This window comes from Ziziphus jujuba, chromosome 2 (genome assembly GCF_031755915.1).
Source record: "Ziziphus jujuba cultivar Dongzao chromosome 2, ASM3175591v1".
Lineage (NCBI taxonomy): Eukaryota > Viridiplantae > Streptophyta > Magnoliopsida > Rosales > Rhamnaceae > Ziziphus > Ziziphus jujuba.
In genome coordinates, this window is record NC_083380.1 from 17,684,115 (window position 1) to 17,749,944 (window position 65,830).

The 65,830-nt window shown below is 33.1% G+C and overlaps 1 long non-coding RNA gene and 1 pseudogene across 1 annotated transcript; both read left to right on the forward strand.

Annotated features, from left to right (window-relative positions):
* Positions 1 to 32,616: 32,616 nt before the first annotated feature.
* On the forward strand, positions 32,617 to 36,896 carry LOC125422523 (uncharacterized). Its single transcript, XR_007241222.2, has 6 exons — positions 32,617 to 32,729; positions 32,919 to 32,950; positions 33,103 to 33,286; positions 33,633 to 33,695; positions 33,945 to 33,989; positions 36,223 to 36,896. It is a non-coding gene; the product is annotated as an uncharacterized LOC125422523 (long non-coding RNA).
* A 15,874-nt stretch (positions 36,897 to 52,770) lies between these two features.
* On the forward strand, positions 52,771 to 59,776 carry LOC107418852 (cysteine-rich receptor-like protein kinase 25; annotated as a pseudogene).
* Positions 59,777 to 65,830: the final 6,054 nt, after the last annotated feature.

A 65,830-nucleotide genomic window follows, 5' to 3' on the forward strand; every position in this document is an offset into this window, starting at 1 on the left:
TTTTTTAAATATATTTAAGTTAAATATATTTATCAAATATATAATTTTAAAAACTTATGTAATTAAAATTATTATATATATTTTTATAAAAAAGGAAAATATATCACATAATTTAAAGAAAATTAATTAAAAATATAAAAAAAGTTTGAAGTCTTTTTTAAATTAATTGTTGCAAAAAAACTAATAAAATGAATTTTGAAAGGAATTTAACTTTAGTAAAGGTATAAAAGGTAATTTAAACTCTATTAGAAGGTGTAAATGATATTATTAGAAAGTTGAGAGATGTTTTTGTTTCTATCCCAAACCATATAAAATTTATATGAAATATTCGTGAGATTAATTGTAGATTTCGTTCATAGAAGAATTGAATGCATATTGAGACTTTCATTCATTCATACAAAGAGTGCTAAATTTCACATATGAAATAGTTTTATCTTTGGGACATCAACATTGCAATCTGCGAGACTTTACCTATATTATCGTTTACAAAATCAGTTTTTTCGATTGCTTATGTTACAAGTTTCTAAATATTTATTTGAAGTTTGTTTATCCGTATTCTATACATCTCTCAATCTTTTTCTATTTTTTTTATTTAGGGACTGTCTGTATACCCAACATCTATGACTTTGTTATTATTATTATTATTATTATTGTTATTATTTTAATTCTATAAAGACAAAGTATAAATTATTTTTAAAACAATATACAATTACAACTAAGGACCCTGTGGAACGGGTGAAATAAAGATGGTCGTATGAACGGGAAGAATTGAATTGAACCATGAGGTAAGAACTGAGAATGGACTGGAGTCAACAACCTCACGTCTCTATTCAGAATGATTTAATAGGTTTCTTAGGCATGGAAAATGATGCCAATTTGTTATGGGAAGAATCGACGTAATTCATAATAATGAATTTTCATGTTTTACTTTTATTTAGGTTATTTTTAAGTCCTCATCTTTGACCAGAAAGAAAATCTTGAATTTCATGGAAGGAACTTTGGAGGAATTTTGAAGAAAATTCAGATTTCATTCACCAAATTTTATTTCTACTTTAATATTTTTTTTTATTTCCTTTCCGCTTTTTTTATTTTTTGTTAATTACTCTATTTGTTCTACTTTTCCATACATTTTTTTCCATCAAAGTTCACCTAAATTCTGTACTTCTATGGGAAAAAAAAAATGTAGTTCCATATTTTCTAAATTCAAAGCGTTTAGTATTGGTTCAATGCAAGGTTTTTTGAAAATCAAAATTACAGTGGAATTTCGCTGAAATTTCAATTTTTTTAAGGGGTCTAAAAAAATTTAGGTCGTAAATGGAAATTAGTAGAATTTATATAATATCTATTAAAATTTTTAAAATTTTACCAAAATTTCTATAAAAATTTCTATCAAAATGTTATAAATTTTCATATAAATTTCCATGAAAATTTTGAAAATATATATAAATTTTTTAAACATTTTTCATCAAAAAAATTCATAAATATTTTTTATATTTAGGTATTTTACCAAATTAACTTTAGTGTTATATAAATATATATATATATATATATTGCCTTTTAATTGTCTTTCAAATATTTAGTAATATAAGTTAAACAGAGTGAATTGAATTAATTACTTTGCTATACATTTTGAATGGAATGATTCATTAAAATTCCATAGTTATAAGTTAATAGTTGGTTATATAAGAATGAAAAATAATAATATAAAATAATAATATGGAAATATAATATTATATCAAATTAGTGTTGACATTTTCTAAATTTAGTGTTTAATATTGGTTCAATGAAAAGTTTTTTGAAAATCAAAAATTTCTATTGAAATTTTGCTAAAATTTTGGTTTTTTCAAGGGGTTTAAAGGAAATTTAGATCCCAATGAAAATAGATAAAATTTTTATAATATCCATCAAAATTTCTGAAGTTTCATTGAAATTTTCATCATAATATCTACATTAAATCCTTAACGATTTGGTTATTAAATCTTTAATTTCTTTCAAAAATTTTAAAATTTTCATGTAAATTTTCAAAATTTCCATGAAAATTTTGGGAATATCTATAAAATTTTTTAAAAATTTTGTATCAAAAAAATTCATAAATATTATTGATGTTTAGTAAATTTTTTACCAAATTAACTTTAGTGATATATTTTTTTACTTTTTAATTGTCTTTTAAATATTTAATGATATAACTAAAACAGGATAAATTGAATTGAATAATCTTGATAGATTCTATTCATTGATAATATATATATATATATATATATACTTTGCTATACATTTTGTATGGAATGAATTCATTAGAATATCATATTTACAAGTTAGGAGCTGACTATATAAGAATAAAAAGTAATAACATAAAATAATACTGAGGAGTGGTGTTGATAGTATTTAAACTGATAATATTAAGCAAGTAAAAATAAAAAGATGATAGAATATGTTATACTAAATATCATAAACAACCACATTTAATACAAAATCCTTATAAATTTTCAGGACCTATCCAGGATTCTTTTTCAGAACCCTAAACAAGCCTTGATCCAAGGAAAACACCACCAAACCTTCCAATGGAAAATCCAACAGCATTTCCCCTAAGAGTAGAGCTTGCCACAAAATTTACCTGCATGAAAATGCACTCTTATATAGTACCACCTTATCCTTCCCACCTTACTATACTAATTTTCACAATTTGCAGCACTTCAATATCAAACTCTATAAAAACATATACACAATAGAAATGAACTAATAAGTGACAAACAATAATATACCTTTAGATGTTCACGTCCGCCCTCACCACCGACATAGTTCCATAGATTCCAAATACATTCCAAATATCGTTTTACAAATAGACCGATGCATAATATAGAAAGAAAAGTAACATAAGCACCACATCAACAATAATAATAACAGCAGTCGTTTTAATGATAAAAATAGTATTAATATAATTTGCCTGAAGGCTATTATATTACCATACATGCCCAAGAGCTATCATATTTATCCAAAAGTAATCATCTGTCCAAGGGCTATCACATAACAATAGTGGCCCCAAGGGCTATCTCACCTGTCAAAAGGCTATCACTTGTCCAAAGACTATTTCACTTACCCAATGGCTATCTTGCTTGCCCGTAGGCTGTGATACTTGTCTGAAGATTTCGTATGATGATGATGATAATAATAATAATAATAATAAAAGTGAAAATAAAATAAATGATAGTAACAATAAAAATAATAATAATCATAATGATGATGATGATGATGATGATAATAATAATGATGAATATAATTGTAAACGTAACTCTGATAAATAATAGTAGCAATATTAATAACAAGAATAATATTAATAATAAAAGCAATTAAGTATAATGTTAGAAAATCATATTATGAATAGATAAAATAATATTTTAAAATTTCAAAACATATTATGAAATATACACTCATATCGGGGATACAAACGATACCCTCCAACATGCGACACAATCCATGATTCTAACTGTCGCCGGTACCCTGCTACCAATACAATTCAAGGTGGTTGCCTAGATTGGCTGTCCAATTCACTGGACTCGTAAGCAACATAGTTACAAGGCTAGCTCTTCATGGACCACATCAGATCGTCGTTCCCGTACAGTGTGACACACACAAATATAACATATATATATATATATATATATATATATATATAAAGATATTTGATGCACATACTATATACCAGTGATGCTCAACGGTGCCCAGCGTCCCAAAGCATCACCTGACAGGGAGGTTAAAGAGAGAGACCAGCATATGGTTGCATGGCGTCCCACTGTGCCACTGCTAATAGTCATCCTGGCCATAGAGGGGAACAGCTGATGTTTACTGTGCATTATACCCTGTCTATCCTCGGTCTAATGGAAGCCATAGGATAACCTATAAATAAACCTGCGAGCTAATCATATCCACCTGTGTACTAATCATATCCACATGCGCACTAATCACATCCACAACTACAGAATACTGGTACGTGGATAGTGCATCTAAAAACTCCAATTTTTTATAGTATCATTATTATAATAATGAGTTTCGATAAAATAAGATAAATCAAGTTTATGAATAAATTAATTAATTAATGCATAAATATATTTTTTTGGATATATTAAATTTTAGATAATTTTTTTTTTTTCAAATCCATGAAATCAATTTTTACCAAAACAATATAAAAATTCATACATAATTAAAATCACATAAATGCATTATTTATGCATCAAAATTTCGACATTTAAATCAACAATAATTTTAATAAAAATTAAACCATAATCTCTTAAAATTAATCTCTTCCACAATAATTCAATTTCATAAATAAATAAACACAACATATTTTTTATCACAATAAGTCAATATAATCAATCCCTCAAACCTTCAAATCAATTCATACCAAACATCATTAGAACCACATACAATTTCACATATAATTAAGTATATAAAGATACATTTTATTAGATGCCATAACCTCATAGTAAAATTAACAATGATTTAATAGCAAATCTAAAATTTACAGCTTCCCAACTTCTTGAAAACATTAATTCAAGACCATATTTATCCAATTCAACAAAATTTGGCATCTTCAATATAAATAATAATTGTTTAGATATTAAACAGATACATTTTTCAGATTATCACATTAAAATAATAGTATTTTATTCAAAAATGGCATCTTTCAAAATACTCCGCATAATCCGCAAATGAGGTACCTGTAGAAAGCTAATGAGACAAAGAACACATTTCTAACCTTCATTGGCCACAACCTCACTGGTGGTGATCGGAATTTGACCGACAAATTGCGGCCAAGCTCCCTCTCTACATATCTCACAAATGGCTTAGAATTTGAGCAAATGGAGGTCGTTTTTAGAACCAGGGGGTCGAAATCTAAGGGCATGGACCAACCACACAACCGGTGGCCACCGAAAACTGGCCAACCAGGATCATGCTGGCCGCTGGGTTTGGATGGCCAATCCCGGCACGTCCATTGGCCAAACGGCCGAAAATTTGGCCACCGGCATCTCCCAGCCATGGGCTTTCACATCGGCTAGCGCATGCATCCTCCTGGTGTTCAGAGAAAAAGAAACGGGCAGAAACCCGAAGGGAGAGGGAGGAGGAAGAGAGAGGAAAAAGAGAGAGGAAGAGGGAAGAGAGAGAAGTTATTTTGTGCATGGAAGGAGAGAAGAAGATTTAGCACGTGCGTGGGAGAAGGAAAAAAAGAAAGGAAAAAGAAAAGGAAAGAGAGAGAGAATAATAAAATAATAATTAAATATAAAAATATAAATATATATATATTTATTGATATTGTGATTATTAAATTACGATGACACATGGCACTTCCCTAATATGACACATGGCATAATTTAAGGACTTCTTCAATTATGTTATTATCCAGTAAAACCAATCTTGGAAAACACAACCACAATTTTACAGACCCATAACTTTTCAACCGCAGGTCCAATTTAAGCGTGCTGCCAATCCATGAACTCGTATCGACGAGTACTTGACAACCATATAGGAGTCAAATGCAGATTAAACAAGACTAAAAAGTCAACTCAGGCACCCTCAAACAGTTCGGACCTCAACTTTTTTTGCTCATAATTTTCAAATCGCAGCTCTATTTTCAACGTGCTACTGGTCTACGGACTTGGATCGATGAGTACTTCGAAATGGTGCCTTGGTCAACCTAGAATTCTATCCAAATCAAAAAGTCAAAGTTTGATCCTCTCGATCAACAGTGGTCAACCCGATCAACCTCGATCAACATGAGAAAATTTCGACATATTTTGGGACGAGATGTTACGTAGATAGCATATTAACAATTATATGAAAAATTATCAAAAAAATATATATTTTAATAATTACTTTTTACATTCATATCTTAAAATGGAAATGAGGAAGAAACTAACAATTTTCAACAATCTAAGGCTACGTTTGGTATATAGAATAATCATTCTTCTAAAGTAATAGCTACTAATGAGAATAGAAAATGAAAAAAGGAAAGATAATTCCTATTTATATAGTTTGTAAAATTATTGATTTAAAATCAAGATTTAACCTTTATAAATTTTTTTTTTCAAAAATATTCAAATTGGATAAAAATTAACTAAAAGTTAAAATCTACATTTATTTATATATTTTTAGTATCTGATAAAAATGTAAACCTAAATATAGTAAGAACATTTTAAAATTTATCTAGATTAAAACATAAGAATAGAAATTTTGAAGTTTTAAAAAAAAATTACTATTCTTTCAAGTAAAGATATATCTATTCCTATGAAATAGATATTGCCAAATGCAAATACTTATCATATATAAAAAGACTAAAGTTGTGAAATATATATATTTTTCCTATATTTATTCCATAAATCAAACACGGCTTAAGAGTTCTATGTAATATTAAGATGACGTTTATGACATAAATTTAATTGTTAATTGTTTTATCTTAATTAATAAATAATTTATCAAATATATAATTTTTTTTCATATTTTTATTAATAGTAGTTTATTTATGATTATTACCACTAACTATAAATAAATTGATTAAGAGAAATATTATATTTATTCAAAATTTTAGCAATTTTTATAGTCAGTTTGATACTTTATTGATTAAATAAGCTAATTTGATAGTTGATTGATTAAATAAGCTAATCCTAAAGTTTTAACAAAAAATTTTATTTTTCAAAATAAATTTTTAACAATTTTCATAATTTTTTGTCAATTTTTTTCGATATTCGATACTTTCCGATATTTTTATAAAAAACTTTATATTTTGAATTTTAGACATTTCCATTGATACTAAAATTTTGAACCTTGGTTCAACATAACCAGATTTAGATATGACATGAATAACTTTCACTTGACCTGACTTCAATAATGCCATAATAGAATATTGGACAGAATTTTCTCTCCAAACTCTTAATGTATATTTGATTGAGACATAAGATTCCTACCATATATATCGTTCCAATTTTTCAAGAAATTAAGAGAAAAATAGTTTTTTAATTAACTATTTTTGGAAAACAATTTATCGGCTAGGAAAATATTAATGATGTGTCAAACCTAATTGCCTAAAATTTAAATGTCCACACTTCCAAAATAATAAATAAAACAATCAATCAAATAGGAAAAATGAAAAAAAAAAAAAAAAAGAAGCTCAAGTCTTGCAAATACTTAGAGCAGTATGCATTGCAGGGATGGAATTTTGAATGAGCATGTTGGGATAGCATAAGCATATCTTAATGAACATAACAAACCAACATACTGAAGAAAACACCATAATATTGAGCTTTTCAAGACAAAAATTTAGTTTAGACAATTTAAACTGCAGTAAGTTTTCGTTGTTACACCTTTAAATGATTACCTAATTAGCATTTGAAAAATCCCTATTTCATACATTTACTCAAATATTCCAATCTCAAGGTTGTTCCTACAAGAAAAAAAAGGGTGAAAACTGATGGTTTTATAAGATTCATGAAAAGGGTAGCTAGATGTACATGTTTGAAAATACCTTGTGATAGCCAATGTTGAATTTGGTTTTTAATTTAGGAGTTACAAGATTTATTTGGTGTCCAATGATTTTGTAATAGATAGTTTTATTTGAGTGTTATTGGTTTTAATAATCGGCTTTAATTGTATTAAAAATGGTTTTAAATTTGTTAAAAAATAATTGTAACTCATTTGATTATTTTGGGCTATATGTAGATGGCTTTTATGCAGAGTTCTATTAAGAAAAGGAAAGAGACAGAAGCATATTCTTCCTGATAGATTCCTTAGTATCCCTATAATATGTGTGATAGAGGAAAGGTCTTGTTCAAGTTCAAAGTATGGAATTTTGAAGGTGCTCAATTTCATAATTTCAATCGATTCGATACAATATTACAGAAACACTTGCACCGTGTCGGGAGAATTTGTCTTAAAAAAACTATAGTTCATAGACCTTGAATATTGATCTATGGTATTCTTCTAAGATATACCGGTTTCTTACAATATGTGAATGTAATTTTGTTTTATCATATATTATATTTTGTAATTTAATTGTGATAGTTGTTGTATATATTTGTTATGGAAAAATATTTTTATCTATTTAATATCTTATTTCTATATATCTTATTTTATTTTAGCTGTTGGTTTAATAGTAACAATCTTAAGACAAAAACATTTTCCACATGAGTAGTTGAACAGAAAAATAATACTTTTTATACCATTGCGTTTTTACTAATTTTTTTTTTTGTTGGTTTGCGTTCGATGCCATGCTTATATGCTACTGATATGTTTTGTTAGAGAAAAATATAAATCAAATGAAAGTCTACATTCCATCAGTTTAAGCTTTTGGGATCAGTGGTATTTTAACATGGTATCAGAGCCAGAGATTCAAGAGGTCTTGAGTTCAAAACTTATACATTTTAGGGAGAAAAATATAAATCAAATGAAAACCCACATTCTATTAGCTTAAGCTTTTGGAATCAATGGTATTTCAACATGTTTAGCCTTATTTTATTATTTTATACTGGTCATATTGTTCTGGATTTGTTTTTTGTAGAAAGGATTATTATATTTGTTCATTCTATTGTCTAATAAATTTGTATGTGCTTTTTACTATAATCTTAAATTTGAACGTTTAAGAGAAAATAATATGAGCAAATAATGTTTTTATTCTTTTATCAGTTTTTTCGTGTGTTACCATCAGACAATATATTTATATTTAGTTACTTATTTAGATGGCTTCTATTAAATTCGTATTTTGCATGTTTTCTATTTGTTTTACCTATAAGAAAACTTTATGTTCTCGAATTCTATATCTTGTTTCCTGCTAAATGTTGTTTTGGGTTTATTTTGTTATTATTTCTCATATTAATTTGACCTTGTAATCATTCAGTAGTACCTATTCTTATGGACAAAGTTCATACTATATACCCAAATGAATTTGAATGACAAATTCAGATTTTTTATATCAATTTTTGAATTATGAAAGGATTTTTTTTTTGTTTGTTCTCTAGAAATTCAAAACATGGGTTTTGTTGTGTATAATTATCCAACAAAAATGGAATATAATTTGGGGATCTTTCTAGCCTAAAAAGTACCAATGTTTATGAAGCTTTGCAATGTAACACAGATTCTTTAACCTTGTTAAATTTAACTTCCAAAGCACTTTTTGGCCAAATTGACCAAAAATTTAGATTCCCCATGTCAAAACGATGGATACAAGACCAATCCACTTGAAAACGTAGCCAAAATAGTGAAAATGATTGATCTTTCAACCAAGTCCACAACCGATGTACTAGGTGATAGGGTCAACTCACGATTCAGCTGGAGGTTGAAGAAAGGTGAATTAGGCCTAGGTTAAGTGTGGGCTGAGTTGAAGTTGGGCTTGCTGTCTACTAGGTTACTTACGCACTTGCAAGGCTGGATTGATTTGATGGGCATAGTTGTTGGTGGCCTATGTTGATGTCAACATAGTCATTTACTGATGTTAGCACGATAATATCATCACGCAATTTTTTTTAATGATTTTGTGTGTTTTATGGTTTTTTCCCTCCTTGTTCCTAAGATTTATTTTGGTTGTAATATTTAATATTTGGGCAACTTTTAATATTTTCTTAATGTCTATTACATACTAGAAATGACAACTGATACAAATTCTTCTTCTAAATAGATAGTTGCCCTAAGAGCACAAGTAACAACGCTCGTTTTTGTGACACAAGTGCCTACTCTTGCTGTGATAGTTCCTATGAACCATGCTAAGAGACCAAAGAAATTCAATGGGTTGAATTTCAAGAGATGACAGCAGAAAATGATTTTCTATCTGACTATCTTGAACCTTGCATGGTTCTTGACTGATGATGCTCCTATAATAAATAGAGATGATATTCAATCTCTTAAAGCATTTGGTAAATAGAAAAAATATCTTAATATCTGTGTAGGAATTATGTGTTAAATAGTTTAGTTGAGTCACTATACAAAGTGTACAAGACAAAAAGGACAATTAAGGAACTGCAGGAGTAATTGGACTGAAAATATAAGAATGAGGATGTTTGTATTGAGAAATTTGTTGTAAGTAGGTTCTTGGATTATAAAATGGTGGACTCCAAAACCATCACTAGCTAAGTAGAGGAGCTCTAGGAGATCTTGCATGAGATTCATGTCAAAGGGATGGTACTAAGTGAAGCTTTCTAAGTAGCTACCATCATTGAAAAGCTACCCTCTAAATGGAAGGACTTTAAGAACTATCTTAAGCACAAAGAAAAGGAGATAAATGTTAAAGATCTAATTGTTAGACTTTGAATTCAAGAAGAGAATAGAGGATTAGATAGGAGGGCTACTGCTCAGGATCATGTTAAGGCAAATAATTTGGAGCATGCCTAAAGCTCTAGATTAAAGAAGAAGACAAGCAAAGGGTCCAAGTTAGGACCAAAATGAGGGATATCTAGGAAGCAGAAATTTCAAGGAAAATGCTTCAATTATGACATGATGGGTCATAAAGTAGCAGATTGTAGATTGTCGAAAAAGAAGAAGAGTAAAGAGGCATATGTGTTAGAAGAAATCACATAAAAGGTAGATGACCTGAACCTCTCAACAGTTGTCTTTGAGGTGAACTTGATTGGGTCAAACCTAAGAAATGGTGAATCTACAATGGTGCGACCTACCATGTATGCTCATATAGAGGATTGTTCACTTCCTTCGAACAAATAGAGAATGGGGAGAAGTTGTTTATAGGTAATTTGCAATGTCTGAGATTAAAGATGGAGGGAACTAATCTTAAAGATGACCTCTAGGAAGACCTTAACTTTGAGCAACATTTTATATGTTTAGGAGATCTAGAAAGACTTTGTGTCTAGTTCACTGTTGAATAACATGGATTCCAAGTAGTATTTGAATATGATAAAGTTGTATTGTCTAAGTCAGGGATGTTTATTAGAAACGAAAATGTATCCAATGGGTTGTTTAAATTGAATGTAATAGCCGTAAGGCCAAAGATTATGGATAAAGCAAATTATTCTTTTGCTTATTTGCTTAAGTCTTCTAGTTTATGGCTCAATACAATAAAACATGTTAATTATGATTCTTGACGAGATTAATTAACTTGAATCATATTTCTACATTTCAAATGGATTCAAACTATAAGTGTGATACTTGTGTTGAGGTTAAAATGATTAGGTTATCATTCAAAACTATTGAAAAGAATACTGAACCTTTAGATTTGATCTATAGTGACATACAAGATTTAAAGTTTGCACCAATAAAGGGTGGTAATAAGTATTTTATTACTTTAATCAACAATAGCACTAAATAATGCTATGTATATTTGCTAAAGGATGAGAATAAAGCTATATAAAGCTGAAGTAGAGAATTAACCCAACAAAAAAATTAAATTGATTAAAAGTGATCGAGATGGCGAGTATATAAAATTGTTTAGTGAATACTGTGCCGAACATGGAATTAGACATAAAGTGATGCCAGCTTATTTACCACAATCAAAAGGTGTGGATGAAAGTAAAAATTGTACCTTAAAAAAATGATAAATGCAATGTTAATAAGTTCTACATTAGCACAGAACATGTGGTGGAAAGCCATTTCATCGGAAAATTACCTTTTCAATAAGGTTACCTAGAAAAAGAATACAAAAGACACCATATGACCTATGGAAAAGAAGACAACCTTCCTATAAATACTTGTGAATGTGGATGTCTCTAGCCAAAGTGGCTATACCTATTGGGAAGTGCCCAAAGGCACTCTTGTCAAACACGTATTTAACAGAAATCATGTTGCAAGCTAGCACTAAATTTTAAAATAAAGAGAAAGTAAGTTAAAGAAAAGCACGAACATTGTTGTAAACAAAGAGTAAGTATGTAGCACATCAAATAAAATACCCATTCAAAATCCTAGTTGAAGAAACAGACCCCAAGCTTGAAATAGAGAAGACAGAGAAAGCAAAAAGGTGAGCCAATTAAAAAGTCTAAAAGTGGCAACAGAAAGATACTTATTTTAGATTGTATGCTGCATTCATGATTGAGAGACTTGTATACGGAGTTTGATTTACAAGAAACTATTAACTTGCTCATGTTCTTCAACTATAAACTAACCAAATTAACCATACTACACTAACCATAAAGAAAGCTGTTAAGTGAGCTGCCTTGCCTTTTTGGCAAGCATTATGAGTTTTGTCCATTATAATCCAAAAAATTTCGATTCTCAAGATAAAAAATTCAAAGGTCCATGCAAATAGCTATACATCCAAGCATTATACATAGCATCCAAGCATTATACATAGCAAACTATTCAAACATGAATAATTACAAAGATAGAAAACTCAACAAAATATCCAAAAGGTCCAGCATGGTGAAAATCTCCATGAATGTTAAGGATTCAGCATGAAAACAATTACACAAACCTACTAAACTACATTGTCATTACGATGAAACTATTCATAGGACCCTTAACAATATATAAAATTCAGTTGAAATAGAATATGACAAAAACCATTGATTTTAAGTAGAAAAACATAAAAGAGTTTAAAACTGACCCACTCAAGACAAGGATGCTTCCACACTAAAATCTGAGGCAAAACATCAACTAAAGTACTTGTTCTAAAGTAGTCTGACATGAAGCTTGCAAATGTGAGTTTAGAAAGTTTAAATCTATGAAGCAAAACATTCAACATCATTTGAATTAAACATGTGGGTATCTAGAAACTTTGACATCTAAACATATGGGAATAAAAGATGATGTGCATACTATCAACATTTGTTTGTCCAAGTAGAACTTGTACACTAACAGAAAATGATAGATCATAAAAACAAAAATTGAATTTCTAGTATTACTCTTAAGTATATTTAATCAATATTTACTGTTTATGTGACATTGAAGACACTAGGTAGAAATATCAATAAGGCATATAATGAGTCCTAACTGCCTAACTTTTATGCTTATGTGGTTGTGGTATTGTATAGAATGTCCCTCTCAATTCTTAGGTTGCAGTAAAATATTTCAACAAGAGCTTACCAAAAGCATACTGCAAGTACAAATAATAAGTAAAATGAAGCAACAGATTTGTATCTACTTTTTGTAAACTACCTTTCGAAAATGCACTTAATATAATTTAAGTGTTTTAGTTTGACTTATCAATAGAACATTCATTTCACCAATAAAAAATTTGTATTAAGCCAATAACATTCATTATTGAGCATAAATTCAATCAGAATATACATAATTAATTATCAATCAAAACAAACTATACACAAATATACAAGTAATTCTCAATCTAAAAATAACTTGCACAAGGTAAAACATTGAAGGAAATAGAATCACCGTTACTATAAATACTATCATGAATTGGAATAAAAACAAATATACATATATATATATATATATATATATATATATATATATATATATATATATATATATGTATAAATATATCTAATCCTCCTAATTCACTTTAAGAAATATCCTATTAGGATCATGATCAGCACTGTAAAGGTAACCAATTGCAACAACAACAAAAAAAATGTACTCTTTTTTCTCTGTAGGTGCTTGTCCATGGTAATAAAGATGGTGCAATATAATTTTATTATGATGACACCCCTGCTTTAAAAAATAAAAGTATATTGAAATTAATGGTAACATAAACATAAAGAAATTATTAAGTGAAAATATAAATATAAGTAATTAATATATGCAAATAAATCATAGTCAAAAGACAACATATGTCATATTAACCTAGTTAAAATGGAGCATGATCATCACAAACATGAATAGAAATCAGTACATAAATACAACAATACAAGTAATTAGTATATGCAAAGTGATGGAACTTTCTAATATGTCCAAGGTGATAGCATGGTGCAATATAATTATGTTGTAATAAAACTTTCAAAAATAAGTGTATATGTAAAGTGATGACAATATAAACAAAAAATAACTATTACCTAACAATATAAACATTCTAGACTTAACATGTATACATATATATATATATATATATATATATGCTAGCAAGCTATATTAAAAAGACAACATATAGTTATATTAAATTAATTTGAAATGGAGTATGATCATCTTTAACATGAATAGAAATCATTATATAGCAAACTAAAAAATAAAAAATAAAGTTATTTATGCAAATGAGTCAGTATCCTCACTGGTTTCACCATTACTTAACAATTCATCTTCATTATTATGTCGGTTTCCTTATTGTACTCCCCATTATTTTCATTCTGTTTGTCAGGACCTATCCAAAATTCCTTCCTAGAACCCTAAACAAGTCCTAATTCTATGGAGACACTACCGGACCGTCCTTTGGAAAATCTGGCAGCATCTCCCCTCAGGGTAGAACATGCTCTAAAAATTACCTGTACGAAAATACACTCCTCTATGATACCATCTTATTTTTCCCACAAATGGCAGTACCTCGATAACAAATTATATAAGATATATATACAATGGAAATAATTTAGTAAGCAACCAACCAAAATATACCATCAAAGGTTCAAGTCCGCCCACACCACCCACTTAGTGATGTACATTTCAAATATATCAATGCATAATATAGAAAGAATGGTACAAAACAATTACCACATCAACAATAACAATAGTAAAAATTTTAATAATAATAATGATATTAATATAACTTGTTCGAGGCTATCACATAACCACACATCCCCAAAGGCTATCGCATAACCACACATGTCCAAGGGCTGTCATATAACCACATATGCCCAAGGGCTATCACACTTACCCGATGGCCATATATCTCACCCATAGGTTGTGATACTTGTCCAAAAGTATTTGTATAATAATAAAAGTAATTATAATAATAATAATAAATAAACGAATTCAACACTATAAATGATCATAATAAATAATAATAACATTCACAGTAACAATGATAACAATGATTAAATGGATAGTTAAACATAATTAATAAGAATAAGAATATATAATAAAATCAATAGTAAGAAATCAGATCACAAATAGATAAGGTAGCATAAGATAAGTAATATCTTAAAATCCCTAATACAAAATGAAATATGCACACTCGTAACGGAGATACATACGATACCATCTAACATACTGTGCGATCCATGATTCCAGCTGTCGTCGGTACTCTGCTACCAATACAGACCGGGATAGTTACCCATATTGGCCTCTGATTTCCTGGATCCGTAGGCAACATAGTCACGAGGCTAGCTCTTCATGGACCATTGGATAATCGCCCCGTACGATGTGATACATACAAATATATTATAATATAACATACATATATATATATATATATATATATGTAAAAATACTTGATGCACATACTATATACCAGTGATGCCCAACGTACCCAGCATTCCGAGCACCGTCTGAAGGGGAGGTTATAGAGAGAAACCTGTATCCAGCGGCCTTGGTATCCCAGCAGTGCCAATGCTATAACCTTCAATCTCGGCCATGGAGGGGGACAGCTATGGCCAATATCAAACTTATCTGCCCTTAGTCCGATGGCAACCACGGGAGAGTATAATCCTGCGTGCTCATCACATCCACCCACGCGCTGATCACATCCACAACTACAGAACACCGGTACGTGTATGGTGCATCGAAAATCGATAAAAAAAAATTATAATATTATATTTTTATAATAATATAATATAATATTTTAAAATTTAAAATTTTAAAATACATTTAAATTTATGCACTTTTATCAAATCCATATAATTCCGTGCATAAATAAATAATTAAAAACATAAATATAATTTTGATCACAATAAGTCAATATAATCAATTCCTCAAACCTTCAAATCAATTCATACCAAATATCATTAGAACCACATATAATTTCATATATAATTAAGTATATAAAGATACATTCTATTTGATGCCATAACCTCATAGTAACCTCACAATAAAATTAATGATAACTTAACCCCAATTTAAAATTTACAGCTTCCCAAATTTTGCAAACATTAATTCAAGACCATCTTTGACATCTTCAATATAAATAACAATTATTTAAATATTAAACAGATACATTGTTTCAGATTACCACATTAAAAAAATAATATTTTATTCAAAAATGGCATCTTTCAAATTACTCCACCATAATTCACAAATGAAGTGCTAATAGAAAGCTAAAGAGATGAGGAATACGTTACCAGCCTCCATTGGACTCAATTCAACCGGCGTTGGCTAGAAAATGAACAGAAAGTTTCGGCCAAATTTTAACTTCTCATATCTCTCAAACAACAATGAATTGAGCTGAATGGATCTCAAAATTGAGCTCAGAGGATTCAAAATAGTAGAAAGGAGTATCAATTTAGCCCGATCTAGGAGCATCCGATGATGGTTGGCCATGGTTTTCTGGCTGTTGGCCGGACTCTTCACCTTCGTTCCACCCATCTGGCGTGTGTAGCATATTGGTTATCGGAAAAACTTAAATTCCGGTGGAACCGAGACGTGTGGAGAGAGAGAGAGAGAGAGAGAGAGAGAGAGAAGGAGAAAGGAAGAAGAAGAAGAAAGGAAAAAGAGAAAGGGACAAGGGTGGGAGGTATTTTTCCACATGGGGAGAAGAAAAAGAAAAATAAATAAATAAATAAAATAAAATAATATTAAAATAATCAAATAATAATATAATAATATAATATTTAATTAATATGACACATGGCAATTTTCCATAGTGACACATAGCTCTCTTTAACCATGACACATAGCAACTTTCAAGTGTTGATATATGGCATAACTTTAAGGACTCCCTCAAATATTTGGCTACCCAATAAAAATCAGTTTTAGAAAATATGGATACAATTTGACAAACCCATAATTTTTTAACCGTGGATCCAAATTAGGTGTGTCGCCAGTTTACGGACTCGAGTCGATGTGTACTCCACAATAGTGTCTTAGTCAATACAAAATTCCATCCAGAGCAAAAAGTCAACATTTTAACCCACTTGGTCGACGGTCAAATCTGGCAAACCTCAGTCAACATGAAAATTTTCGATGATTCAGGACGGGGTGTTACACTCTGCGCCACTATCTGAATCTTCATAATCTTCACTCTCTATGCCACTATCTGCATCTTCATAGTTTGTTGCACTCTTCAAATTAATTTCTATTGGTTTAGTATCTTCACGATTAAGAAGTTCAATATCAATTGATTCAAATAATATTTGAATGTCCATTGAATCATTTTCCTGATAAGCATCCAACTCATCAACTTCAATTGAATCACCATGATCATCAACTTCATCTAATCGGTCTGGATATATTAATGTTAATTTTGTTTTTATACTCAATTTTTCTAATATAAAATTTATTTTTTGTTTTATTTTTCCTTATGATATATTATTCTAGATTTAATAAATGGTTACCAAATTATTTATATTTTATTGAGTTATTTTTTTATTTTATTTTTGGTGATATAAAAATGATGGGTTTTGTGAAAATAGTTTTAAAAAAGGAAAAATTTCAAACTAAGTGAAATAGTGAAGGTTTTGAGAGAAAATAATAAATATTTATTTTAATTATTTATTTACTTATTAATTTAATCAATTATTTATTTAATTATATCTTTATTTATCATTATTTATTTTTATTTTGTAATATTATATTTTATGTAGTAGTTGGGTGTCACTCACTAGGATAATTAGCATCTTATTATTTTCTGTTTTCAAATCTATTCCCCTAGGCCCAGGTGTTAGTGAGCGTTGACTATTCGGGGCGAACTCAACATTTGTTTTCTGTTGCCATGTTCCAAGAAAAGCATTCCTTTTCCTTTCTTTCCTGTAATTTTTCTTCTATATTTCTCTTTGTATTTGTATTAAATTCTCTACTTGTTGTAAACTCTAATATGCTCTAAATATTGTGTTAGATTATTATTATTTATTTAATATTGTGACTGTTCCCTGTATTATTTTGAAGTGCTGCTTTTATGGCAATCTTTGTAGTAAGTAGGAGAAATAAGGTGGTACTATATTAGAGTGTGTTTCTTGTACAAGTAATTTTGTAGCATGTCCCTTTTAGGGGTGATACTGTCGAATTTTCTGTAGAAATGTCAGGTAGAATTTCTCTAGTTAGGGCTCATCTAGAGGTGGCAATTTGTGTTCACGTGTCGGGTTCGTGTCGACCAGTTTAATAATCGTGTCAAAAATGCTCAACCCTAACCCAATCCATTTATTAATCGTGTCAGGTATCTAAAATACTAACCCAACTTGTTTATAAACAGGTCAATCCGATACGATCTGTTTAACACGATTACTTTAACAGATCGTGTTGACCTGTTAATCTATTAACCTGAATATTGACCTGTTAACCTAAAAATTAACCTATTTATTAAAAATTAACCTATTAATAAAAAAATTTACTTTTAAAAATTTGTCTTTAAAAAATTAATAATAAAAAAATTACTTTTATAAAGTTTTTAAATTTGTAATATTTTTTACTTGTTAAATAATATATTATAGCTAAAATTATAATTTAAAATTAAATTTAAATGGGTCATAGCGTGTCAATTTCAAATTAAACGGGTCAACCTGAAAATGACATGATTAATAATCGTGTTAAACAGGTTGACCCGATTATGATCCGAACCCATTTATGATAAACCCAAACCCATTTATTTTGTGTCGTTTTCGAGTCGTGTCGCCGTATTATGACCTGGATTGCCACCTCTAGGCTCATCTAGAGTTATGATAAGCAATTTTGACTGGGTCTTGACATCTTATTTCATTGTTTTATGGTGAAGGATTTACACATGATCATCCCCACTATCTACTCCAACACATCAAAAACTTGCTCTCTCTTGTTTTACTGCTCCTTTTTTATTAATTGGCATTTACACCTTGGTCACCTTTCATCTAAGATTCTTCCATTTTATTTATTCCTTAATTTACTCTTGTTTAGGAACTTCATTTTTCCTCTTTTACTTAGCAAAGCGATGCTCCTATTTTGTTATTATGCATTGATATGAAGGGTCCCATCCCAATTGTCTATCATGATGATTTCAACTACTATGCCAGTCCTAGTTTATCACTTTACTAATATGTATGGCTTTTCTCCATTAACTTCAAGTCTAAAGTATGCACATTTTAAATTCAAGCTTCTTACTGAAAAATCTTTTCAATGCCCAATTATCTCCATTCGCTCTAATTGTGGTGGACAATACATTGGTTTAAAATCTTTTGTTGAATCAACTAATATTTCTCACTTTTTTACTGCTACTCAGATACCAAAACACAATGATGTTGCTAAAAGACATCACCAACAATATTGTTAAGATCTACTTATCCTTTATGTCTCATGCCTCCATCCCTTCCAACTTCTAGACATATGCATTTCACACTACTGTGTACTTAATAAATTGCATGCCCACTTCCGTACTTAGCTTTGACTATCCCTTTCAAAAGTTATTTGGCAAATCACCCAACTATCATGAGCTACATGTTTTTGGCTGGCTTTGAACCTAAATCAAAGCCATGTCTTCCTTGGCTACTCATCAAGTTAAAGTGCATATCTCTGCTTTCTCATCTCTAGTAACCGGCTCTATGTCTCTCATCATGTTAAATGTGGAATACTCCTTTCCATTCTCTATCTCTTTGTCCCACTCACCCACACCTCCAACCAATGATACTCATCGATGGTTTCTTAGTCACACTTTACCACCACCTTACGAAATTTCTCTACCCGTATCTACCTATCATATTCCAATTCTCCTAGTCTACCTTTTCTGCTTTTGAGCCTCACCTGTACAAGCACCACAAGTCTCATTGTCATCCTCCCCACAATCTGCATCTTCCACTCCCAACGGTGTCCAAACTCAACAAAAATTCATTCGTATATGCATACTTTGGTCTCTAGTAGGGACTCTCATTCATTTACTTATTCTTCTCTTGTCTTACACGAACTGGGCTCTATGCATGATACCTCACCATCTCTTACCACTTTTTTAGTTAATAAACCTTGCCTTCCCCACCATGCCTGTAACAGCCCAGACCACCCGCATGAGATATTGTCCTCTTTGGGCCTTGGGAGTCCTCTTACAACCCAGCTCTCAAGGTTTTAAAAGGCCTCTCAAGGGAAAGGTATCCACACCCTCTTTTAAGGCATGTTTTATTCTCCTTTCCAACCGATGTGGGATCTCACAACGCCCCACTCATTCTATGATCACTCTCTAAAAAATAACATCACAATACAAAAAACAAAAAAAAAAACAAAAAATGTTCTTAGCCACCAAAATATTCCTCTATTCACTCAATTGAGCCCTTTACTTTCACCCAAGCTCTCAAAGTACCTACTTGGCATACTATTATGTCTGAAGAATTTGATGCCCTGTGAATCGAAACTTAGGATTTTGTGCAGCTAAATATTAATGCTAATCAAACCCTATCGATTGCAAGTAGATTTACCTAACTAAATGAAATTTAGATTGCTCTATTGCTCACTACAAAGCATAGTTGGTTACGTAAGGATTTCATCAAAAACTCAACATTTATTACAATGAAACTTTCAATCTTGTAATCAAGCATGCTATTATTTGGGTGGTTTTATGCCTTGTTATCTTAAATAAGTGGCTCACACATCAACTAGATGTCAATAATTCATTCTTACATGGCACCTTATGTAATGATATGTTCATGGCTCAACCTATCGATTTTATTAATCCATCTCTTCAACAGCATATTTCCAAACTTCTGAAAGCACTCTATAGCTTGAAACAATCTCCTCATGCTTGGTATACAAAGCTTAAAATATTTTTGCTTGCTCTTGGATTTCATAACCGTTAAGCCGATCCATCCTTGTTCATTTACTCTCATTGTGGACTAACCATGTATTAATCTATGTTAATAATCTAATTCTTATAGGAAATTTCAATGCATTCAAATTTGTTGACAAACGTTTTTTTGACCAAGTTTTTGTCAAGGATCTCAGCACTTTTTAACTTTTTCTTGGGTGTTGATGTGCTTCCCATGTATGGTGGTCTCTTTCTATGCCAACAAAAATTATTCCGATACATACTTGATAGGACCAAAAGGACTAGTGCTAAGGAATAATCCATGCCTCTAGCCTTTGACACTTTTCTCTTTCTTACTAATGGCTCAAACCTTGTTAACGGCATTAAATACCGCAAAGTCCTTGATGCTCTATAGTATCTATCTATTTCTTGGCCTAACATCGCCAATGTTTTCAACAATCTCTCTCAATTTATGCACAAGCCTACAACTACACATTGGTGTGCCACCAAGTAACTCCTTCATTACGTCAAAGGTACAGGTCATCATGGTCTCTTCATATGACACAACTCTCCACTCTCACTCCATGCATTCTCTAATGTTAATTAGGTAGGTAATAAGGATGATAGGACCACTACAAGTGCTATATCATTATCCTCAATCACATCCCAATATCTTAGAGCATAAAGAAACAATGCGTTGTTGCTTGATTCTCCATTGAAGTTAAAAATCGATTTGTTATTTCCACTTAAGCTGAAGTTTCCTAAATTCAGTCTCATCTCTATGAACTTGCTGCTTCCTTGTCCTAGATAACTGCCATTTACTGTGATAACTTTAGCACCACATATATTTCTGCCAATCCAGTCTTTTCACTCTCGCATGAAACACATTGCAGTGGACTTTCACTTTGTTTGTGAAAAGTTTGCCAATGGTCTCCTTAGAGTATCGCATGTTTACCAGATTCCATATACTCTACAAAGCCTCTATCCCGTTCTCATTTCCATCTTCTTCGGTCTAAGATTGGAATTTTTTATGGGAGCTCCATTTTATAGCGGCGAATTAAAGAAAACACCAAACCTTTTATATGCCCACGTCATAACTACGGCATTCTTATACAGTATCACAGCTATGGCATCATCATTTACACTCTGTAATATATTATTTATTCCACATGTATATATTTTGTTGTATTTGTTAAAATCCCTTTAGTCATGGAATCACCTTTTCATTTTACTTTCCTTTTAAATGATTATATGGTTGTGCAAATTAATTCAGCGAATGAAAAGTAAAATATTGGTTTATTCCATCACTTTCTTGGGCTTTGTTCTCATATTCATAACAAATTAAATATATATATATATATACAAGAAAGAACAGGTTAAAAAATTGATTCTTCGTTAAATAAAAAATAGAACCCAATAGTTATCACCAATAAAAGAAGAAAGCGAGTACTGAGATATTGCCAATTGGATGACTTGCTTGTTGGACTTTATTGGTGGAAGAGATAAGCAAACAAGAGAAAAAAGAAAGAGTACCACTATCTGTCACCAGTGATGATTGTCACCATCCTACATAACAGTAGATCCAATGTTTATATGGCTTTTATATATACATGGAGCCCACTGTGTCAGGATCCGTCCAAAATTCCTCACCGGAACCCTAGACAAGCCCTGATCATAAGGAAACCCTACCGGACCCTCCAATGGAAAATCCGGCAGAACCTCCCCTAAGGGTTGGACTTACCATAAATTTTCTGCACTGAAAACACACTTCTATATTCATCCCCTTATTCCTCCCACATTACTACAATTTGATTCCACAAATTCACAGCACTCCAATGAATAACAGTAATCCAGTGCATAATTAATACATAAGTGTCCAGGACAGTATACAAAGTTTCATAAAGTACTATTAAGCATAGAATACAACAGGGATGAAAGAAATAATACAATTGAAGTAAATGAAGACAAAGGTAACTTCTCGAACTACGATAGCGGCGGAGATTTGGTTCGCTCTGGAAGAACGTCTACCACCCGTTGCACCTAAGGGAACGGAATTTAAAAATGTGAGATGCTAATCATCTCAGTGAGTGACCCTATCTACTGAACACTTTTAATATTATAATATAACAAATAAAGGAATTTAATTAATAACGACAATTAAATAGATAAATAAATAATACACAATTGAAAGTAATAATTTCTCTCAAAACCCTCACTATTCACTCCGTTGGAAATGTTCCATTTTTAAAACATTTTCACAAAATCCGATATTCGTATTTTCCGAAAAACCAAGGGATCAATTAATTTAATAAACAATAGATAAATACCCAAAATATAAATAAAATGTAATAAAATATAATAAATAATTTTTCAACACTTTGGAGTTTTAATTTTTTATCCGAAAACTTATACTTGACGCACCACACCATATACCAGTGATGCCCTCCAATACCCAGCGTCCCGAGCACCGACTGGCGGGGAGATTAAAGAGAGAAACTTGCATATGGCACTTCGGTGTCCCGACAATACCGCTGCTGAAACCGTTATCCCGGCCACGGAGGGGGGGCGGCTATGTGCACTATATAAAACTTGCCTGCCCTCGGTCCAATGGTAACTCACGGGAGACATAATAACTTGCGCGCTAACCACATATACACCAGAACACCAATACTGTATGAGTGCGTCTAAAATAATTATTAAATTAATATTATCATACCGATTTTCCGAAAATGACCGTGGGAAATATACCAGTTTTCAATTTCACCATCCCACATTTTCCTTTGACATACTCGGTACGAAACCATCGATAACAATATAAAAATAATTTTTCTCGTAACACAAGGTTCAACAAATAATATTCCACGGGCATAATTATCACATTTGAAACCACCAATTTAAACAAATAATTTCCTTAAAATATTTAAACCAATTATGCCCAAAAATAATATTAAAACCACATACGATTTATTACTGAAAATACCTTGCTCATGCGTAATAAATAAAATTAAATCACAATAATAAAAATCGGAGTTTTTGGATAACCCAAAATTCCGTTTAGCACCAACAAACATATATGTACTTACAAAATAATAATTTTCCACAATTATAATTAAATTGCACCACATGAACATAATTCCAAATATCAATTAAACACCAATTAAATATAATTAATTACCCAAAATATTTTTAGAGGTGGGTCACTCACCTTAAGCTCGTATATTAGCCAAGATCCTCCACAGGATCAACTCCACTACCCACACGTGCACCTAAAACATCCACAGTACACCAAACCAAATATATTAATATTTTAATCGGGTAACACCCAAATGGGTACCCAGGGGAGTGAACACAAACAACAACCAAAAATTACGAGTAATATACCGAATCGAAGCTTGAGTGACGAGGATTACAAATCCGATCTCACTTCCCGGAGATCAGGCCCTAGGTGGTCGGAATCTCGCCGGAAAGCTTTTGGGATTCAACTCTTCGATTCTCCCAAACCGTCGAGAATTGGAGGAAAAGGATGCCAGATTTGGATTCAGGGGGTCGGAATTAGTGGAGAGGGACCGGAGATGGGCCTGGGTACTCGCCGGAACAGGGAGTTCTCCGGCGAGCCGTCACAGTCACCGGCAACCGTCGCCGCCGCCGGCGCGTGCGGTGGCTGATGGCCGAGATTTTTGGAGGTTTTGTAGCTTGAAGGGAGAGGGTTCCAAGGGTATCGGTGGTGACAAGAACGGAGGCCGGAATGTGGAGATCTCGACTGTTGAAGGATTCGGCGCCGCCGCCCGAAAAAGCCCCGATCCTGGCCCGTCGCCGGTCCGTTGGCCGTGAAATTTTGGGGTTTGGCCGGGAATGAGGAGGCGTTCCCATCTAGCCGGAGCATGTAGCAAGAATCGGCCGGAAAATTTAACAACTCCGGTGGCCGGCAATTCTCTCTCTCCCTCTCTCTCTTCTCTCTCTCTTTCTCTCTCCTCCTCCGTCGTTTTTGCCAAATAAAAGCCACCGTGGGTGACACTGTTCAACCACGTGGACCAATCAGGTGTCGACACATGGCATCACTGTGCAGTTAAGCCAGATATAATAAAATATTACGGTATCCGGAAAACTTCACACGTCCATAACTTTTTAACCAGATGTCCAATTTAAGCATGTCGCTAGTCTATGAACTCGTATCGACGAGTACTTTACAACCATACAAAAGTCAAAACAAAATTATACAACTATAAAAAGTCAACTCCCGGCACCTTTTGGATAGTTTGCACCTCAACTTGTTTTGCCCATAACTTTCAAACCATAGCTCCGTTTTCGACGTGCTACTAGTCTACGAACTCGGGGCATCATGTACTTCGCTAGGTACCACGGTCAACTAGAAATTTCAACTGGAACAAAAGGTCAACTTTTGACCCACTCGGTCAACGGTCAACCTTGGTCAACGTGCAAAAATTCCGACATGGTTCGGGACGGGGTGTTACAACCTTCCCGCCTTATAAGAATTCCATCCTCGAAATTCCGCACGTCACTAGAATAGGTAAGGATACGAATCACGCATCTGCGCTTCGGGCTCCCACGTTGCTTCCTCAATTAAATGATTCCGCCATAAAACTTTAACTAAAGGAATAGTCTTGTTACGTAGCACCCGCTCCTCGCGATCCAAAATCTGCACTGGTTGCTCCACATACGAAAGATCTTCCCTTAATTCTATGTCAGGAGTCTCGAGTACGTGTGATGGGTCTGCAATATATTTCCATAGCATCGAAACATAAAATACGTTGTGCACTCGGGCTAGCTCTTCCGGTAATGCTAATCTATAAGCCACGGGGCCAATCCTTTCCGTAATCTTGTAAGACCCGATATAACGAGGACCCAACTTACCTCGTCGACCAAAGCGTACTACTCCTTTCCATGGAGATAACTTTAGGAATACCCAATCTCCTACTTCGAATTCCAAATCCTTCCTACGCACATCGACGTAACTTTTCTGTCGATCTTGGGCAACCTTCAACCTATCCTTAATGATCTTCACCTTGTCCAAGGTCATCCGTAAATACTCAGATCCAACCGCATTATTCGTTGCAAGGAGCCTCTCTTCTCCTACTTCACTCCAGCATAAAGGTGTCCGACATTGCCTCCCATATAAAGCCTCATACGGGGACATCCCAATACTCGCCTGATAACTGTTGTTATAGACAAATTCTATCAATGGCAATTGTTCATCCCAGCTACCGCAAAATTGCATAACACAAGACCTTAGCATGTTTTCTAATGTCTGAATTGTGCGCTCAGCTTGTCCATCAGATTGCGGGTGAAAGGCGGTGCTGTAGTTAAGTCTTGCTCCTAGTGCATCAGCCAACTTCCGCCATAGTCGTGAAGTAACACGTGGATCTCGATCGGATACGATGGCTAGCAGTACTCCATGAAGACTCACAATACGTTGCACGAATAACTGGGCTAACTTCTCGGGTGAAAAATGTTCTCGTACCGGTAAGAAGTGTGCCGACTTGGTAAGACGATCAATGATCACCCAAACACCATCATATCTCCTGGGTGTAGAGGGAAGCTTGAATACAAAATCCATATTGAGTTCCTCCCACTTCCACACAGGAATAGGTAAGGATTGGAGTAGTCCTGAAGGCTTCTGTCTTTCTGCCTTTACTTGTTGACAAATTAAGCATTTTGATACAAAATCTGCCACTTCTCTCTTCATGCCAATCCACCAATAATACTTAACAAGCGTTCGGTACATTTTGGTACTCCCAGGATGCATCGCATACATTGAGATATGTGCCTCTTCTAAGATCTCCTTCTTGAGTTCTGGAATATCAGGAACGCAAAGTCGTCCATTATACATGAGGGCTCCATCCCTCCTTATGGAAAACTCCGGATCAAGACCTTCTTGTACCTTGCCCTTAATTGTTCTCAATTTAGGATCTTCCATTTCAGTCTCCAATATACGATCCACTAACACCGGTCGCACCTGAAAACTAGCCATAAAAACTCCCGAAGGATGCATATGCATTAACACCCCCATTTTCTTCAACTCCACCATAAGAGGTAGTTGGATGGCTTGCATGTGAGCAAGAGATCCGATAGCCTTCCTACTCAAAGCATCTGCCACTACATTCGCCTTGCCTGGGTGATAATCAATCACACAATCATAATCATTCAATAACTCCATCCATCTCCTTTGCCTCATATTTAATTCCTTTTGAGTGAAAATGTACTTGAGGCTTTTGTGGTCGGTATAAATTTGGCATGTGGCCCCATACAAGTAGTGTCTCCACTTCTTCAGAGCAAAGACTACCACCGCCAATTCTAAGTCATGCGTAGGGTAATTTTGTTCGTGCTGCTTCAATTGCCGTGATGCATATGCTACCACCCTTTGATTCTGCATTAGCACACACCCCAACCCTTGATGGGATGCATCACAATAGACTTCAAAACCTTCATTCCCATTAGGTAAAGTTAAGACAGGTGCGGATGTTAACCTTTTCTTCAATTCTTGAAAACTCTGCTCACACCTATCCGTCCAACTAAATTCGACCTTCTTTCGGGTTAAGTTATGAAGCGGTCCAGTAATTCTCGAAAACCCTTCTATAAAACGACGGTAGTATCCAACTAATCCAAGAAAACTTCGTACTTCCCTCACAGTGGTAGGGCGCTCCCAATTCAACACTGCCTTCACCTTATCAGGGTCCACATAGATACCTTCGGCTGACACGTTATGTCCGAGAAAACCCACTTGATTTAACCAGAACTCGCACTTGTCGAACTTAGCATATAGTTGATGTTGCCTTAGAGTTTGGAGTACTCTCTTCAAATGCCTCACGTGCTCCTCTTGGTTCCTAGAATAGATCAGGATGTCATCTATAAATATAATGACAAAATGATCCAAGTACGGACGAAACACCCGGTTCATCAAATCCATAAAAGCTGCTGGGGCATTGGTGAGTCCAAGCGACATCACTAGGAATTCATAATGTCCGTACCTCGTCCTAAAGGCAGTCTTAGGGATATCCGACTTCGGATCCTTAGCTGGTGATATCCAGATCTCAAGTCGATCTTGGAAAATACTTTGGCACCTTGGAGTTGGTCAAATAGATCATCTATCATTGGCAACGGATAATGATTGGGGATGGTTACCTTGTTAAGTTGTCGGTAGTCTATGCACAGTCTTAGACTACCATCCTTCTTCTTCACAAACAACACTGGATCTCCCCATGGCGATATGCTTGGTCTAATAAACCCCTTATCTACCAAATCTTGCAATTGGACCCTTAGCTCCCTTAACTCCGCTGGAGCCATCCGATACAGTGGTAGAGAAATAGGCACGGTACCTGGAATTAATTCAATGGGAAAGTCAACTTCCCTTTCCAGAGGTAATCTTGGTAACTCCTCAGGAAACACATCCAAAAAATCCCTTACAACGGGCATGTCTTCCAACCTGACCCCACTTACTCGGGTACCAATCACATGAGCTAAATACCCTTGGCAACCCTTATTCAATAGCTTCTTGGCGGTGAGGGTAGATATCAATCTTGGCAAAGGCCTCCCAACTTCCCTACGGAATACCACTTCAGGCAAACCTGGCCTCCTGAATGTAACTTCTTTGCTAAAACAATCTACGGATGCATGGTTCCTTGCCAACCAATCCATGACCAAGATTACATCAAGCCCGGATAGATCCAACAGGATCAAGTCCGCTTCCATCACTTGATCTTCGATGCAGAAGAAACACTCCTTGATCAACTGGCTGGGCCACAAGGATTCTCCTGCAGGAGTGGCTATTTAGACATCCTAAAGGAGTAGGGGTCATACCAACCCGAACGACAAATTCCTTTGAGATGAACGAATGTGTTGCTCCCGGGTCTATAAGTATACGTGCGTCATTACCAAAAATATTCAAAGTACCTGTAACAACGTCAAGTGTGGCCTGGGCTTCCTGCTGCATCATAGCAAACACTCGACCTTGACCTGTCTGCTGGGGCTTCCTTCCTTTACCTCGACTTGATCCTGCAGACGGTTGGGCCGATCCTGAAGAACCTCATACTGCTTGACTCCCCTGGGAACTCTGACCCTGAAATTCACCAGCATGCTGTGCTCACCGACCTACCCCTAGCATGCTGCCACTACCATAAGGGCACTCCCTCCTTATGTGGCCTGGCTACCCACACTGAAAACATAAACCATCCATCTAGCACTGCCTGGAATGCTTCCTCTTACAAATTGGACAAATCCACGTAGGATCAAAGTGTGACTGCTAATACGAGCTTGTATCCCCACTGATCGAATGGTGAGCTGTCTGGGGCATACGATAATTGCCTCTCCGCTGAAATCTGCCTCGTGGGCTTGGTCCACCACTACCCGATGAGTCTAAACTATGACTCTTCTTGGACGCTCCTTGACTAGGTGCTCCACTATATGAACCTTCGAATGATCTACGCCTCGAGGGCTTGCGCATCTCCACCTGTCTCTCTAGCTCCAGCGCTGCATCCCTGGCGGACTGATAAGTGGGATGTACTGATCCAGCAAGGGTGAGGGCTATGTTTTCGTTCAGGCCATCTATGAACCTCATCTTCTTCACATGGTCATCGGGAATCATGTGCATGCAGAATTTGGATAGTTCCCGAAACCTTCTCTCATACTCGAACACAGTAATGTTCCCCTGTCGTAGCTCCTCGAACTCTCTCCTTCTTGCCTCACGGTAGGCAGGAGGGCAATATTCAATAGTGAAGGCAACCTTAAACTGATCCCACGTATGCCTTCTGTGAGCCTTTTCTACTTTCCACCACTTCCGGGCGTCTCCTTCTAACATGAAACCAGAGATCCTCACCATATCTTGGTCGGGGCACTGCATCCCCTCTTCTAGGATTTTCTCCATGTTGGATAGCCAATTCATGGCTGCAGCTGGGCCTTGGCTTCCATCGAAATTCATGGCTCCCAATCGTCGAGCCTGATCCACAGATTGATTACTAGAGCTTGAAGCCCCTAAGGCTCGAGTTAGTTGAGAGATAAGTTGCCTAAGGCTCGATCGACTCCCGGAACTCTCAGCCGAGTGTTCCCGAGTACTACATGTGTCCCGCCTATGCATCGTAGCAAATTCTAAAGAAACAAACAAGAGTTTAGAAACAAAGACACTTAAGCACGATTACAAAAAGGAAGAAATTTATGGATGGGCTGTACAGCAATGCACAGTCCCTTAGGATTATAAGAACCTATGCTCTGATACCAATTGTCAGGACACGTCCAAAATTCCTCACCGGAACCTTAGACAAGCCCTGATCCAAGGGAAACCCTACCGGACCCTCTAATGGAAAATCCGGCAGAACCTCTCCTAAGGGTTGGACTTACCATAAATTTCTTGTACTGAAAACACACTTCTATATTTATCCCTTATTCCTCCCACATTACTACAATTTGACTCCACAAATTCATAGCACTCCAATGAATAACAGTAATCCAGTGCATAATTAATACATAAGTGTCCAGGACAGTATACAGAGCTTCATGAAGTACTATTAAGCATAGAATACAACAGGGATGAAAGAAATAATACAATTGAAATAAATGAAGACAAAGGTAACTTCTCAAACTACGATAGCGGCGGAGATTTGGTTCGCTCCGGAAGAACGTCTACCACCCCTTGCACCTGAGGGAACGGAATTTAAAAACGTGAGATGCTAATCATTACAGTGAGTAACCCTATCTATTGAACACTTTTAATATTATAATATAACAAATAAAGGAATTTAATTAATACCGACAATTAAATAGATAAATAAATAATACACAATTAAAAGTAATAATTTCTCTCAAAACCCTCACTATTCACTCTGTTGGAAATGTTTCCTTTTTAAAACATTTTCACAAAACCCGATATTCGTATTTCCCGAAAATCCAAGGGATCAATTAATTTAATAAACAATTGATAAATACCCCAAATATAAATAAAATATAATAAATAATTTTTCAACACTTTGGGGTTTTAAATTTTTATCCGAAAACTTATACTTGACGCACCACACCATATACCAGTGATGCCCTCCGATACCCAGTGTCCCGAGCAAAGTAAACATACACACACACACACACACATATATATATTATATATATATATATATATATAGAAAAACCAAAAAGGACATGGCTTACGACAGGAATGAGAAAGAAACTATGATAGGGTTATGCTAAATACGATATATAGTAGACCGCAAGGTTTGCAAACCATGTTTTTGTTGATTCCTCCTCTTGATAGCGACTTACAACAATGTAACTATAACTTTCAGCCTATAACGGATAGGCTCATAAGTCAAATATAGTGTTTATTGTGATTCTCTGATCATAAAAAATACAGGAAAACAAATACAGAAAGCAAAGAAAAACAAATCATAAAATATTAAGATAAAAAACATGTATTATGTCCATGTTGAAATTTTTCTTTTTTCTTTTTTTTTTTTTTGTCTTTTCCAAAGCTGCCCTTGAGGCAATCCGCTCTTTTATATGAGTAATAGATAAAAAATAAAAAATAAAAAAAAATGACCAATTTGTAATTAAAACAAATCTCAAGGATCTTAATGTAATATAATTCAAAATTGAATAAATATATGTTATGTTAACAGGCATAATTTTTATCTTAGGTTGGCGAATATTGGCAACTTTGACCTTCCAAAAGTACACCAAAATAAATAATTTACCCAAAAAAATACATATAAACGGGAAAAGGGCATAAAGAATAAAAGTATATATCTTAAAAATAGAATAACGAAGTAAATATTATCACATGGGATTTAAATTTTGAATAAAAAATTTGATACTCAGGAAGAGACAGTATCATCAGAATAAAAAAAGAACGATGGGTCTCAAATTAATGATTTGATAAATATTATAGCGAAGCAAGCATGGGATACCATTGTACTTGGCAGCTATTGTTGCCTTTCATTTTGATCTTCAATCTAGGATTGTAGGATAAAGCTAAACCCACCAGTTCTTTTTTCTCTGATTTTTATTCTTTTCTTTTCTTTTTTTTTCAAGTGAAAATATAAAAAAAAAAAAAAAAGAATGTTTCAATCTTTTGATTTAATACTCAAGCAGCAATTACACGGGTCAAAATGATACTATATAAATAATATATATATATATATGTATATATATATATATATATATGTATACATATGTTTAATTCTGTATAATTTGATAATCATTACCTTCAAAAATTATAACATTTTAAGCACCAGGTAATATAACGAACATGCTCTTGATTCTTGAATAATCCATCCAATTCTTCTGGGGACATATATTTTTTACATGCTTTCTGCACACAAAAAGGAAATTCAATACAACAAAATCCCTCCAATTTCAGCCAACAAAAAAAGTAAAAAAATGAAAAAATAAACAATACTCACATGATTATAATTTTCATAAAAATGTGGTCATTTTTATCAAAATGTGACAATTGAAAATGAATATAAATTATCATAGCCGGTTTAATCTTTTAAGAAACATGAAAATTGTGTTCTAATAATTTTAGGGAAAAGTATTAATTAAATTACAGCAACTTGACCTTTCTATTATTATTTATTTTAATTATTTTGGGCATAATTTGACAATTCTAATTTAGTTTGCAATCAATTTGACGATTTCTAATATATTTTGGAATTTTTTTGGGTGAAAATCATATATTTTGGAATTTTTATTGCTGCTGTCCTACGGTCATATACCTTCACCAGTCGGGTTCCAGGCTGGCGTAGAAATACAAAGAGAGAGAAAATCTGCTGCCAGCTTTGTCTCTTTCACTTTTCCTCTCACTTTGAATTTTCCCTCCTTTCATTTTCTCCAATTTCTCGGCAAAGTACTCTGTAATTTCTAAACTTTAGCTTGACTATTCGCTTGCTTGCGCTTCGATTTTTCTTTTTAAATTTATTTTTGTTTTCCTATTATTTTAAGTAATCAATTTGTTACGGATCCGAGCTTCATCACCAAGCCTCTGTTCATCAAAACCCTTGATTTTGCTGATTTTGCTGTAGGGTTGTCTTTCGGGTTTAGTTTTTGGTTGTTTTGTGTTGCATATGGATTGGATGAATGTTTTATGTTGGTTTTTGTGTTGTATGTTGATCGGATTTAGTTCATCAGTGTGTATGCATGTATATGGATTTGTATGTACGTGTTTATGCCGGAAATAGTGGAAATGATGAAGTTATTTTGTTTGCAGATTGCTGTAGGGAGCCATGGTGTTCTTCAGGAGTATGTCTTTGCTTTCCAAGCTTCACGATCTCATGCTGTAAATTAGATTAAAATTAAAAAATAAAAATAAACAGAGTCGGTCTACATCTACTCTGTCAAAATTATTTTTTCTATTTGGAAGCTGATCTTCATTTGTTTAATGCTTGTTGCAGACCCAGCAGTCGAGTAGTCTAAAAAATTCCGTCAACTGGCTTCAAGTTCAGACCTCCTCAGATCTTTTAAGTTCTCGTGTGTGTGTGTGTGTGTAGATAGAGAAAGAGAGTGCAAAAGAGAGAGAACATGTGGAATTTATTCTAAATATACTCCTGCGGTTATGCTCAGTGCAAATAGAGAACTGTAAATTTTTTTTATTAACGATTGTTTTGTTTTAGAAGTTATTAGTTTCTTGGGATTCAACACCTATACATAAATCTAATCTTCACTGGTTAAGCAGTTGTTTTATCATTCAGAAATGAGTAAGATGAATCATACGACATGTCCCCACTTCTTTTCAGTCCAATTCAGACGTTTATGGTCAATTGATTCTTGACCTTTAGGACTGTTAATATGACATATTGGCTTACCATACCATGTCAGTGATTGTTGTGCAAAAGAAGATTTTTACATGATCCCATGAAAGAACCAATTATGCTTTTTTGAGCTTTTTCGGATGATTCATGACCTCAAATGTTTTTCCATGCAGGACCGTCATTCTCGGTTGAAGGAATTTATTTTCTGAACAACGGGTTTGATTTGTTATCTTTATGTGAGTCTAATAGAATATTTTCTTTCCAGTTATTATTTTCTAAATTTTACTTGTAAAGTCACCATGTTAGTGCTTCTGCATTATTTGATTGGATATCTGACATGGCTCCTTGTATTTTAAGAAACCCATGTTTAAGTAAAAGGCAATCCAAAATAATGAAATATGACTAGGTACTTGAACGAGTGTAGTTCTCATTTTCTATTTTGTTGAATGCTTTTTTTTGCTGATTCAGCCAAGCTTAATATACAGGTGGATCACGAACCTCCTTTTGCTGTCAATGGAGTGCCATTTCAAGTATTCAGCTTCTAACTCTTTCCCAATGTTATTTTTCTTATGAGAAGAATAAGCTGTTGTAGAACATTTAGATAAATAATTTTCCATGTTTTAATATATTCAAGAGTAGTTATGACTGTTAAAATAAACTAGGGAAAACAAAATATATTTCAAAACCTATATGAAAATTTAGTGAGCGATCCGGATTGATTCTAGGCCTATGTGATACTACAGTTTTCTTAAGACAAATTTCGCCTCACCGATGCAGATGGGTTTGTGACATTCGTTTCCTAGGATACAATGGATGGTTAGATCTTGGACATGGCACCACTAAAATCTTTCACTGCAAACTTTTAGTATCTAAGCTTTACCACACACAACGCTCACAACACCAAAACTCAAAATTTCTCTTTGTATTGAAAAAGAGCTCAAGAAGAATGTATATTACGTTGTTTCCTTAAAAAAACAATTTTGTCAAAAACTCATGTTCCCTCAAAACCAAACATAAGGAAAAACTAAAAGATTGAGCCATTAATTCCCATTAAAACACATAAAACACTCAATAATGTCAAATCATTCAACTCCATTTATTAAAGACATTACAATCCCCTATATGAATGATTTAATGACTAGGGACAATTCAAGACTCTAGTAGTAAAGCTTTACTATTGGAATATGCATAGTATAAGTAGATAGGTAGATGTTACTTTTTGAACATTTCCTTATGAGACTATATTTAATTTACTAACCAATGGTAGATACAAAATATTTGAACCATTTCATCGTTTGTGTAAATGATAATTTAGTTCACATATGACTTCTTCCTAGTACACTTCAATTCTCACTGTTGTGTTCATTTTGGCCCTGAACACTTTCTTGTTTTTACGAGAATTTCTAAAGAATTGCGCTCTTAATAATTCTTCTTTGAAGCGGCCACTCTTCTCTCTCATGTAGGGGAATCCTATTTCCAATATAATTAGCATAATTATGCATAGATTACCAATCCTATTTCCAATGTAATTAGTATGATTATGCATAGATTACCAATCCTATTTCCAATGTAACTAGCATGATTATGCATAGATTACCAAATACACACATATAGGAATCATTAAAAGCATATTTTATGCTTAATCTTTATCTACCACTATTTCATCATAGGAATGGGCAAAGGATTAACTCCCGCAGTGATCCATACTAGTCTTTACGATTGCGTTCTCGTGTCGAACCTAGATCTTGGGATCTACAATCAACTAGGTTGGGTTTTCCATCGCATCGACTTTCCTTACGGGCTTCAATCCCATTCCTCTCAATGATTTCTCAACTAAATTTCTATTCAACCCTTTTATTAGTGGATTGCAATGTTATCTTTAGACTTTACATAGTATATTAAGATAACTCTAGTTGAGATTAATTGTCTAATAGAATTATGTCTACGACAAATGTGTCTAGACTTTCCATTATACAAAATATTTTATGCCCTTCCAATCGCAAATTGACTGTCACAATGTATATTTATTGCTGACACAAGTTTAGGCCACCTTAGAATATCCTTTAAAAGTTGACATAGCCATTCAGCCTCTTCACCATATTTATCTATTGTAACGAATTCAGATTTCATTGTGGATCGAGCTATAACAGTTTGTTTTAAGGACTTCCATGTTACGGTTGCACCTGCTAATGTGAACACATAGCCACTTGTGAACTTTTAAATTCTTGATATCTTATATCCAATTTGCATCACTATATCCTTCTAATATAGCGGGATATATTGTACAATGCAGTCTGTAATCACGAGAATATTGTAAATACATTAGTATTCTAACGATTCCTTTCTAGTGATCTTCATTTAGATTACTGTTGTATCTACTCAGTCTACTCACAGTGTAAGTTACTCGTGTATCTTCTCCCCTTTGTTCTTAGATAAGTGTAAATTCATATCTATGGGTGTTCTGGCTATACCAGCATCGTCTTTACTAAACTTAGCTAGTATTTTATCCACATAATGTGTTTTACTAAGAATTATTGCATTCGAAATCCTAGTGATTTTCACTCTTAAAATCACATCAGCAAGCCCCATATCTTTCATGTCAAATTTGGATTTTAATATAGCTTTTGTACTTTGAACCATATAGTCATCGCTGCGTACAACGAGTATATCATCTACATACAAATAAAGAATAACGTATCAATTCACTGTATATTTTACATAAACACATTTATCATACTCATTTATTTTAAATCCATTATGCAGCGTGGCCTTATCAAATTTTTGATACCACTGGTTTGGAGCTTGTTTCAATCCTGATGAGAATCCGCTCATGCCCGCACAACCGACAACCCGCTGGGGTGCTAACCCAATACAGATGAAGACCAGGCCAATGACTAGAGCTCAAGCCAAGATATTTAAGGATAACCTGGCTGCTTTTATATGGGGAATAATAAATTCTCAAAAGGGCATGTCAATATCCGAAAATACAAAGCATGTTTTAAGCATCCAAGTGATGGAAGCCATTATGAACCCGGGTAGCTGTTTTAGTGCAATTAAGACTTTGGGCAGCAACGAATGGATCCAACACTTTATGGATTCAATGGATATCACCAAGAGGCCATGGAATCATGTCAAGGTAGAATCAAAAGCATCTAAAGCCAGGTTGTACAGACAACATCTCAATTTGGTCGAAAATGTGTTGTTTAGCTGCTGGCTTTAACTTTTCATCTTGTTCAAGCAAGTTTGACTTATCCCAATCAAGGGACCACATGTGGGAATCATTATTAATTATATTTTTCATCCTACATGGCATATGGAAGCTGATTTGGAGCTCAAACAAGTTGGAAATTAGTCAAAGATACCTTAGTATTCAAATTAGTCAACTAGTTTCCTAATTTGATTTTGACTTTTTGTTTTAGAAAATTAGTCTTATATTTGGTTTCTATTTATTTATTTGCTGGAAAAATCAACTTAGTAAAGTTATTATTTTATTATTTTCATTGTAAAGTAATTAATTTTTAATTCAAAATAAAGGAATTAATTAATCCAAAATTAGTTTAAGAAAGTAGGTAAATTTTGGCCAACATGTTTCCTTTCCTCTTTGGTGGCCGGTTTTAACCTAAACTTTCAGGGTTTATTATTTTGTGACTCTAGCCTATTTAAGGGCTTAATTTTGAGGAAGAATGGACCCTTAATAATATACAGATAATTAATTATGAGATCAAATTTCTCTTTGTTCTCTTTGAACACCTAAAATACCATTAGAGAGTAAGTATTTTAGTTTTGACTTATCAATTGGATATCCATCACCTATTGTGGCATCTTCATTATATCAAGGTTTCTAATTATAGGTTGATTAGGGGTTGAGGTCATTCCATTAAAATCTGAACTTAATTGAGATCCGGGCTAATATAATACGGGGTTTAGGCGTGTGTTGACCTAGGTTCGTATCATTTGATATTGATATATCTTTATTTGCTTTATTTGTTTTTGTGTTAATCTACAATTTTAGCAGTGGGTTAAGGTTGCTTCTATCATCATACACATTCGGCATATATTAAAAAAAAAAAAAAACTCATTCCTAGTTAAATTACATTTTCTTTATTTTACCATAGTTTTGCTTCTTAGTTTGTTGGTTGCTTTTCATTATTGTTCTTGGTAATTTAGTTTATTGTTGATTTTTCTTTGCTGTTTTTGATCTTAAATATTTGCATTCATTTATTTAAAAAAAAAAAAAAGATAGGAATTGCAGCACCATATAAAAATTTACAGAAAAATTGCAAATTTGTATTGCTGTTGTTGGAGGCCACGGGTTTGGTGAATTTTTGTTGTAGGAATCGCAATTTGGGTGTTAATTCTTACTACTGCAGTTAAGTTGATATTCTGTGAGTTAAAAAAAAAAAAGGCCAAAAAAATACAAAAGAGGGCAGGTTTTGGTTGGAATTTGGTGTTGGAATTTGTTTGCTGGAAATTTCTTTGAACTGCTGAGTTGTTGATTATTTATTCAATATTTGGAGTTGCTAGAAATTTAATTTTGCTGTTGGGTACTTGAATTTTGAGTGCTAAAATTATTTGGATTAAAATTAGTTAAAGGATTTGATACAAAAACTTTAATTACAAAGAACAACAACCAACAACTATCCTATATTTTGTTCAATTTGATTCTTGTTCGTGTTTGAAATTCTTTCTGTAAATATTATTCTTGGATTCTTAAATTCTTACCATCTGGTCTAGTTCTTATTGATTCCAAAATTTTCCTTGTTCATTTGCCTTCTTTTTTTTTTTTTTTTTTGCTTAGAAAAGCCGAGAATTAGGTGTTTAAATTCACTTAGTATTGTTTGCTTTTTTTGCTATTGATTTGCTGATAAGTTTAATTAAAACATACTTGTGATCTAATTTCTGTTTTGTGGGTTTTTTAATTAGAACTTTGAGTTAATTCTTTGAGTTGAAAAAGGCAAGAGTATGTGAGTTTAAAAGAGGGTCAAAAACCAAAACTATCGTGAAACACGAGTGTCGAGACCTTGTTTGAGTGAAACACGTGAAGTAGTGATTTTGGTGAGGTTTTATTTTATTTTTGTGTTATTTATACTAACATGGCAAATTCAAGGGTGAGAAGAGGAAATGTGCCATTAAGAATTAATGAAGAAGAGTCCGTAGGATTCAAAGGTGATTCTCGAGCTTCGAGGAGTGGAGATGAGCACACGGACATGAGTGCCGTCTTGGAGCAATTACAGTAGATGAATGCTCGATTTGATCATACAGATCAAAGAATTGACAGGTTGGAAACATCACAAGGTGGGCCAAATCCAAGGTTAGATGTGCATGGTGGCCTAGGTCGAGGTCGAGGGGGCCGTGGTCGACCTAGAGAGGAATTCGGGAAAGGTAATTTTGGAGATGACCTAGATGAACGGTTTGATGAAATTTTTGCTTACCACGGAAGGCCAAAACGTGGGAGACTAACAAGGGAAGAGGATGATGATCTTGGGAATATTAAGGTCAACATACCACCTTTCATGGGAAAAAATGTTCCGAAGGCTTATCCAGAGTGGAAGGAGCAAATGAAGATGATATTCGACTATCATAACTATTCGAAGACTAAGAAGGTAAAGGTGGCAGCAATGGAATTTGGACATATGCATTCCAATGGTGGACCAATGAACAAAATACCCAAAGGAGAGTAGGTGATGAATTGATTACTACTTGGCGACAAATGAAAGGAGCCATGAGGAAGGGATTTGTATCGACTCATTACCATAGGTTGTTGCATCAAAGACTCCAATCATTATCATAAGGTAGTAGGTCCATGGAGGATTATTACAAGGAGATGGAGATGCTCATGATGATATTGAGTATGAATGAAGAAAGAGAAGCAACCATGGCATGATTTCTAGGTGGATTGAATCGTGAGATAGCTAACCAATTGGAATTGCAACAATATGTGGAATTTGAAGAGATGTTGCATGTGGCTATCAAACTTGAGCATCAATTTAAGAGGGGGGGCACTAGTACACAGTTTGGAGGAGTATCAAACAGTAGGAGGTCAAATCCAAGTGTTTGGAGAAGCAATCCCACATATGACAACAAGCCAAAACCAAAGTTAAGTGATGAAAGCACCAATCGGCCAATGAAGGAAGCTAAAACCGAATCTGTCCAAGCACTAAGGAATGAGGGTAAATCTGATCCCAAACCCTCTAGAGCTCGTGATATTGTATGTTTTAAGTGCCAGGGATAAGGACACATTGTCAATCAATGCCCGAATAGAAGAATCATGGTGCTGAAAGGTAATCGTGAGATAGGGTCCGAAAGTGAAGAAAGTGATGCTAAAACCGAATTTGTTGAAGTTCAAATTGGAGACAATGAGCATGATGAATCCAAAACAGTCAAGGCTTCAAAGGCTAAATTGAGTTTTGTGGCAAGAAGAGTTCTAACCATATACAAAGATAATGACCAAATTCAAAGAGAGAATATCTTCCACAACCTATGTGAAATTTAAGGTAACATTTGTAGTATGATAGTTAATAGTGGAATTTGTGCAAATGTAATTAGTAATTTAGTAGTTGATAAAATTGGGGTTAGCAACCATTAAACATCCAGAACCATATAGATTAAAATTGCTTAATGATAGTGGTGAGATGAAAATAAATAAACAAGCCAAACTAAAATTAAGCATAGATATTTATGTGGATATTGTTTTGTGTGATGTTGTGCCTATGTATGTCGGACATATTTTATTAGGTAGACCATAGCAATTTGATAAAAATACTATACATTATGGTCGAGAGAATGCTATTGCTTTTAGATTTAAAGGTAAAAAGGTCGAGCTGGAATCATTGACTCCTAAGGATGTATTTAGAGATCAACTTCAAATACACCAAAGGAGGGAAGGCGAAAAGCTCAATAAAAGAACTATTGTGGTACTCATGGTTCAACACCTATCCAAGGGGGCAAAGCTAAACATGACCAACTGGGTAAGTATTCTAAACTCAAACTTGAAGGGTAGGAAAGATAGAATAAAACCTGAGAGTGTGAGGAAAATTGAAAAGGTTGCGAGTGGGAGTGGACCCGTGAGTGGGAAAGAAAAACAAAGAAAAGAGAAGAAAAATAAAAAAAATTATCTTAGCTTTGGTGATGTTAATAAAGCAATTTTGAATAAGAAATCATTGCTGGTCATGATTTATAAAGATGTTTATTTAAAGACGTTATTGTTGTATAGAACTTTATCTGCATTGTTGAGAGCTTTACTTAGTGGAAATTTGAAAATTTGGGAGAGATTATTTTCTAACATTAAAAAGTGTGATTTTTGCCGACATGAACTTGTATTTCTAATATTTGTTATGATAGTGTTTGAACCAAGAGGTTTGCTTTGGTTGCACTTAAGAAATGAGAGGTTTCCTGAACAAAGAAAGTCAAAGCTTATGCTAGGTGGAGATGAACCCTTTCAAGTTTTGGAGCGGATTAATGAAAATGCTTACAAACTTGATTTACCGGGTGAGTATAATGTTAGTGCTACATTTAATATTTCTGACTTATCTCCTTTTGCTGAAGGTAATGACTTTGATTTCAAGGCAAATCATTTTCAAGAGGAGGGAAATGATGAGAATCCGCCTGTGCCCACACAACCGATAACCCGCTAGGGTGTTGACCTGATACTGATGAAGACCAGGCCGATCACTAGAGCTCAAGCCAAGCAATTTAAGGATAACCTAGCTGCTTTTCTACAGGGAGTAATAAATTCTCAAAAGGACTTGGTAATATCCGAAGATACAAAGTCTGTTTTAAGTATCCAAGTGGTGGAAGCCGTTACGGATACAAATATGGACTCAAGGCAGCAACAAATGGATCCAACACATCATGAATTCAATGGATATCACCAAGAGGCCATGAAATTATGTCCAGGCAGAATCAAAAGCATCTAAAGCCAGCTTGTACGGACAACGTCTCAATTTGGCCAAAAATGTGTTGTTTAACTGCTGGCTTTGACTTTTCTTCTTATTCAAGCAAGTTTAACTTATCCCAATCAAGGGGCCACGTGTGGGAATCATTATTAATCATATTTTTCATCCTACATGGCATATGGAAGCTGATTTGGAGCTCAAACAAGCTGGAAATTGGTCAAAGATACCTTAGTAGTCAAACTAATCAACTAGTTTCCTAATTTGATTTTGACTATTTGTTTTAGGAAATTAGTTTTATATTTGGTTTCTATTTATTTATTTGCTGAAAAAATCAACTTAGAAAAGTTATTATTTTATTATTTTCATTGTTAAGTAATTAATTCCTAATTCAAAATAAAAGAATTAATTAATCCAAAATTAGTTTAAGAAAGTAAGTGAATTTTGGCCAACATGTTTCCTTTTTTCTTTGGTGGCCGGCTTGAACCTTAACTTTTAGGGTTTATTGTTTTGTGACTCTAGCCTATTTAAGGAATTAATTTTGAGGAAGAATGGACCTTTAGTAATATACAGATAATTAATTGTGAGATCGAATTTCTCTTTGTTCTCTTCGAACACCTAAAACACCGTTAAAGAGTGAGTATTTTAGTTTTAACTTATCAATAGGATATCCATCACCTATTGTGGCGTCTTTATTATACCAAGGTTTCTAATCACACGTTGGTCAGGGATTGAGGTCATTCCATTAAGATCTAAACTTAATTGAGATTCAGACTAATATAATATGGGTTTAGGCGCGTGTTGACCTAGGTTCGTATTAAGTCCATACAAGGATTTCACCAATCTAAAGACTTTCTTTTCATGTCCTAATGCAGAGAACCCCTTAAGTTGCTCTATATAGATCTCTTCATCAAGATCTCCATTAAGAAAGATTGTTTTAACATCCATTTAATGTACTTCAAGATCCCGCAATGCAGCGATTGTCAAAACTGTCCTTATAGAATTTATTCTCGTTACTGGAGAATATAAATCAAAATAATCAAGGCTTTCTTATTTCTTGTATCCCTTAATTAAAAGCATTGCCTTGTATTTATCTATTGTTCCATTTGCTTTCATTCTTTCTTTAAATATCTATTTGTAACCCAACAGTTTATAACCCGGAAGAAGATATACTAACTCCTAAGTGTGATCCTGTAAGATAGAATCAATCTCACTTTTATGGTTTCTTTCCATAAATTCCCTTTAAAAGAGTTATAAGAAGTTCTGAGGTTCATTTTCTAACATGTAAGTAAGAAAATCCAGACCGAAAATTTTTTTCGTTCTTACTCTCTTACTTCATCTAAGATCAATCTCAGTTTCAACTTCAATCTTCTATTCTTGATCACTATCATAATTATATTCATTAATAACATCATAAGTTCATTTAGACGAACTTGGTCCTTCTTCGAATTTATATGGAAAAATATGCTCGAAAAATGATGCATTTCTCAATTCTATTATCGCATTCTTGTATATATTTGGAATTTCATACCTATATACAAGAAACTGATATGCACTACTGTTTTGAGCATATCATATGAAGATGTAATCAACTTTTTTAGGTCTATTTTCACTTTCTTAGGAGTAGGTATCACTACTTGGGCACCCCTACACTCGTAAGTATTTATAGGAAGGTTGTCTTCCTTTACAAAGCTCATAGGGCGTCTTCACTTGACTCAGGGACACATTATTTAAAAGGTAGTTCCCCGACAAAATAGCTTCCCCCACAAGTTCTGAGATAATCCAAAACGTATCAGCATTGTATTCATCATATCTTTGAAAGTAAAATTTTTCTATTCAGCCATACCATTTGACTGTGGTGATTATGGTGGAGTAATCATGTCTAATACCATGCTGAGCACAATACTCACCAAATTGAGTCACATACTCATTACAACGATCAATTCTTATTACTTTAATCTTTTTGTTAAGTTGATTCTCAACCTCAGTTTTATAGAGAATAAACTTCTCTATTGCCTTATCCTTGTTCTTAAGCAAATATACATAGCAATATTTCATGTTATCATCGATAAAGATGATATAATTCATATTACCTCCTTTAGTTGGTGAGAATTTCAAGTCACATATATCGCTATGGATTAAATCCAAAAGTTCGGTATTCCTTTAAATCATTTGATATGATAACCTCGTTATTTTTGCCTCTATATAAGTATCGCATTTATGTTTGGAATCATTTTCAAATGTGGGCATATGGTATAAGTTAATTAATGTCTTCATAGAATTATAATTAACATAACCTAGTCTACCATGCTATAAATTGGAAAACTTAAATCAGTAAGTAGAAGAAGTACTAGCTTTATTAATTTTACTAGGCTTTACAGTCATTACACTTAATTTGCATAAACCATTGACCACATAGCCTTTTCGCACAAACATTCCAAACTTAGACAAAACAAGCTTAACAGACTCAAACACCAAATGAAAACCATGCTTGCTTAGAAGCGACATGAACACTAGATTTTTACGAATGTACGGAACATACAATATATTGTTCAGAGTTATTTCAGAGGTCATCTTTAGGAGTATTTTGTCCTTCTCTTCGACTTCAGGCATGGTAGAATTTCCCATGAACAACTTTTCACCATTTATACTTGGTTCAAAGGAAGTGAACAAACTCTTGTTTGAACATACGTGACAGATCACACCAGTATCAATCTACCACTTTTGAGGGTTTAAACCCACCAGGTTTACTTCAGAGACAACAACACTTAGATCAATATCATTAAACTCTGGAGTGATTTGTTTTACCATCTGTGCCTCTTTGTTCTTCTTCTTTTTCAGCAGCCTACAGTCCACCGCTCTATGACTCATCTTGTAATAGTTGAAGCATTTATCTTGAAACTTGGTCTTTTTGGAGATCCCTCATTTAAGCCCCCATTTGGAATTTCTTCCAATCTTCTTCCTAATCTTGGAGCTTTGACTATACTCCACAATATTGGCCTTGACATCGGCCTTCAAAAATCTTTTATCAGATCTCCTATTGTTATCTTGGATATAAAGTTTTCCAACAAGAGTCTTCACATCAATTTCCTTCCCCTTATGTTTAAGATAATTCTTGATGTCTTTCTAACTAGGCGATAGCTTTTTAATTGTAGATGCTACTTGAAAAACTTCACTAACTATCATTCCTTTAGAATGAATCTCCTGAATGAGGACTTGTAATTCACATACTTGACTATTTGCAGTCCAAAGTTTTTCACAGCCCTTTAATTGTTTTCGTACTACAATACACCCCATACAAAGCATCTGGTACGTCATTCAAAATATAATTCTGACATAAATAATTGGAATACTTCCACACATTCACTGCCATGAGTATTTCCCTATCACTTTCATTATTACTTAGAGATACATTTTCAGTCAAGAACCTCGTAAGGTTTAGGGTAGTGAAGTAAAACAACATCTTTTGTTGCCATCTCTAAAAATGTGCTTCATTAATTTTTTCTGGTCGCTCAGCATGATTTGAAAGTATAGCAACTGATGTAGGAGAAGGCACTTGGACCACAAGAGTTGGAGTTGGCACATGTGCAGCATGCACAATTGACCTCATATTTTAATTTTTAGTTGGATTAAAATAAAAATAATGGTTTTATTTCAGTTACTATTTTGTTTTTATATTTTCAGTTTATTTGAAAAAGGAAAAATTAAGTAATGAAACTAAAGTTATCGATGGCATTATTCCTTCTTGCATTTTTTTAGTATTCCAAAATAAGTTTGACACCTAAAATAATAAGAAAAGGCATTCAATAAATCGCTAGGATTCCATATATTGAAATTTCATATTATTTTTAAAAAATAGCTACAATTTTTTTTTTTGTCATTGATTCCTTCATACATGAGTTTCTATCCGCAACTCTTTGACACTTATGTGTATATATATATATATATATATATATATATATATGTATATGTATGTATGCATGCATATAACGCAGATGAATGTAAAAAATTAAATAGAAATACTATCATTTACGTGTGTGTATGTATGTATACATATGATGCACGTGAATCTAGAAAATTAAATATAAATAAAGCTTTACTGAAGTTTATCGAAGGAGTGGAGTATATGATTATAACAAGAGTAGTATGTGTATAATTGTCAACCGGCATAAAGGTAATTAGATTTTAATAATAATGATAGTAGTAATAATAATAGTAATAATAATAATAAAGATATAGATTATATTGTAAAGAGTTAATATAGAAAAATTAATTACTTATAAGGAATAAAAAAAGAAAAAAGATAATCAAAATAAAAATATTTTATAAAAATTTATAATCTATATATTAATATCTTTGTTGGTTTGTTATATTTATTTTATTGTAAAATAAAAAGATATTAGATACAGTAATTAATAATTAGATTCTATATACTAATATATTTATGGATATGCAATAAATAAAATTTTAATATCATAATATATGGATTTCAATAATAAAATTGATTTTTTTATTTCATCTTTTAAAAATATATGTAACCATAAATAAATTATCTTATAAGCTAACAATATGTTCATAAGGTAAGTAATAATAAGAACAATAATAAATATAATTAGATTATATTATGAGGATTTAATATAGGACAATTAACTATTTCAAGGAACAAAAAAATAAAACACCAAATTTTTAAATAGTAATAATAAATTATAGAATTGATTATGAAGTTAAATAAGCTAAAATAAATCATATTCTTATTTCTTAAGAGGTAATAAATGAATCTAAATAAGGTAAATGATATTCTTTTAAAATAATAATTATTTTTCAGAGCAAATGAAGCTTAAATAAGACTAAATATTTATTTTGAAAACAAATAATTTTTTCCTTTAATGGATAAGACCATAAATAAGTCTAGATTTATAATATTCAGATTGAGAAAGACGATGACTATATATGTTTATTTTTTAAATTAATTTAAATAAAAAAGGCAAAGGTTTTAATTTAGAACAATCGATTGATTTTAGTAATTGAAAAGAATTTACATTCATCATTCAAAATAATATTTGTATCATTATCAAGTTTTAAAGATTTTCACCTATAAATAGACAATAGAGCAAGTAATTTTTCGACTCCCAGTCAATCAGACATACAACTACTGAATAATATTTCCTCCTCGATTACAATTTTTATTATTATATTTTTAATTCTTTAAAAAATATATTGTTACTTTTTGTTGTCTCATTTAGTTGACCAAATTTATATTTAAAATCTTTTTTGTTAGAAAGCATTTAAGAATCTTTTAATTTGTTTGTTCTTTGTAAATTATTTATTTTTGCCAAATTTATTTTGCATAATTTTTATTATTTTATTATCATATGTTCTTTATTTCTTTAATTGAACTTAGAGTGACACACCCTCACTCATTAAAAAAGATGTCCAAATTATTTAATTTTTGCAACACTGCAAAACGATATCAATGAAAATTGTAAACTTAATAACAAACTATCAATAGTCTTTGGTCTTTACTTATCAAAAATAATATTATTAACTAATTTGATTTGATTTAGATATCAATAATTGTCAAAATTATTTATTGCAATTACATATGTCGTGTATTGCATGGGATCAATATTAGTTATCAAGTAAAGTTATATTTATTTTTATATTTGTTGACATGCATTATTAATAATATTTTATAAAAATTATAAAATTTCAAAATTATTAATGACCTTAATATATGATAGTTATATATGTGAGGATTAAGGATATAATCTAAAACAGTGCATAATTAATAATTAAAGTTTTTGGATCTTTAATTAATTAAAATTATTAATACAATCCATTACCATTAAGAATGAAACAATCTTATTCAGACTATTAATATAATGACATTAAAATAGAAATACTTTATATAATAAGATTATATAGCATTGTACCATATGAATATTGAATCTTTACTCATTTTTGTAATGTATAAAGTATTAGAATTTATCAATTTGATAATCATATATTTAACGATCTTAATCTTGAATATTTAACAAAATCGTATTTATGAAATTGTATTTTTTATTTACTTGGAAATGTTTACTATTTATGATGAACTAAAACCTCGTATATTAGAGACATATTAAAATATATAGCTGATAATGATAAATACAGACATGGAATCCTTTCTTCCAGTTGGAAGTTAGAAAAATAGTTACCTTAAATGATAATTTAGGTCTTAAATGATAAAGCGCTCAATTCATAATAAGATTATAAATTAATTATTTATTAAAGAAGTAGTGGAATTCAAGGATAAATAAATAATTAAAGAAGATAATGGATTATGGACTTGCTTCTAATTATAAACTATTTATGGAGAATCAATCTATATGTAATAATTAAATTAGTGGACTATTTAATATTTTCTTTGAGTAATTAATTTTATAATTTAATAGTGCAATTCCTGTTTTTTATCAAAGTAATGCTGTAATTAATAAATTAGATATATTAACTAAAGAGTTTAATTAATTATCAAATTTATTGGAGCTTGAATTATAGATTTATATGTCCCATGTCATCTCCTCAAATATCAATATTGAACATAGAAAACATAAAAGAATAATTAATTTTAAATTAATTATTTTCACTCAATAAAATTTGACATAGGAATAATGTTTCCTAGGTCATGTATTTATGCCATTATAAATGTTGTGGAATTGAACTTAATTAATTAATTATTCAATTAAGAGATATGTGTTTAATTTATTAGATAAATTAAAGTGATTAATACTTGTTGTGGGTGGATTTTTAACCACCTCCTCTAAATGGACTTCCTAGTAAACGATTTAAAATCAGGGAGTAAAGCAGGTTGGAAGTCAAGTATGACAATCATCAGGTCCCAAAAAAACAATTAGCGGGATAGAAGACCTGGAAAGATGGCACACTTAAGAGAAATCTACCCTAGAAAGATAGCACACTCAAGAGGGTATTTGAGTAATAACAAGGTTAGTAGGAATCTAAAATTTTTTTTTGGAAAAGTAAAATTTTTTTTTATTTAGATAATTTTAAAAAGAGAAATTTGTGGGATTCAGAAAAAAATAAATCTCACAATATAAAAAATTAACATGGAAAGTTAACCCTCTCAAATAGTTATCATTTTAAAATTCTCTAAAAAAATTAATTTTATTTATTTTTTTAAATACAATTTTACGTTTAATTTTAATACACAAACATGTATTAAAATTATTTTCTTCTGAACCCCACAAATGTAAAACAAATGTAAAAGAAATCTACTTTAAGAAAGCAGAAAATGATAATGTCATCAAAAGTTGTAGTGAGACATGTAAGGGGCAAGAAAATGAACAACAACGCCACCTAGGCATAAATGACTAAGGAAAGATCTCAAGGGCAGGCAAAGCTCATCATTGTCTTTAGCTGGGAAAAGCTCATAGGCTAAGAGCAAAACTACCTGGCAAAGAAACTTAAAGAAGTTAAAGGAAGGACCAGCTTGCAATCATCCAAGCCTTCTAAAGCCATGAGAAATTCATCCGCAAACCTTAAAGACAAATACAAGGTTTGAAATCCACTCCTTGGGGGAACTTCCTTTTTGTCTTCTTCTTCTTTAGAAAATCCACCTCAATAGTTTCTTTGCAACTCGAGCAGAGAGATAGACTGATTGAGTTCCAACCTGACTTGAGCGGCGAAGGGTTTGCATCGACAACAACACCGATGCCCCCTGACCCATTTCTCACTATGTCGAAAATAGTGACTAATTCGTCTGTCCTTTCCATTAACTAGGTGACCGTGGCATAGCGTGTGCAGATCCAGATGGCAAGCCAAATTTCGACGACAACAATATTAATTAATTAAAAATGTTTTAATTAATTAAAATTTTCTTATCTGATATAGTGTTCACAATAATTAGTTTTAATTATTTAAACAGGTTTTAATTAATTCATATTATCTGATCTAATTTGAATTTTGAACATTCAAAATGATTAATTTAAAATGTTTTAATTAATTAAGTTTGTCTTGTAAGATATAATCTTTGTTTTATCTTATGTGATATTATCTTTGAATTAATTAAAATTGTTTTAATTAATTAAGATAAAAATATAAGAGTTTCAATTCTAGTAGGAAACTGTTTATAGATTTCAATTTATGGCATAAAAGAAGAAAAGAAGAAAAAAATATGTACTTGAATTTTTGTGTCTTCTAATGTGTTGTGAATAAAGGCAACCCAAAAAAAAAAAAAATATATATATATATATAAAGTGAAAACTTGATCTAGTGATTCTTCTGAAATGCTCACTCATCTGTTTATTGGTAGAACACTCAGCAACAAAGATCTCTGATGTAAAGAAAATATTTTAATTTTCTTCTAATAGTTTCGAAAGGTTTTTTTTTTTCCTTTTACTTTCATTGCTATTAACACTATGTACATCTATAATAGATCACGAGCACAAAATAATTTCATAAAATTTTTGAAATTTATTCTGCGATTGTTCTGCTATTTTGATCTTTGAATCCATGAGAAGCTGATAGATGGGGTCCTCGCTGAATAAGTTATTGGAGCGTTGTCTTTAACATGAAACTCTTTCTTCTTCTTTTTGTATTTTTAAATTTTTTTTTTCTTCTTTTTAAGAAAAAAGGGATTTTTGTAAGAATGCTTGGTAGCTCTCCGCTCTCTCATTACTCAATAATCTGCAAAGTTTAATTTACAAGAAACTAGTGACTATTAACCTTAACCACTAACCATATATTAATTACACAAACTAACAGAAAACTGCTATATGATCTAGCTGGCCGCCTTGTCAGCTAGCAATGTAACGAGTTGGTACTTGTAGCCTTGTTGGCATTGACTAAATGACGATTGAATTCACAGTAAGAAACAATACTGTAACAAGTTTTGCATCACCAAATAATAATAATAATAACAATAATAGTATAACAATTTTTGTATTTTACGCCGAGCAAACTCGGCCTGCAGTCTTCCCCTGTCAAAATAGACTAGTTTCATAACTCATCAAGGAGTCTAACTATTTCATAAATCATCAAGTAGTCTAAGTACATACAGAAACTTGTAAATTTAATTACATAAAAAATGAAAATAAACATTATTTCAAATCATTTGGGTACCCATTACCGAAAAAAAAAAAAATCATTTGGTTACCCAAGCATTCACCACAAAAAATAATAATAATAATAATAATAAAATAATCATTTGGGTACTAAGCACTTTGACATCACCACTTGTTTTTAAATTCATCACTTTCCTCCCCGGCATTATTTCTCTTCAGTTAGTTCTAACTGTTTAAGGGTATAAGAGTCACTCTCGAGAGTTAGACTTAATTGAACAAAAAATTTGAAACTTATCGCATTGATTTTCACGCATTTTATGTGCTGAAGCCCTTTTTTATGCAACCCACTTTCAAGCAATTTTTTTTTACCCATTCGGCCATTCCCATGAGAAAATTCAAGCTCCACTCATGAATCTCTTAGGTGAGAGATTCATGGCTTTGTTATCCATAGCTTAAACCTTAATCGCACAACAACTTTGAATCTATCCCCATTTTTAGTGTGTTTTGAACACTTGGCCTCGATTTTTTTTGTTTGTCATTTTTGTTCAAAGAAAGTCGGCTTCTTTTGGATAGTTAATCCTTCATTTTTCATCAAACAATATTACTTACTTTATTTAATAATATAATTTTTTATACTTCTCTTTATGTTGATACTATTAAAGAAAAATTACATATATACGTACACACACACACACACACACACACACACACACACACACACACACACACATATATATATGTATAGGGGTGTCTACAATGAGGACCACCCCCATAGATACAATAAGGATCAAAATGTGGGCAAAATGGGAGCCGTTGGATTTCATTTTTTGCGTGAACGGCCTAGATTCTGAGTTGCTCATGTATGGAATTTTGCCCATGACTCCCTTTCCCTTTTGCACCTTTCTCTTCTCTTCCCTTCTTCCCCACTACTTCCACACTTCCACCCACAGTTCCAGCCAGCCAAGCTCGTAATGAACATAGAACGACCTAAAAATTATGACTTGTTTCTGTTGGTCAGTCCATTTGATACTAGTTCTACCCTCTACGAGTTCTTTCTCAATCGCTTTCTTCCTGTATCTATTTCCGAAACACTTCTTGGTTTTTGTACTAGTTTTGTTACTAAAATTTCTATATGTAGTTATTGCAATGGCTAAAAACCTATTAACCATCCTTTCTTTCTTCGATTTCTTTTATGGATATTCAAAATTTTGCCAAAAATATGCAAACTTTCTTTTCTCTCTCAAGATGGGTAATCATAAAAGTAATTTTCACACGTATCATACATCATGAAATAAGATAAACAGAACAAATTGATTTGGAAAATAGGAATATTCTGTGATTCTGCAACAAAATGATATCCATGGAAGAAAAAAATTGCAAATTGCAACTAGCAGGAGAAATAAACTTGAGAGAGGAAAACAAGATCACCTAATGACTTGGATTCTTCGATTAATCTGCTTCACTAAATTAAAGGGTTTTAAGAGAAACCGCATGATGCATCGGATTGCAGGTAAAATCTTTGTTTTGGGAAGGGGAGTCCTGGACAAAATTTCACACGTGAGCAACTCAAAATCTGGGCTGTTCATGCATAAAATGAAATCTATCGGCTCCCATTTTGCCCACATTTTTTGTCCTCATTGTATCTATTAGGTGGTCCTCATTGTAGACACCCCCTATATATATATATATATATATATATATATGCCTACACCAATTTTTTTTCAAAATGCTTATAAATATAGAGCATTAATATATATAATATTTTTACTTTCTTTAGACTAAATAAGAATAATAAGAAATAATATTTTTATTTTTTAAAATTATTTAAGAAATAAAATAAATAAAATAATTCTTGTAAAAGAATTTAAATATATTAATAAACCCATATTGGAGGAATAAATTTATTTTGGATGAAATATTATAGAAAAATGATTTGTTAAGAAATAATTTATCAATTTAGAATTTAATTATGTTGAATTTTAAAAAGAATATAAACAATGTATCATGTTAATATAGTATAATTGGACAGATTTACGGATGATGTAGTTGGACATGACTAAGTAGTCAACACGGACCTCTCCTTTCCAACCAAATGACTTCAATAGCTATTTACCACCGTTGATTGCCGATCGAAGACATTGATAGTCAAGGAAATGGCCTTTTTATTTAACATCGAAACAATGTCTTAATCTCTGTGGAATTTTTTGGTCAAGGAAACCCGGATGTAACTACTGAAGTTTACATTCTTGCCACTCATGTCACGTCCTGCGTTATATTTCTATTTAAATTAATATGATGACAAACAGGAACTGGTGAGATTGATCATCAAGATGACTACTCCTTCAGGTCATATGAACATGGCGGTCCTTATTGTGATCATCTGGTTGCTTATCCGGCTTAGCCTTTCCAATGAAGCTATCACTGAATACCGATACCATGTATGTTCAAACACAACCACTTTCTCACCAAACAGCACCTACCAATCTAATCTCAATCAAGTCCTCTCTTCTCCCATGTCCAATTCCACTCGCGACACCAGATTCTACAACACCTCTGTTGGCCAAGACCCCGGAACGATTGTTTATGGCTCGTTTCTATGTCGTGGCGACGTAACAATAGATATGTGCCAAGAATGTTTGACAGCTGCAACCAAAGATTTAGTTGAGAATTGTCCCATAGAAAAAGTGGCTGTAATATGGTACAATCCTTGTATGGGACGCTACTCCAACAAATCTTTCTTTGGTCGCATGGAGAGCAAGCCTGCTATTACTTTGGTGAACACACAAGAAATTGCCAGAAAATTATGGTTTAGTCAACTAATAAAAGTATCAATGAATGACTCGGTGACTAGAGCCGTTAACACTCCACCTGTGGCTAAAAAATATGCCACAAAAGAAGCATACTTTTCAGCTTCTAAGATGTTGTATAGCCTCATTCAGTGCACCCCTAACCTAAACAGCTCCGATTGCGATGAGTGTAACACCCCGTCCCAAAGTACATTAGAATTTTCTCAAATTTGACCAAGGGTGACCGTTGACCGTTGACTTTGATCGTTGACCGTTGACCGTTGACCGAAAGGGGTCAAAAGTTGACTTTTTGGCTCGGATGGAATTCTAGGTTGACTGAGGTACCGTTACGAAGTACACGTTGGCACGCGTTCGTAGACTAGTAGCACGTCAAAAACGAAGCTACGGTTTGAAAGTTATAGGCAAAAGAAGTCGAGATTCAAACTGTCCAAAAGGTGCCGGAGTTGACTTTTTATGGTTGTGGAATTTTGCTTTGACTTTTATATGGTTGTAAAGTGCTCGTCGATACGAGTCCACAGACTAGCGACATGCCTAATTTGGACGTACGGTTCAAAAGTTATGGACGTGTGAAGTTTTCCGATTATCGTAATATTTTAATGTTTTTGAATCTGTGAACAGTGAAATACCATGTGTCGACATCTGAGAGGTCCACATGGGTGAACAGTGTCACCCATGGTGGTTTTTATTTTGGCAAAACGAGGGGAAGGAGAGAGAAGGAAAGAAAGGAGAGAGAGAGCTAGAGAGAAAAACGACCGGCCACCACCGGTTGGCCAGCGTCCGGCCACCGGAGGGCCACACACCCCGGCCAAGCAGGAACGCTCTCCATTTCCGACCGACCACCCAAATCTCACGGCCAACTGACCGGTGAAGCGCCCTGATCGAAGCGTTTTTTGGCGACGGTGATTTTTCCCCTCCACCACCGGCCACCGCCGTTTGACCCATTTTCGACCATTTTCAGGCCACACGGGCCAGCCACCCCTCACCACCTCCGAATGTTCGGCCAGCCCACAAAATTTCACGGCCATCGAACCTCCGACGCACCGGGATCGGAGTATTTTCCGAAGAGGGGCCGAAAATCTTCAAACCCAGAGCTATTCGCCGTCCGACCTCCATTTGCCTCACCGCTGGTCCCGTTGGAACCCTCTCCCCTCGATCTACAAAACCCCCAAAAATCTCAGCCATCGGCCACCGGACGCGCCGCCGCCGGCGACGGTTGCCGGTGACCACAACGGCTCGCCGGAAATCACTGTTCCGGCGAGTATCCAGTTGCATCGCCGGTCCCTCTCCACTAATTCCGACCCCCTGAATCCAAATCCGGTGTCCTTTTCCTCCAATTCGTTACGGTTTGGGAGAATCGAGGCTCTAAAGGCTGAGAGCTTTCCGGCAAGATTCAGGCTACCTCGGGTCCGATCTCCAGGAAGTAAGACCGTATTCGTGATCCTCGTCACTCAAGCTTCGATTCGGTATATTATTCATCAATTTTGGTTAACGTTTGTGTTTAACCCCGCGGGTACCGGGTATTATTTATCCGAATAAAATATTAATTTATTTGACTGTGTGTGAATTGTTGTTCTAGGAGCACGTGTGCGTCGTGGAATTGATCCCATGGTGGATGGTGGTTTAATTGCATGCTCCAGGTGAGTGACCCACCTTTAAAAATATTTTTGTATAATTAATTATATTTATTTGGTGTTTAATTGATATCTGCAATTATGCTCATGTGGTGAAATTTAATTATAATTATGGAAAAATATTATTTTATAAGTACGTGTATGTTTATTGGTCCTAAATGGAATTTTGGGTTATTCAGAAACCCCGTTTTTATTATGGTGATTTAATTTTATTTATTATGCATGAGCAAGGTATTTTCAGTAATGAATCGTATGTGGTTTTAATATTATTTTTTGGCATAATTGGTTTAAATATTTTAAGAAAAATATTTGTTTAATTGGTGGTTTAAATTTTATAATTATGCCGGTGGAATGTTATTTGTTGGACCTCGTGTTGCGAGAAAACAAAATTGTTTTAATATTGTTATCAATGGTTTCGTACCGGGTATGTTAAAGGAAAATATGTGGATGGTGAATTTGAAAATTGGTATATTTTCCAAGGTGATTTTTGGAAAATCGGTACGGTAATAATTAATTTAATAATTATTTTAGACACACTCATACAGTATTGGTGTTCCAATGTATATGTGATTAGCACGCAAGTTATTATGTCCCCCTTGAGTTGCCATTGGACCGAGGGCAGGCAAGTTTTATAGTGCACATAGCCGCCCCCCTCCGTGGCCAGGATGACGGTTTCAGCAGCGGTACTGTCAAGACGCCGAAGTGCCGTATGCAAGTTTCTCTCTTTAATCTCCCGCCAGTCGGTGCTCGGGACGCTGGGTATCGGAGGGCATCACTGGTATATGGTGTGGTGCGTCAAGTATAAATTTTCAGATAGAAATTTCAAACCCCAAAATGTTAAAAAATTATTTATTATATTTTATTACATTTTATTTATATTTGGGATATTTATCTATTGTTTATTAAATTAATTGATCCATTGGTTTTCAGAAAATACAAATATCGGGTCCGAAAACGTTTTAAAAGGGAAACATTTCCAACGAAGTGAATAGTGAGGGTTTTGAGAGAAATTATTACTTTCAAATGTTTATTATTATTTATTTATTTAATTGTTTGGTATTAAGTAAGTAAATTCCTTTATTTGTTATATTATAAATATTAAAGGTGTACAGTAGTTAGGGTCACTCACTGAGATGATTAGCATCTCATATTTTAAATTCCGTTCCCCTAGGTCCAGGTTGGGAGACGTTAATCGTCTAGGACGAGCCCGACGTCTCAGTTCGTTGCCGGAAGTCCAAGAAGCATTTCTTCCCTTTTTCCTCTCCATCTTGTATTACTTCTTTATCTGTCATCGTATTAATTCCACATTTATTTGTATAATGCTCTGTATACTGTATTGGACGCATTTTATTAATTATGCACTGGATTACTGTTACTCATTTGAAGTGCTGTAATTTTGTGGAATCAACTTGTAGTATTGTGGGAGGAATAAGGGGATGAATATAGAAGTGTGTTTTCAGTGCAGGAAATTTGTGGTAAGTCCAACCCTTAGGGGAGGTTCTGCCGGATTTTCCATTGGAGGGTCCGGTAGGGTTTCCCTGGGATCAGGGCTTGTCTAGGGTTCCGGTGAGGAATTTTGGACGGGTCCTGACAATGAATGTCTTCGAGGAATGGTTTCAAGTATTCCAAGTTGTTGTTATGGACAAGTTGGGGCATATGTTCTGAACCCCAGTTGCAATATTAGATACGAAACCTATCCATTTTACGAGTTCACAGCTGCACCAACCCATACGCCTGTGCTCCTTCCTCCACCTCCAATAGGATCTAAAGGTAAATTAAAAGACATTACTCCATTATATATTAGTAGGAATTTAAGCTTTTTTACAAATCGATGCTGTGCCCATGTACATGTTCTCACCAACTCAATTCTTTATCAAATTAAATAAGAAACATAAAAATTAAAAATAAAAATAAAAATAAGAGGACAAAGGATAAGGAAAAAAAAAAAAAAGGCTGAGCAACTCTCGTGTGTGTGTCTACATATATATATATATGTAATAAGAGCAAAAAAATGTTTTATGAACTATTGATATTGATAGGTTATGGATTGGAAAGATTGAGAAGAGGATAATTATTGTAAATGATTAAAAAAAAAAATTAAATATTTTGTTCCCTGTTGGTTTTCACTTTTTTTTTTCAATTATTTGATACATAGATAGGAAAAAAAAGGTGTAATTCTAAATTTGCTTAGCCGATTTGGTTTGAGTGAGGCTTTTCATTCCTTAATGAAAAATCTTTCCAAAAAAAAATAAATAAAATCACTAATGAAAATGCCAGTTAGATTGATTTTGAGTCAACTATATATAGGACGTTCTTTTATTTGAACTTTTTATTAGAACTCCTTAAGGAATTCTAACCATAAATCCTCTCAAGGATGTTTTGGAAATTGTTGATTAGTAATGGAGAACTTAAATAGCTGCAACTCATTTTATATCTTAAGGTCTGCCTTGTTTTAGTAACTTAAAGTCCATATTTGCAATCAATTAAATTTTTACTTAAAGTCTAATCCATTGATAGAATTTAATGGTCATAAAAGGTGGATCTTAGTTTGATAAAATAAGGTTGATCTTACTTGAAATTAAATATATATTTACAGCTAAGTTCCTATCATGTGTACATGATAATTTTATAATTAGATCTTTCGTTGTAAACCGTCAAATTATTCTAAAGATTGGATTAAATACCTAAGAAGGCACACTTTTCCAAATAGACACTAAATTTTATATTAAAGTTTTTTTTTTTTTCTAAATCATAGGGAGTGGATCTGATGATGAAACAATCAAATCAATTTGATATAAGTTTGAATTTACATATTTATATGTATATTATATATAGATATATGTATGTATACGTGTATAATAGACATATTATATCGTCTTTGCATGAAAAAGTCAAATCTTTACAACCCTTTTAATTTCCATTGGTGCTCCTATTGCCGTTGTTTTGTTCCTTTCTTCTGTAGGATAATATTTCCTAAGAACAAGAGCAAAGAATAAGGACAACGCTATACAAGAAGGAAATGGTAAAACTGTATAAAGAGAGTTTATTTCTTTGTCAAATTCAAGTCATGCATCATTAATTTCTCCTACTGCACGATTTGATTGTGTCATACGTGCATTTATAAACTTGAATGACATGTATGATTATTGTTTTAAAATTTTGTTGTGCATTTTACTTCTTAATGGTTATGTAGATGGGAATGAAATAACTACCATAGAATTGTTGCAATTTGATTTGAATGTAATTAAAGCAGCCACAAACAACTTCTCTGATGTTAATAAATTTAGTGAAGGTGGATTTGGTGAGGTTTTCAAGGTACATTGATTTTCAGATAGTAAATTTTCATATGGCATAGAATTTTTTTATTTTTTTTTCTTTTTCATTTCTCAACACTACTGATTTTAACCATAATTCAGGGAACACTTCCAAACGGGCAACATATAGCAGCAAAGAGGCTCTCAGGAAGCTCTAGGCAAGGAGCAGAAGAGTTTAAGACAGAGGTCCTGTTAGTAGCTAAGCTTCAACACAGAAATCTAGCTAGCCTATTGGGATTTTGCTTGGAAGGAGAAGAAAAGATTCTTGTTTACGAATTTGTGCCAAACAAAAGCCTTGACCACTTCCTGTTTGGTTTGTCTTCTGTCATATTTAAAAATTTCAGCATAAGCTTTCAATATTGTTCAAAGTACATTTCAATATAATTTGAACTAAAAATATTTGCTACATAACTAAAATGCTAGAAGATTTATGGAATCTATGCAAATTTTAAGGTCAATAAGCATATTAAGGACCAATATACCATTATATACATAAATTAATATATTTGTAGTCTTTTTTCCTTATTTTCTTCTTGGAATTGAACCATTTCTTTATCAACAAGGTACAAAACATTTGGTAGTCTTATACTGAGCTGAATATATTTTTACTAATAACATATTTTTAGATCATGAAAATCAAGGACAGTTGGATTGGTCAAGGCGTTACAAAATTATTAATGGGGTTGCTCGAGGGGTTTTTATCTTCATGAAGATTCTCGACTCAAAATTATACATCGCGATCTTAAATCTAGCAACATATTGTTGGATGAGGAAATGAACCCAAAAATTTCAGACTTTGGGATGGCAAGGATTTTTGGAGTTGACCAGACGCACGGTAATACTAGTAAAATTGTTGGAACATAGTAAGAATTTGCATTAGCAGTCTCTCAACTATCAATTAGTGCATTCATTACTTTCCATCATAATGAAATTAGTATACCTGTTGGTCAGCTTCTTTGTGTGTACCATGTGCATTTTGCTTATACTGATTTTGTTAAATATGCTTTTTGTGGATAATGTTGCTTATACAAGTTACTCTGTTACTTACTAATAATGTAGAATTAATACAATTCAAATATTTACGAACTTAAACCTTGTATTAAAACTTTTTTTATATTTTTTTTTTTGTGGTTGGCTTGCTGTAGTGGTTACATGGCTCCAGAGTATGCATTTTATGGACAATTCTCTGTGAAGTCAGATGTTTTCTTCAATCGGATGGTGCCATGGACATTTTGAGCTATGTGAGTGTGAACCAAAATGAAACTTCGTAATCTATTTCATCATTTTTTGTCGTGACATTTTAAATGGCACTATGAATTAATATAGGTTTGGAAACATTGGAGAGATGGGACAGTCTTGGAGATATTGGATCCGAGCCTTGGAAATTCTTATTCGAGAAATGAGGTAATCAGATGTATCCAAATTGGCTTACTTTGTGTAGAGGAAGATCCAGCGGACAGACCCACAATAGTAACAGTAGTTCTCATGTTAAGCAGTTACTCTGTCTCATTGGCCTTACCTCAAAAGCCAGCTTTTTACCCTCAAACTCGGACTGACAGAGACATGCCTTCAATTGGGGGCAAATATGATAAACCTACAAGCAAGTCTTAGTCAACTAGTATTAATGATATGTTCATTTCTTAAATTTTTCCTCGGTAGGGTTAATTTATCATTCAAGGAATCATCTGGTAAGATAAATGCTTTGCTAAAGTTGTTGTTCAAAGTACTTTTTTGACTGCATCAGTTGTTTTATACTAATGTTAGTTCTCAAAGTATTATAATTTGTTTTCATAATTATAAAAGAAATTTTCATTTTAATGTTTTTTTTTTGTCAAACACTAAAAAAAATTTACTGGAATTGAAGTTTATTTAATGTTTTGTTAGCATATACTAGAAGCTTGAGCTTAGAATTTCTGCGAGCCAATTCATACTACTAGAAACAAAATTACAAATCCTTATCTAGTTTAGTTTAATTCTCAAACTTCCAAAACTCGTTTTAAAATGACCTCAATCCATCTTTTCCCACCTGATATGCATAGTGCCTTAATGAGCTTGTATGACTTTGTTTGATATAAAAACGATAAGTCTTTGGTATGAATTCCGTCATTCACGCCACCAAGTCAAAGTTAACATATATACATACAAATATATATATATATATATATATATATATATAGAAAAAACAAAAAGGACATGGCTTATGATTGGAATGAGAAAGAAACTATGATACAATTATGCTGAATACAATATATAGTAGATAACAAGGTTTACAATCCATGTTTTTTGTTGATTCCCCCTCTTGACACTGGCTAATAGCAATGTAACTATAACTTTCAGCTTTTGAAGTATAGGCTCATAAGTCAAACATGGTGCTTGTTGTGATTCTCTGACCACGAAAAGCACAAAAAATATAGAAAATTAAAGCACAAAATATTGAGATGGAAAATATGTATTATTTCTTTCTGAAATCAATATACAAAAAAACTTCTCTAAAAGCTCCTCTCTCTAGAGTCACTAAAATATCTATGTTAACTGTGATACAAGAGTGAAAACCTAGCACCTATTTATAAGTTCAAAAGTTTATCTATTTTACAAATGATCTTAGCCAGTAAGCTTAGATAACAATTAAAAACCCTACTAGACTGGACTTTAAGAAGAAGACGGCTACAATTCTCCCCCTCCAGCAACATTTCAAAACTGATGGTCACCTACCATCTATATCAGCTATGTCTCTATACAGCTTCAGCTTTTTTGGAGTAACAACCTTTGTAAACATGTCTGCTGGATTCTCCTTTGTGTGAATATTTACTAATCAAAGCAATTTATGCTCTATCACATTACATATCTAATGATACCAAATATCAATATGTTTTGTCCGAGAATAATGCATTGAATTCTTACTGATATCCATATCACTCTTGTTGTCACAATATAGCTGTAGTCCTTCTCCTTGATGCCTTGTTCATGGAGTAAACACTTTAAGCACAACATTTTCTTACCAACTTCTGTTATAGCAACGTATTCTACTTCTGTCGTAGATATAACTATATATTTCTTCAATCTTAATTGCCATGACAACAATTTCTGTAGCATAAGTGTAAAGATAACTTAAATTAGATTTCCCACTATCAAAGTCCCCGAACATATTTGCATCTGGATAGCCTTCTAAAACTAGATCACTTTCCCCATTACACAAGCATACTTTAGACTTGCCTATAAGATACTTAAGAATCCATTTGACTACTTCCCAGTATTCCTTTTCAAGATTTGAAAGAAATCTGCTTATAGTACCAATTGCGTAAGCAATGTCTGGTTTGGTACATACCATTACATACATCAAACTTCCCCCTATCGAAGAATAAAGCACTAAAGCCATCTCCTCTATCTATTCTTTAAATGAGGGATACAATATCTTACTCAACCTAAAATTGTTTGCTAGTGGAATGCTGATTGGCTAAACCATAATCTATTCTGTTTACCACTTGTTCAACATATTTCTCCTCAAATAGCCATAATTTGTGATTCTCCCTGTCTTGAGCTATTTGTATTCCTAAAATCTATTGAGCTAGTCCTAAGTCCTTCATATCAAAAGACTTAGATAATTCCTTTTTCAGCTAACTAATTTTCATTGCATCTTATCTAACGATCAACATGTTATCTACATGTAGCAAAAATGCAATGACATTTCATCTATAAATCTCTAGATATAAACATATTGGTATTGGTCTACATTTATCTTCTTGTGGCCTTAACTCACCATAAAGGAGTCAAATTTCTGATATCACTATCTATGTGCCTGATTAAGACCATATAAACTCTTATTTAACTTGCAAACAAGGTTCTCTTTCCCTAAAACATCAAAAACTTTTGGTTTCTCAATATAAATCTTCTTATGTAGAGTACCATAAAAGAATGTCCTTTTCTCATTTATCTACTCAAGCTCTAGGTCTAAACTGGCAATTAGAATGAGAATAACTCGTATTAAAGTCATCTTCACCATTGGTGAGAAAATCTCATCAAAGTTAATTCCTTTCTTTTGATGATAACCTTTGACAACCAATCTAGCTCTATGCTTCACCACCCATCTGCTACCATCTTTCTTGAGCTTGAACACCCATTTATTCTTTAGTACATTTTTCTGTCGAAAGCTTAACTAACTTGTAAGTATGGCTTTTCTACAAATATTCCATTTCATCTTACATTGCATTTAGTCATTTATCTTTATCTTGATGGGATTTGGCTTCCTGGAAACTCTCTAGCTCCCTTTCCTTAGTAAGTAAATTATATTAAGAATCTAGATATCTTTTTTATGGAATACAGCCTTGTTCAAATCTTTTACCAACAAAATTGTTGTTTTTACAAGGTATATCATCATTTGATTACTGTGATGGTCCTACTGCTACTAGTGATTGAGTCTTTCCTTGCTCAACATCTTCTTCTCCCTCCTGCTTTGCTTCTGGCAATTCTATATGCACTTCATTATTATTTTTGGCGGTTTGTGTGTGCTAGATTAGGAACAAAATCATAGGCACTAGGGTTAGAAGACTTCATGGGCTTTTCAATGTCTTTTATTGTCTGATTTTTATGGAATACTACATCCCTATTCTAATAACATGCATAATCTGTATTCGAATTATTCATCTCCACATCCAATAAAGATGCATGGAGTAGTTTTTGTATCGAGCTTCTGTCTAAGCTCCTTGGATACATGTGCAAAGGCAAAAAATCCAAATAATCTTAAGTAGAATAGGAAGGATTCTTATTAGACCATGCGTTCTTTGGATTTCAAATTTAATGGTACTAATGGTGATCTATTAGTCAAATAATAGGCGGCACAAATAGCTTCTTCCCAAAATAACTTTGGCAGCTTAACCATACTAACCATGCTTCTAACGTTTTCTATAATCGTCCGATTCATTCTCTTAGCTACTCCATTATGGTGATCTTTTCTCATGCTGAATACTTTATCCTCTATAATAGGCATCAAATTCTTCAGAAGTATATTCACCTCCATTGTGTGAGCGAAGATATTTAAGCTTCTTTCCTATCTCATTTTCTACCATGGCATAGAACTATTTAAAGTAATTTAAAACTTGGCCTTTCATCTTCAAGAAATAAACCCACACCTTCTGAAAAGTATCATCAATAAAGGCGAGGAAATATAAATTGCCGCATAATGATTCTACCTCCAAGTGATCATAAATATCAAATTGCACCATGTTAAGCAACTATAATCTTCTCATTGAAGAGGATTTAAATGAGACTTTGTGTGCTTACATGCAAACAATGATTACAAGGGTTTAGCACAACATCCTTAGAAATAGTGATAAACTTCTTCTTTTTCAAAGTAAACAATCCTTTTTCACTTATGTGACCGAGTCTTTAGTGCCACAAATTTTCACATGAATATTATAAAGTGTTCCACAAATTTATCCTCAAATGACAACCATAGCACCTTTCGACATTTTTCACATCCTATTGTAAAAGTGGTCAGCTATTCATGAGAATAGATGGAGTCGAAGGTTCAAAACATTTCGGACATCTCTTAAAGTAATTGTATATCCAATGTTGGTCTTTATTTAGACATCACTAATTCCAAAAATCTTCATAAAACTAGTATTTTCCATCTTCACTATGCCAAAATCTCTTGCTTTGTTCGTAAGAATAGATTAAGCCAAAGGTTTGGAACATGTCAGACAACTTTTAAAGTAATTGTATCTCCAATGTTGGTCTTTGTCTGGACATCACCAATTCCAAAAATCTTCATAAAACTACTATTCTCCATCTTTACCATGCCAAGATTTCTTGCTTTGTACATTTTGAAAAACTTTATGTGTGGAGTAACATGGTATGATGCTACAATATCAACTATCGACTAGGCATTTTGGCTTGAAATGTGAAGACATGTCTCTTCATATGTGAAACAATATTCCACTTCTCCTTTAACAATGACTAACATCTCACTATCCTTCTTTGGCTTATTGTTTTTTGTCATTGCTGTCACATTATATTCCTACAGTACATCTTCAAGTGACATTGCCAGCCACAATAATGACATTTATATATTGGCCTCCTTTCATTTGTGGATCTGCCCCTAGTCTAGCTTCTGTCTCTCCCCCTGCGTTGATTACTTTCTTGTTGCCTCTCCTATTTCTTTATAACAAAGGCATGTGACTAGTCATTGCTTATGTCATTTCTTTTGGCCTTCTCATTAAATAGGGCATCCATTACCATAGCCATGGGAATTTTTTTGTTTTGTGCAGAATTGCTGAGAAATACCATTATCGTCTCCCAGCTATCTAGAAGAGATTTAAAAAGTAAACGTGCCTTTCCTCATTCCCTAGTTATAACTTCACGTTAGATAATTGATTTACCAAGCTCTAAAATATACTGATGTGTTTGACTATCAAAGTTCCATTCTTTAACTTCAAAATCACTAAACATCTTATCAACACAGCTTTATTTCGAGCAATCTTGGCTAGGTACATGTCATCCAACCTTTTCCAAAGTGCGTATAAGTCTATCTCCTATATAACATGATAGAAGACATTATGATTGATCTACCACTCGATATTATAGATTGTTTTCCCAGTTAATTTCTTCTACTTTGCTTTTTTGGTGGGATCGAGATTCTTTCCTTTGGCATCCAAGGTCTCAAAAAAATCATTCAATTTAGGAGATCTTCCATCCGAGGTCTCCAAAGTGTATAGTTGGTGGTAATAAGCTTGATCATAACATCCGGAAGTGATTCCTCCATTGACATACAATGGCTTTTTTGGTGGGATCAAGATTCTTTCCTTTGGCATACAATGGCTTGATCAAAAAATTAGAGTTGAATTTGGCAAAACGGAGTCCACCAATGCATCTGAAATGGTCAAAAATGTTTGATTTGACTCTTCTAGGATCAAAATCTGGATTTTAGAAAATTTAGGGCAAATTGCAATTTCTAAAAGTTCTAAGTCAAATTGAAAATACCAAAAGTTCTAAGGTAAACCTAAAAATACCATAAAATATATGGGTATTTTTGTAATTTTCAAAAAACAATTTGACCATGCTAATGCGATAGATGATATAGCTGATATGGCAGATTGGTTGACATGTTATTACATTGTACACATAGTAGAAAACATGTTAGTGACGTGTTCGATGACATGGCCCGAATTAGTTACGGCTTAGCTCATGGCTCATCTTGGCAAGAGGCATGTGGAAGCATGCAAGGACATCGACACGTGGACCTCCAATTGGGCTTGGTATGCTTAAATCTTTGTTTGGAATTTGTTTGAAACGGTCTATCTCTAAACTTAGCTTTGATACCACTTGTTAAGGCTTTAGGTTCTACGCTAAAAAGTTAACCCTATAGGGGGAGTAACCCAAGCCTCTTATATATCCTTTAGAATATCCATATCTGGCTAATGTGGGATTTATATTGGTACACTCTACAATCACCCCTTCAAACTAAAGACCACAGCTCTTTTATTGGCTGACACCCTTTCAAACCAATGACCACCTGCCTTTTTTTTCTTCCCTTATCTAGCACCTCCTTAAACTGACAACCACTATTTCATCCCCATCTATCGAGATGTCACCACATCTTTTATCGGGCTGACTCACCTAACTCACCATGGCGCCCTTGCATGGCCTCCCCTATATACCTCTAGCATGGAG